The sequence below is a fragment of the Hoplias malabaricus genome, chromosome X2 (genome assembly GCF_029633855.1).
Source record: "Hoplias malabaricus isolate fHopMal1 chromosome X2, fHopMal1.hap1, whole genome shotgun sequence".
NCBI classification, from domain to species: domain Eukaryota; kingdom Metazoa; phylum Chordata; class Actinopteri; order Characiformes; family Erythrinidae; genus Hoplias; species Hoplias malabaricus.
Genome location: NC_089819.1, coordinates 47,976,006 through 48,048,094, shown reverse-complemented (window position 1 = coordinate 48,048,094; position 72,089 = coordinate 47,976,006). Strand labels below are relative to the sequence as shown.

At 39.7% G+C, this 72,089-nt stretch overlaps 2 protein-coding genes across 4 annotated transcripts in view; one reads left to right on the top strand and one right to left on the bottom strand.

The window, feature by feature from the left end:
* The window catches only part of LOC136677504 (D-glucuronyl C5-epimerase B), a 51,240-nt gene extending 13,272 nt beyond the window's left edge, over positions 1-37,968 (bottom strand). Inside the window, exons 1-3 of the mRNA XM_066655066.1 lie at positions 37,821-37,968; positions 11,588-11,698; positions 3,922-4,427 (exon numbers count right to left, since the gene is read on the bottom strand). Of these exons, the coding sequence (XP_066511163.1) occupies positions 3,922-4,414 (493 nt within the window). The 5' untranslated portion in view covers positions 4,415-4,427; positions 11,588-11,698; positions 37,821-37,968. The remainder of the gene's footprint in view (positions 1-3,921; positions 4,428-11,587; positions 11,699-37,820) is intronic.
* A 25,406-nt stretch (positions 37,969-63,374) lies between these two features.
* On the top strand, positions 63,375-71,616 carry LOC136676278 (acidic leucine-rich nuclear phosphoprotein 32 family member A). Of its 3 annotated transcripts, none has more exons than XM_066653148.1 (8): positions 63,375-63,757; positions 65,488-65,573; positions 68,600-68,749; positions 68,836-68,958; positions 69,596-69,794; positions 69,930-70,045; positions 70,194-70,248; positions 70,483-71,544. In XM_066653148.1, the coding sequence occupies exons 2-8, from the start codon at positions 65,520-65,522 to the stop codon at positions 70,548-70,550; spliced, it is 765 nt and encodes a 254-aa protein (XP_066509245.1). In that variant the 5' UTR covers positions 63,375-63,757; positions 65,488-65,519; the 3' UTR covers positions 70,551-71,544. The 3 variants fall into 3 exon arrangements, with proteins under 3 accessions (XP_066509245.1, XP_066509244.1, XP_066509246.1); XM_066653147.1 differs by having other exon boundaries at positions 63,375-63,761; XM_066653149.1 differs by lacking the exon at positions 63,375-63,757 and having other exon boundaries at positions 65,244-65,573; positions 70,486-71,616.
* Positions 71,617-72,089: the final 473 nt, after the last annotated feature.

The window sequence follows — 72,089 nt, the reverse complement described above, 5'->3', positions numbered from 1 at the left end:
ACCATAATCAACTCCTGTAATCTAGCTGAATCAATCCCAGTTTCATTTGCTTAATGCAAGTCCATTGATGGTCCATTACTCATGAAAGGCTAGAGGTGGATTACTTAAGTTTAGCTTCCAGGAAAACTCTTACTGTGCTATGGAGCTAAATGGCTATTAATGTACACAGCAGCCTCTGTCTATTTGCCTGTCTGTCTCTCTCTCTTCAAACGAGACACTACTGAACCTCATGAAGCAAGAGTCACAACATGTTTTTCTAACACAATGTAACGTTACTATAATTACAAATCAACATGGGGGTCCGTTACACAGGAGCACTGAGAGAGAACATGTCATCAGACATCGTTTTTGTGGTTGAAAGCTGGGTTTACACTACAGATGTGCTAGTATTCGAACACAGAAATCACTATTCAAGTATGAGTTGCCATCGAGTCTCGGCACGGAAAAGAGTGTGACCATGGTAGGGTGAGCAAGATTCAACACCAAACTTTCATCCTATGCAGTTCCCTGACCCAGCAAGAGGAGAAAGTAGGGCTAAGTAAATGTCAAAGCCAGTTTTCACTTCCAGACTATGAAAAAGTGAATCACTGCACAAAATAAAGCTGCTCATCTCACAGCATCCCCCTTCTCACCCTTAAACAAACTTAAAGAAATTGTTTAGAATGCATAACCCTAGGTTATTGATTGAGATTAGATTTTTTAGTAGTCTTGCAATGTAAACTGTTCATGGGTCGTAGCGTAAACTATTCTCGGGTATCGTCAACAACCAACGAAAACAGTAAACACTGGCAGTAGATACAGAAAACCAGCAATGCGTCTAAGGGTGCAGAGTGGGTGGCCTGAAATCAGCACTATCTTTTGTCTTTTAATATTACACAAAAACTCAACACTACGACATTACGATGTGATACACATGCTTCTAAACAACCAGTTTTATCTGTAACGGAAACAACACAGTGGGATAGATATGCCATTAAAGCCTTATTTGTTTAACTACATTATGAAATCCCCTATTGCTTAATGTCTGATACTTCTGAACCATTTAATGTGGAACATATTCTGCAGTATGTGCAATTCTACTTACCTCCATCTCCCTCTGTAGTTTATACAGGGACAGTGTTGACCACATTTTACCATCCATGACCTCATCCAAGAGCTGAGCTTTTTTCCCCCCTTTTAAATTCTGCACAAATAGCAGCGTAAACAGTATCAGCCGCAAGCTGCTGTACTTCTATGTTTGTATCGGTGTCTCCTAGGTAACGTGATATCTGTGTTTGGGGGCACATTTGGTTCATTTGAGCAGAAGGTTGGAGTCATATACTGTATGTTTCCCAGTCGTTTAGTATGTGACTGACATTTCTCCAGTCTCCATAAAAATCATCAAAACACAGTCGTGTAGAGTGAGAAAGTCTGTTTATAATCTGCTCCGAAGTTATAGGCCGAGTCATGTACTGTACCAAAGGCTTAAGTAGAGTTTCATTCTAGATCCTAGAATGCTGGCAAAATGTAGAAAGAAAAAGTTACAGTGACAAAGTTATAGTATTCATTTCTTTTTACTTGACTCTAAAAAGCTAACTTGGGGTTGGCGTATCATCCAATTATTTTACATCATTATTTCAACCAACTTCAGATTTTCTTCAATTTCGTTTTTTAAAACGATTATTAAAAATGTGGCAAATCAAGAAAAAAATATATCCAAGGATTATATATTTATTTTGCTATAAAAAGGTAAGAGGCATAAACATAAGTCACAAACATAAAAAGTACGCAATTATTTAAACAAGCTGGTGGATTGCTCTCAGGAGGGAAAACCTGTCAAAAGCGTCTAAGAGCTGCACATCAGCCAGAACTAGACATTAGGCATTTCAAAATATGAACATGTTAAAGGTAACCATGCTTAACATATGCTTCTGCATTTTCTGTATCCACTGGGGATATAACAACTTTCTTTTTTACCGCACCGATTCCCTGAGGGCAAATTTTAATCAAATTGCTCCCGTACTGACTGCCTGTCCATTACAAGATTTTAAGAGACTAGGCTTAATGGAGGAAACTGCTACTTTCACCCAGCAAATATCATTTAGGTCTGAAGGGTGCCACTTGACAAAGATTTTAGTAATGTGTAAGACATGGTTTCACACCCACCCACCAGTACACATTCATAATTTGATTTGAGACCGTAATCCTGCCTTTAGAGTGATCCATTTTGTTAAAATAAAGATAAATGCATGATTCGAGTGACTGCAGAAACATTCCGTTCACAAGAAAGTTCAGGGCTGGTCAGGGGCTTCTTTTATCATCTGAAATTTTACTTAAAATAGTTGAAAAATCTAGCTGTGATTATTAGAAATCACATTGGAACATACTTTAATAAAGTATATAACAATAACACTTGGAATTTGTAATCAATGGAGTAGGTGTGATTCAAAGCAAAACTTTTAAAATAATCATGTGCCTGGTATGTATCCATCATAGATGTAGCATTCATTACCTTCTGGTATTCTGACATATTCCTCTGAGAGAGCTTTAATTTCAGAAATATGAGGGATAGAGTATAAAAATACACACCAGTATTTAAGAACTTCACACTGATCATAAGGGATGTTGTGATACATTGATTAAGACTTCATCACAGACATTATTGGGAACTGAATCAGAAATTAGCCATTTTAAATTCAGCACATTGAACTTACAAATTAATATCACATTACATCATACACCAATCAGCCATAACATTATGACTACAGGAGATCCTCAGGTTACGTCAGTCCCGAGTTACGATATTTTGTGGTTACGACATCTCCCATTTACTGAATAAGGCCTTGTTTCGACTTAAGTGGTTTTGCGTCGTAAACATCGTAACGCAAACTTCTTGTTTGGTGTGCGTGGCAGAATAAACGGTTACGCGACTCGGGACCGAGGAGGACGGCGTCACCCCAGTCGCATTGTACACCATTTTAGCTTGCTGCTACGTCGTTCTCTCTCACGTGTGCTTACAATGTTATTTACGTACAGTATGTACGCATGTTCCGACTTACACTGAAAATCGGTTTACGATGCGAAGTAGGAACGCTAAACGTCGTAAGTCGAGGACCCCCTGTACGCCCAATGATTCCAGGTAGGCTCTGGACCCACCGCGACCCTACATTGGATAAGCGGTTACAGATAATGAATGAATGAATGAATGTTTGGTGTATATTACATATGAATTTATCCTGACCACAGAAAAAAATTGTCCTGATTTAGAAATAATTATTTGACCGTTTGCAGGATCCTGATGCAGTGCTACGCTGTGCTGTGTATGCGTCTTCTCTCTCTATCTGTTTCTGTCATTTTCTAGGTTCTGCTGTCTGTTCCAGTCCATGTATTTGTTCATCCATCCAGAGTTCGTTCCACATTTCAGTCCATGTGTTTGTTCAGCCGTCCAGAGTTTGTTCCACACTCCAGTCACAGTTTCCTGTACGTCACCTTGGCGGGATGTGTACGCTGCTAGCCAGCCGTGTTTGTGCTTTGTGATATCTGTGAGTTTGGTGTTTCTTGGTTTTGACTTTGTGCTCTTCCGACTTCGACTACAAATTTTGTTTTGTCCCTTTTTGGTTACTGACGCTAGATTTATTTTTGTAAATTTTTGTAACACTGCATATATATTTTTCACCAGAGTATAGACTTATTTTCTACTGTCCTTTCTTGCAATAAATAACAGACTTGATATTCTTTATTCTTACTATATTCATTGTTATGCTAGACTTTAAAAACACTGTTATACCTTTAAAATATTTGTACCGCTACAATACCCTTTTCCAATAATGTTAATGTTATCGTTTTAAATGTCATTAATCTGTACATGACTGGAATATTGAAAACAGCCTTAAAACTGTAGAATAAAGAACCAAATATTAAAGTAAAAATAGACCAACGCACCTTCCACTCCACTGATGCACTTTACTCTGTCACGCACTTCTACGTTGTATCCTTCGAAGGACATGAAAACTCCGCTGGGGTTGTAGGGCTCTCTCTGGGCATAAACTTTAGAGTAGCTGTGGGAGAACTCAAAGCGGTCGTAGCCATCATACTGCACCACCTTGCCATACACCTCAAAGTATTTCTCCATCCAGCTGAACGGCAGGTAAACCTCGCCACCCTCCCGCCGCCCTTTGATGGTGATGTCATCATTGATCAGGCAGTCGATTTCTTCGTATCGAACGCCTCCTACCACCGGTGGGGGCTCTGGGGGCTGAGGCTGCTGCTGAAGACCATCGCCTCTGGGGCTGGGTGGGGGCAGAGGGGCCCGGGGCAGGAATCGAAGTGCCTTCTCATTGGTGCACTTGTTCCAGAGCACCACAGTGACAAGCATGAGCAGAGCACAGATCACTATGAGGGTCTTATAGTGGACCCGGGCCGCCAGGCAACGCATCCTCACGGCTCACCTGTGGGGGGAGGCACACAAACACAAGCACTCATAAACCCTGTCCTTAGGTTCCGGTGGCATTTCATATTTTGCTGTTTACAGTCCATCAGTAATTCAGTTAGAGGAAATTTGATGCATATCTACATTATATTAAGCATAGTTTAAAAGGTCCAATCAATATCATTCCTCACCACATGAATACTCAATGAATGAGCCCAAGAGGGGAAAAAAAATAAATTCAATATCTGTCCAACGTCTTAGCATACAACTCCCAGAGATCACAGCAGCATACTGAGCAGCTTACCGTGACAGAGAGCAGCAGAACAGCCGCCAGCCTTAGTGAGTTATTATTCTACATGCTAAATTTGTCTTTGAGAGAGAGCAATCTGTTGCACTAAATGCAGACTACGCTGGTGTCTCAGGGAGAAGTCTTAAATAGTGCGGCATCATTTTTCACAAGCAACCGAATTATAGCAGCTTCTCTCACAGGGACCGGCTACACACTGGGCCAAAGTCACCCACCAGCCTCTTGCACCTCCAGCAGTTGTCATCAACAATTCACAGAATGACTGCTCTAACAATGTGAGAAAAATGGTGTGATAAAACAAATTTCCAGCTCCTCTAAATTCATCTCCTCACTGTAAAACAGCAACTCTCGGCAAACAATGCCAATCAGCAGGGGCGGCTTTCTCCCTCACATCATCTTTCCTGGCATTTCATCTGCCGGGACTGGAATAAAAATCAATAGGCTTGAACAGTGCTGCCTCCCACCACTGCTAATTACTGAGCCGACAGTGGCGGCACAGACACGCCAATGACAAAGGCACTGCCTGCAAAAAAAATAAATATATAAAAAAAATCATTATAGCTCAGCGGCACAGGCTAAGCTGAGCCTAAGGTCAGCAGCTGGAGAATGAGCATCAATTGCACAATGGACTTGATCCATCTAGACAAACAAGCAGCGCTGTACGCACTAAATTAAACTGATTGACCTGGGAGGCTTAGCGAAGGCCTGACTGAGGATTAACCAAGAATATAACAATCAGAGGCACAACAGGAATTTGTGATGTTTGACAATGCAGGGGCCTCATATTAACTAGCTGGGAATAGATCTAGCTTCACATGCTGCTGCATTTCACATCTAAAATGCTCTCTGAAGGAGTTTGCTTTTCCCTCTGCCAGAGCCCAAAGCCATAAAATATTGCCTCATAAAAAAGGATCACTCATATTTGGTGAAATGACATCGCATATAGGGAAGATGAAAGATCAGGGCAGACAGAGTGCTCTCTCTCTCTCTTCCTCTCTCACTCTCATTTCCAAACCTGCTCTCTCTTTCCTGACTTTATGCCTCTTGCTTATCTCTCACTCACCTCTGCTGAGGCTGCAGTGAGGCAGCATCCAGCGACTGACTGCACAGTGAAAGATAAGCAGCTCGTCTGCTTTCCGATGACTATAAATAATTTGATCTTTTTACAGCTTTCTCAGGAAAGGAGGCAGAGTTCAGACGGCACCACTTTCATGAGCGGAGGGGGGGGGGGAGAAAAACCGGCAAAAGCAAACCCTAGACCAACCCTAGAGTGCCAGGTCAATGTAGGGCTCCTGCCATACGGCCCACCAGACAACAGTTTAGTCCAGTGGCCCAGGCTGCAGGGCACATCTGCACCTGTGTTTGAGGATGGTTTGTATTCAGATCCACTAATATGCAGGAGGTATGCCTGAGCTCTGTGTAATCCTATGATCACACCCAACTACAATAGTGTCACGTGGCTGTAATCTCCCCCATTGAACAAACAGGCTGGTTCTTACCAGTTGCGAACGTGGAAGCAGATGGAGTTAACAGTGAGGCTGGTTCAGATTAGAATTAATGAGCTGCCCTTTAAATATTAGTAAACATTAACATATTGTAATCCCACATCCTAGTTTTTCCATTTGGTGTTTTGATTATGTGATATCATTTACATTGGCCAAGCTCACACATGCTGCAGCTAAATGCTTGTCATTTACATGCGCTAGGCCTACCAACCAGTCTGTGTTACATAATAATCATCAAGTAAAACTGCGTGAGCTTCAGATTGTCCTAGTTGCTTGCTGGGGGTGGGGTGGGGGTGTAATGACATTCATATTATTTAGCAAAAACTACTGTGCCATCATCCTAAAAAAGAATGATCACTAAACAAGTGCATCAATCAGCAAAAAGACCCACCCATAAACCTTATTATTCATTCTTCTAGGCAGTGCGTTGTCCAGGCAGCTGCCACGCCCCATCCGCATCCTCAAACTGATTCATGCCCTGTTCTCTCTTCTCCAGGTCCAGAAACTTACACAGCAGGCGATCAATTACCTTCTTTCTCAAAGCCTCCCTGTTATAAAAGGCTTTGGGGAAAATATCTAACTGCTATTTTGCTGGCCATTATTGTGCTCTCGATCAAAACTGTACATATTTTTCTTAAGATAAGCTCCAGGACTGTTGTTCTGGTCAAGAATTAATTGGTTAAAGACTTGACGAATTAACCTGCATTAGCTGGGTTTACGTGGTCTTGTTAGATTGCACTTGATTTGTCTAATTCACAGACAGATGTCTCAGAAGCTCTAGGTGATTAGGTTTAAAAAAAATTATATATATAAAACAAAAACAGCAGCTCTTTCATTCGACAGTTGTCTTGTTTCTAATTGCAATGTCAATATAAAACGATTAAGGTTTAGCCCTAACTGCTAGTTCAAGGACCAGGACTATGGTTCCCACAAACAGGTGAAAAACCACAAAGCTATCTCTTAGCACAACTCCATCACCCCAGGGCTGCTGTTCTTTGCTGGCACCCTGGGCTCTGGGAACAGTAGGTGTTATTGTAGGCTGGTAATGGCTGTCAGTTGGGGGGGAGCATGGAGCTGGCACAGGGGAACTGGGAGCAGTGAATGCTGAGCTTTCAAGCACGGATGGCACCACCAGTCCCACAGATTCACTCCAGAGAATCCATGCTTGTTCTTTCCACTCACACCGGCAGCATGTTCTCTATACACCCAGAAATAATGCAGAGAGGGCTAGAGGCTTCAGCTGTGAATGTGGGTTTATGAATGCAGAAGCTCATGTTGACAGCTGCATTGTTTCTGAGACCTTATCATGTAAAATGGGTGCGCTGCTGCAATCAAAATCAATTCTGCTCAGGGGAATAAAAGATGTAGACAAGGGCTCTCTAATTAAAGAACTTCATTATGACGTGCCAGCTCACCAGAGAGTACAGATTTTTTTCCAAGGCAGAAGTTTCTTCAAGAAAAATTAAAGGTGTTACACTGCTTGCCAAGGTGAAACTATACCCTGCTATTTTTATATCCCAAAATACCACTGTGTGAAACAAGTTCTAACAAATAAATAAATTCAGCACTTGTTTGCCACCTAAGGCAGTTTCGAGGTGGAGAGTGTTGTCTTGTGCTCATCAAAAAACACAACATGCTTCACCTCCCAAAAAAACAGTACCATACCTGAGACTTTCACATAAAAAAAAGAACATGGTATGGGCCCCAAGAGATAATGTGCCTGGTCTTGGAGTTGTAACTATTTAGAGCCTGTATGGAGGTCGCTCACTTCATCACAGAGACTGAGACTGCCGACACCCCTTTGCCAACAGAATATAGGCCTACACTAGCAGCTGCGGAGCATTGTTAGCAAGTCAGGGAGGGTTAAAGATAATAAGAGCTGTCAGAATTCAATGCCAACTCAGCCCAAGTTAATTTCTCATAACTGCCCCTAGAGTTGCTGCGTGTACCATGTATAACAGCCTGAGAATATGTGTTTTAACCAGAAGGTTGTTTTCATATTAAATAGATTTTAAAAACATAATAATATTATAGTCACTAGACAAGATTAAGAAGGAAAAAATAAATAAATACAAAAATAAAAAACCCAGAAGTACAAAATCCCTAGCTCAACACAAGAAAACAATATTAAAAAAAGGACAGCTGCTGCTGTTGTTTTACACCAAATTCTAGATAAATAAGATTTTTTTCTCTTTAAATACTACTAGGCTTCAACATTAAAGCACGTGAGACTAACATATAAAGCAAGGCCATATTAAAATAACTACTCAAACATCAATCTCACAGGAACACGTACATAACCAAGCCACATCACAGTGTGAGTGTAAGCCATTTCAGGCTAGATGTGATGCATGACTGGATTAAATATTTTTAGAATTATTCCTCTAAAATATGATCCAGCATTTACTGCAGATATTGATCAGATACAGATATGCATCAGTTACTGAAATGCTATCTTCAGTGGGTGCCGTAACAAACTATAAATGCAGCCCAAGTATTCAAGCGCTTTCATAAGATTACATGCACAACTTAAGACGGTCACTGTTACTGAACTGCATCCTAAACCGGCAATTAATTAAACAGAATTAAGATTTCAAACTTGTCCTAAGCGGTTCTCAATACGCTTGAGTAACTCTTTACTCGTGGAAATGTCACTGCATGGCACTATGGCCAAGAACAGGTCCTTGCAGGCTCCTCTCAGGTGTTATTTTGACTGCTCCACAGCGGCAAGAGCAGCCAAGTATGAAAGCACACTCTGGCAGTGCCGTGGTGCCCTCAGGGCAGACGGCAGTCGGGCTGTCGAAGCTCAGGTGTGTCAGCCCTAACTAAACTCCTGACATTTTCACTTCTCTGGCTCCGTTCAGGAGGGGGATGGAACAAAGAGAATCAGCATCTTCCACTGCGGCTTGGAGGCTTGTTATCACTCAAGCCAGTATTTGGTCGGAAGAGGCAACATTCATTGACCTAAACAAGCAAAACACCACTATTTTAAAAAGGTTATCACCAGGCTTGTTTATACATCCTGCAATCTACAATCTAGGAAATCACGTCCGCTTCCTGTTTGTTGGTAATCTAAACAACATCACTAGTCTCATTTAGCGAGACAAATTTAATACTAGCAGTACTGCGCAAACAAGCAGCTATTACTGCTTTCCCTTTGTGGCACAAAGCAGACAGCAATACCCACAGAGGACGCACTGATAATGCTCTTTTGAGTGTCTGTGTGTCATTTAGACTAATATTCATTAGAAAGGCAGTTCAGATGAGCTCCCTTATCAACATACCCATTTAAATTAACAGATGCCACACACACACACAAACTTGGAAAAGATAACAGCAATGTAGCAGATAAACTATTCATTATGTTTTAAGAAGGGAATGCTTTATGAGGGTTACACTTGGCCTGTTTCCTATGTTTCATATAAATGATGTTGCATTGTAAACCTGCAAATGTGCTGAGCATGGTTTTGAAATGAATGAATTGGACTAAGACACTAACTCAAGATGATTTATATATTTCTTTACAAACTGAATAATCATTTCTTTTTAATTCATAGTTCCTTCATATAATGTGACCTTCATATCATATCACACCTTTGATGCTTTCCCAGATGAAAAAACAAAAACTATCTTTCTTCCATCTGTCATTTTCGATTTGGTTTTGGGGGCTTCAGTCTCTTCTTCAGTAAATGTTCTGAGTTGAGTATTTTCAGTTCAGGTCAATAACTTCACCAATCAGGAGTACCCCACTTCGTGGACCAAAAGAACCATTTATACTGTCATGCAGAAGTTTGCTTTCCAATTCGGACTATAACCTGGTTATTGTCCTGTTTTGCATCTTCCTCTAAATCCTGAATTCCTACTTATAGGTTCTGGCAGGGTTACACTTTGCATGGTGTTTTTAAAACTACAACATCCTCTGGTTTACTTCATGAAGCTTTAATGTAAAAACTTTGTTTGTAAACTAGAACAAATGTATACAACAGCTAATTTTGCCATGCCATGTTTGAGATTCCAAAACAAATGATCTCCTCCAGCTTTAAATATTTAAATCAATTTAAAAAAAGTCTAAAATCAGTCAATTAGGTAATAATTGTGAAAGGCCTAATATAAAGCCTTAGCCTCAATACCCAGGGGATACAAGAACACTGGGATTAATAATTAATAAAACTATCACTTTTCAGGTTTTCTGGAAAGATGGGACGTTCTTAGTCCAGCAGATCTACAGATCTCACACAGAATCAAGAATCAAAGAAACTGGCAAGGATCCAGGCAGGATTTTATGAATGTGTGCTAAGAAAATTTCGTGATAACTAAACAAGACGTTGCAGTGCATTCATTAAATAAATTAATTAAAAAAATAAAAATCTAAACTTTGGGAAAATGGCATTAAAGCTGAAGACTACCTTCAGAGTACCTAAAGAAGACTACCCAAGTCAAGAGGCAATGTTCCTATATTACTTTTCTGAAATTATGAAGAGACTATGTGGTGTCCTGCAACTATACAAAGAAGTTTGTGCCTTACAGAGTGTGTGGTTATCTTTTAATTAGCACACCACTGTCAAATAAATAAAACCTCTAAGTACAACATTCACAATTTTTACAGGCCAAACAAAAAAGTCAATTTAAATTAGAAAAGCACAATGAAATAGTTTTTAATATCTCCTCAAGCAGGGGGTGGACAGAGAAAATTGCTTTGAAGCTAATGCCCCTCATCCAATTCATCAGTAGTCGGGGGATTAGAGCTGTTATTACCAAAAAGCTTACAATATTACGGCCTGGGAGGGATTAAACACATTTCTCATCAACTGAAGACGAGAGAGAAACAAGCTGTCCAGTGGAACCATTACTGAGCAAGCGCCCCGTTTAAAAACAGTTTGAGCAAAACCCAAGAGTTTACTTCTGCCTATATTAAGACATGAGAGATATCGAGCTTCTGTTAAGCTTAGCTTTGGAGAAGGTTCCAGTGTCTGACCGTTTACTTAGCCATACGACATGCACAAGCCTTGAGGAGAAAGCTCCAGTGGGGAGAGGCGATTCATAATAGTTTCCTGAGGATGACATGTTGAACCGGCAGGGAGTCTGAGGATTATACTTTAATCAGATGGGGCTAGACCATCCAACAGCCACCATGATTTTTCACAGAAAACCCTAACAAAGCACCAATCTGAACTAATAAACAGAGGATTGCTCTCCTTCCTTTCTTCTCCATCTTTTTAGACTTTAGGTAATCTACCACAAGCTATAAAGATTAAGACATTCTGGGGCTAGGCTTAAGGCTGTTTGTACAAACTATTTTTCTTTGCAGATTAGGTAACTACAGCATGGGGAGCCCATAGCCCACTGTGTATGTTTTATGAGGCTTACCCTTCTCCATTCACAAGAGAATGTGTGTATGAGCCCTCATCTCCTCTGCTGTTGGTTTAGACTTCTATGCTACTCCATCTGAACACGTGCTCCAAGGAGTCTCCTCCCAACCTGCAATAAAGGAAATGGCAGTTATTATACACTGAAGAAATTAAGCCTGTAGTGCTAGAGGAGTGATAAACGTGGATAAAGGTGTGCACAGAGGTGGGAACCATGAGTGTTCTAAACAATATGCTTAAAAACATAACAGATACCATCAACACTGTACAAATAAAACAATGCAATTAGTCCTGTTTGGCTTCCTTTAGTGCCACAGTGTGTTCAACTATAACAAGCTATTCATACGGAACACTTCGTAAACAGAAATCAAATGAAATTCAGTGTTTATTTCAGTGCAAGGAAAAGCAGAACATAACTAATAGCAAGTCTCAAAAAGAGCTTTACTTTTGGTTAAAGTAAGTTTTTCGACACTCTGAGGCTGTAAATAATCCACAACAAACATCTGTAGAGATATGAATATATATTACGTCTATAATGAATTTATGGGCTTTCCAACAGCCAGGTCATTAATATGCTGACAATCAGTTGCTATATCCCCAGGTCTGTCTGAGCTCTTCACCCCATAATTAAACTCCACCATATAACCTTCCCCCAGCACATTAGGAGAGGTTTTCTTTTTCTTTTTTTATTTGTTTGTTTTTTAGGTACTAAATCATTTCACAAAGAGCATATTGATTTAAAAAAAATTATTATATACTATGGAAAAATGTGATGTGGCTTAACACTAACAATGCCATTAGGTTATAATGACTGTCTAACAAGCAACAGCACTAGAGTGACCAGCATCATATTTATCTGAATTTGTCTAAAAGGTAGTGTCTCCTCATAACCTTTCCTAAACATACAGTTCACTCGTTATTACCCTAAATAATCTAGACCACCAATAAAAACTGAGCCAGACTTTTTTTTCAGGCTGCACTTAGCTAAGCTGTAGAGCTCCGTTTGGGACGGAGGAGACGGGGGGCAGCACACTCAAGAAGCATGACATTAAACAGGCTTTTCAATCGGCCCAGCTGTCTTCAGAAGATCACACAGGCTTTAGCAAAGCTCATTTCAACAACGCAGAGAAACGGCACGAGTCCCCTGGCTACGGCAGCAAGACTGAACCCTTAACACACACAAGATGAAGCTGAGCCACCGCTCAGAAGTGTGTAAGAGGTGTGTAACGTGCTGTATTACAAGGAAGAAGCAGCTTGTGGTAGCTCAGCAATAAAGGTGCAAGAATAAGACTTGGCGTGGGTGGGGTCAGATAAACAAATTTTAAAAGCTAATACAAGAAGCATGTATTAGAAACTCTCATCATATTGGTCTAGGGTGTCTGTGATCACATTCAAAGTGAGTGATTCTTCAAAAACTGACCTCAAGCCAATGCTGCACAAACTCCAAAAGAGCAGCTTTTAATTTCTTCAGTGTTGATCTACTGTCAATATTCCCTCCATGCTCTTTATAAAACTCTTTATAAAATAATAATGATAAAATATCATCATACTTCCTACCTCTAAATACAGACAGTTCAACTGTGTGGAAGACCAAGACCACCTTAACATGAGAGAGAGAGAGAGAGAGAGAGAGAGAGAGAGAGAGAGAGAGAGAGAGAGAGAGAGAGAGAGAGAGAGAGAGAGAGAGAGAGAGAGAGAGAGAGAGAGAGAGAGAGAGAGAGAGAAAGAAAGAAATAGAGAGTGTGCTCTGCATGCTAACGTGGCAGTTCCCTGAGGATAACTAGCTCTCCCTCTGGTATGTGCATCTGGACAGTCATAGGGAGCTTAAAGCCTGCTGTAACAGAGCTCCCGCATGTGGCCACACTAACAGGGTCTTACATGCTGCAGTAATCAGGCCCAGAGAAAGAGTGCTGGGGGACCACTAACAAGCTCTGTGGCCATTTACAGAGGGTTTTAAAAAAATAAATAAATAAAAATAAAAACAATAAATAAATATCAGCTCACATTGTCAGTAAAGTGTTTAATTTTTTTTTTAATTACAAAAAATATACAATTTTAAAACCTCACCCACCTTAAACAGTAACTTTTCAGAGAGTGGAAAAATATGTAAAATGTAATTTATCACGAAATAATACTGGTGATCTATTCAAACAATTACTTCCACAATTTTCTTGCATGTATTTTTGTAAATAGGATTTTGAAGTCTATTTATTCATTCATTCATCTGTAACCGCTTATCCAGTTCAGGGTCGCAGTGGGTCCAGAGCCTACCTGAAATCATTGGGCACAAGGTGGGAATACACCCTGGAGGGGGCACCAGTCCTTCACAGGCCAATGCAGACACACACACACACACACACACACACACACACTCACACACACACACACACACACACACATGGACACGGACACGGACACTACTGAGTCGCCGATCCACCTACCAACGTATGTTGGGAGGAAACGGGGGCACCCGGAGCAAACCCACGCAGACACAGGGAGAACACACCAACTCCTCACAGACAGTCACCCGGAGCAGGAATCGAACACACAACCTCCAGGCCCCTGGAGCTGTGTGACCTGCCTACCTGCTGCACCACTGTGCCGCCGGAGTCTATTTAACATTAGTCAAATATTAAGCTCATAACTTCATACACATAAAACCAGCCATTTTAACTTAGGCTAAGATTACGAGGTCCCACAGTAAACACTTAACTACACTGTCAGAAAAATTGTCACTGTGGTGGTACCTTTTGCTGTCACTGAGGTATAACCCTCAAGGGTACATTCATGTACCTTCAGTTAGGGAACATTATTGTACTAATTGTACAATTGTAAATTGCAGATTTTAAAAGTTGTGTTGATTTCATACGCCCCATTTCACCTCCAGGGCGTATATTATGTTATTTTATACCGTTCTAGAATAAAAGTTCACAAATATTCCCCTTTCCTCCTGGAAAAGAAAATTTAACGTACCTTTAGGGAACACAGCTGGATTTAAAACCGCTGTTGTAACTCTACCATACCTTTTATGCTAAGAGTGTATGGTTTTTATAAAACAACAAGAAAATACAATATAATGTAATTGTGTGTGCTCGAAAAACTTGCTTAAAATCTTTTTTTGAAATTCTGGACCTGTCAACAAGCGCTATATTTTGAAGAGTGGATGGTGCAACACCTGGTGCAGTCAAATAAAAGACGTAGAAAGACAAAGAAACAGTTCTAAGTTTTCTCTCTACAAAACACAGCAGTGCCAACGGAGCTGTTCTGACCAGGGAGTTCCTGACTGCAGAAGAACATCTCACTAAAGCTCCCTGCTGGGCCATCTGGACTGTCTCCAAAACATACTTCTACATAATCACGCTCCATCCATATGCTCTCACACTTCTACCACGCTTGGATACAAATGAAGTGGGAGAGTGAGAATAACCAATCTGGACATATCTCCCCACACACACACACACACGCCCTAGCAGATAACCCACATGACGATAACTAAATACAAAGATTATTAAGAGACAAGTATACTTGGATTCCATCCTTCAGAGTTAAGTATCATCAGTGTTTCAGCTGTGATTTTTTGAGGATATGAATACATTCACATCAAATCACCTCACACTCCATCTTTCCATTTCGGTATTCAGGAGGACATGGGCATTAAACATTCATGGAGGAGTTTCGATTACTGCCTAGACAACGATACCCAGAACTGTTTCCGCAGAGAGAGAGAGAGAGAGAGAGAGAGAGAGAGAGAGAGAGAGATCCATCATTTTTCTGTAAAGAGGAAGAGAGAGGACACTTGACAAAGTAAGTTACTGATGGAATAAAATTAAACAATAACGTAACTAGGGCTGCAACAATGATATTATAGAAATGATTAATGTGATCATTGGAGACACTTTTTGATCCATTTTATGAATCATTTATATAACTTTATTATAATAATAAAACAATAATATAATAATAACATACAATTCGGCTGGAAAGAGACCTATTCTGGAGATGAATCTTGCATCCTGAAAACAATACTGTCTTTCAAGAATCAACAATGCAAGAGAAAACACAATCAAACAAATTTAAGAGAAAAGAGCAAAAAGTTTGGTCTTGTGCCGTCGTCCGAGGACGAGAAGCACATGCACCGTCTCAATTTGGCAACATATAAAGTCAAGAGAAGAAGTGTCTCTTTCCCAGCTAATTTCCACTCTGCATTAAATATGGCTACTTTAATAATAGATGTGCACTTGAAAGGGAAATGGAATCTGTCTCATCCTTGATTTATAGCAGTCTGCCAGATATGGTGCCTGTAAGTATGGTCCAGCAAAAGAAAATTTTAATGCAGAGAGCATTTGAGCCCATCTCACCATATGGAAGAGTCTGAAAGGTCTATGTAAGAGCAGAATAGGGAATGGAACGCTCCTGGACTGCATGATGTGGTAGTTGAGGGCAACTATTACTTAAAGTTTCAATTTCTTCATCATTTCACCAAAAAGGAACCGTCAGAATTGCTGAGGGAAGAGCATGGAGACATTGCTAAAGAAGAAGCCGGAGAAAGACTTCTTTGTGTGATCCTGTATGGATGTCGCTTGGCCCCCTGAACACTTAATGGTCCTAAAAGTGGCCTCCATGATGCGCCTGCCCCTCCCCTGCTCGGCCCCTCTGACCCTGGAAAAACGGCCTGCCCCGTCACACTGGATTACTGGAACAAAAAGGGGCTAAAAGGCTGAAGTGTTGCGGTCGGGGAGATGCGGCAGGCTTGTCACCGGCTCTCATGGATATAGGGCTTGGCTGGAAAATTCCTATGCTTCTCCGAGAGGCTTTGCATATATTTGGGAGACACTCTCTCTCTCTTTCCTCACTCCCTCTCTCTTCTCGTCTCTTCCTCCAACCATCCCTTGCTACCCCCCTCTCTCTCCCCGAGTCTACTTCAAGATAAGCCTCGAGTGTCCACTGTGGATTTAGGGCTGCTGACTGCAGCAGCTCTTTCACTGTTGACTATTTCTTATGCTCATGACTACTCAATACCTCTCAGTACCTTTTCAGTCTCGGTCTCTCGCCTCAGAGATGAGATGGATGACATCGCTACATCTCCATTTGTTTTCTTTTTTTGGGCATTTTGAACATTAATGAATGCAGCTGCAAATGTGTCACATCAGACCCACGCCAAACAGGGAATCGAGGCGTTCTGTTAAAAAGCAAAAGTCAAATCTTCCATTCTTTTTCTCCCCACTGTATTATTTGCATTTTGGAAAGTTACAAATCAATTGAAAGAAAGCACAGCTCATAGAAATCTAAAAATGAGACCTTTTTCAAAGAGAAGCTATGACTTCAAACCCATAGAGTACTAATGAATGCTCATGCGGTGCAGTGAAGTCAATGCAAATGAAGTCTTTTAAAAAGATTTCTTATCTAGGCTACCTCAGAAAGGCCTCTTTAGCAAACCTCAGGACAGACTCTGGCTCTAGGGAAGCTCAGGGAGGTTTCAGCGAGAGCGCCGCCATGTCAGAGGCGTTCCAGCTGGGTTTGAAACCGGCACGCAGGCCCTAGAGCTCAGAGACTTGAAAAGGGAAGAGAGTTGAAAGCCTAGGTCGGACTCGCTGCTGCATCTCCTGATGCATAAATAGCCTGAATCCCTGACACATAAAACGGGGCGAGGAAAGGTTGAGATTTCAAAGCTCTCTGGCTGAAGAGGACAAGGCAGCCTGCCTCAACTCAAGAAACCAAACAAGCCGACGCTCAAACGGCTGCCAGGCCAAAAGCTGGCTCCTGGCTGTGGGGTGTGTGTGATTATTCATTTATGATGAGCGCATGGTTCACATAGGCTAATGCTTCAGTGACGCTAGTGAACAGACCCACGCCGCATGAGAGATTCTAGGGAGTGTGTTACTCACACCAAACCACCCAGTGTGAAAGCAGAGATACAGCAATACACCATTACTCTCTCTCACTTGCACATACATACGCACTCACACTACAGCTTTAATGAAGCCTGAATGATAGCCAAATACTAATACAATATTCTGCCCTCGAAGATGCCATGGACGAACAGAGGCTAAATCAAACTCACATTTCTAATCACAGCCTATTAAAACTGAGCTGAACAATATGGGAAAGACTTTTATGATTTTTCTAATTATATTGTGACTGAAAAAAAATTGTGTTCATTTCCACTTTTTCAGCATTGAATTAACTGTGAAACACCCATGCATGGAAGCACACACTATATTATACAGTACTAATTTATCTAATGCCCTGTGAAGGACTGGCGCCCTCTTCAGGGTGTATTCCCGTCTTGCGCCCAATGATTCCAGGTGGGCTCTGGACCTACAGATAATGAATGAATGAATGAATGAAGTTACCTAATGAGGGTGTCACATAATCAGATCATTCCATCCCAAACATTTTGATTCTGGATAATGTTCAAGTGACATAACCTGTCAATTCACCTCCTCACCCATTTCACTAGAACAAAATATATATACGAAATTACGAATTACGAGAAACCCAAAATAACTACTATCCATCCATTATCTGTAACCGCTTATCATCTAATTCAGGGTCACGGTGGGTCCAAAGCCTACCACCGTGTGTTTTTGGACAGTGGGAGGAAACCTGAGCACCCGGAGGAAACCCACGCAGACACGGGGAGAACACGCCAACTCCTCACAGACAGTCACCCGGAGCGGGAATCAAACCCACAACCTAAAGGTCCCTGGAGCTGTGTGACTGCGACACTACCTGCTGTGCCACCGTGCCGCCCAAAATAACTACTAACTACTTTCAATTTGAACTCAACTGAACCTGATGAAAATAGTCAGGTCCGATCAGTATATAAATAAATAATTATTTCGCTCTCTCTCTCTCTCGCACACACACAGAAAAGAAGGTTGTTTTACAATGCCATCTTGGCTCCCCTGTTGGGGTCTCAAAGTGAGAGGACCTCAGCGAGCTGTGTGAAAATCAAAAGGCCAGGCCCGCATCTTCAGCACCTTGTTGGTTTCTAAAAAGATTGCTAACTAGTCTGGAATATTAAACAGCCAATGTGTGAAATCAAATGCCTTTCAATGAAGAGTGCTTCAAAAGCCTCAGTGCGATATCGGCATGGAGCAGCTGATAAGACACAGTTGGGGAAAAGAAGAGGAGGATGAGGAAGGGCTTCCAAGGAGGAGAGCAGAGGAGGAGAAGGAGAGGGGGAGGATTATTCACCCATATCTGAACTGCGCATATGCGCAAAATATTATTCACTAATCAAAGGCTTCCCTTTCATATCAGGATTTATGATTCATGCTTCAACAGAAAAAAAAAACCTGCCAGCACAAAGAGAGAGAGAGAGATGGATGCATGGAAGCAGAGAAAGACATAGGCAGAAAGATGAGAGCATAAATGAGAAAGAGCAGGAGAGAGAGAGAGAGAGAGAGAGCGCAAAAGAAAGAATGAATAATTGGGACAAGAGAGGCTGTTTCAGGACATCCATCACTCCTCTTGCACATCTGAAACACTGGCTGACAATGATCTGCAGCAGGCAGCCGGAACCAAGCCTTCCCATCAATCTCTTCTGCAATCTTCCCCAAGCTAACATGCTGCAAATGCATGTTAGCAGACTTGGAGCTGACACATTGTAAATCAGCTGCTCATTGCATGTTAGAAAAGAGCAAACAAAAACAATCCTCAGAAACACTAACTGAAGCCTACCTGCACAGAGCCGTATGCAACTGAATAACACATTGCAGTACTTGAGTATTCACGAACAGCTGGTACCAGGCTACACCACGGCAAAAAGATCAGGAACTCGTACGCAATAAAGTTTATATAAAGGAAAACTGTTCTGGTGTGAGCCAGTTCATTAGACAATGTGTTCAAACCTCGATTAAATTCTTTACGATGGTTAAAAAAAGCATCCCTTGTTGGGCTGTCGCAGTAACTGCAATATTGTTATACAGTGAAACTGACTGCCCAAAGACAGGGAACGGCAATCAACATCACATCTATACTTTGCTTTTGTTTTCCATTGTTTGGTTTTACACTAATGTGTGTAATGAATGTTAAAAAAAATGCAAAATCTGATCTTATCTAGCAACCTATCATCCAACTATCGAAGCCCACCTGCGAAACAGCTCAGGATGATTCCAGCTGACAGTTAGGAGTACAGCAGTAGAATCAGGACAAATTAAGTCATTTGTGGAGGTACTATCGCATATAACAGTGTTGAGCCCCATTTAATCACAGCTCAGGAGATTCTTTCACAATGACAGCTCTAGGTCCTTGTTTTAACCCTGTAAGTTAGCATTTGTAAGTAGCCCTAATGTAAGTTGGCTAAAGAGCCCAAAACAACATTAATACATGCCTCTGGTGATGGCCTAATTTACCTCAGCAGTTCTTGAAAGCTGACACCATTCATCACATCCTCTGTACTTTTGCACATCCATGTGCAATTTCCTCACCACACTGAGCATCACGCCATCTCAGAGAATAGGGATGAATAGTTGTCAGTCATACCACTTACAGACATTTGCTTTCGATGTTACCCTGTCATAGTTCTGCTATCGTCTTCTCAAAACTGGTCCCCAATGTGAATATTTTTTAGAAGTGTGCTTCATTTTTCAGTAGATTTACCAACAAGACCAGCTGCTCCCATGCATGAATATTAAATGTATTCCTCAACTGAATGGTGAGTATGTCTACTAGAAACAAATTGTGAAAGGAAATACATTTAAATTTGAATGAAAAAGCTTCTTGGTTAGTTATTGGATAATAATTTACCTCGCTTATCAAATTCATTTACTTCATAAAGCACCTTACATGCTCTGGTTATACTGATACAACTCTCACTAAACTACATTCAATATATGTTATTCAATTCTAATGCATGCGTTGTGAAGTCCCTTATAGGCAGCCTTCAAATAAAATGTTACCATACCCTCTAAAGGCAGTGTTAAATACAGTTATTTCCAAGGCCACTGGGGCTGACGACAGTTATTTCTAAAATCAATTATTTCTAAAAGCAATTAGTGACAGGATCTCTACCTCAGTGACATGTACATCATATACAGCTTTATATTAGCATGCTTCGTAAAAAAACTGATTTTTAGCTCATGATGTTATAGCTCCCTCACACCATGAGGTCAGATAAAGACCAGAATAAAAAGTACTGCATTATTTAGGAAATCATTTAAGATTAAATAAGAAGAAAAGAAATGGAGAAAGGCAAAAGGACTCTGGGCTATTCACTTTAACTTATCACTGGATATAAAAGTCATTAAACTTGAGGCATTGCTTCAATCTACACGTTCACTGGCAAAATAATGTGGTACTTGAGTGTCAGCCTTGATGCAGTCTACTTAAATAACAAGCTCAATGATGTTTCATGCCAATCTGTCCTCAAGGCTAAGGAAGGGGAGGGAAAAACGTACCAAACGAGACGACAAGAGAACAACGTGTGTCACACAGGTGATTTGGAAAGCTCCATTAAACGAAAACCCCACTGTTTGAAAAATGACGAAACCAACAGGAACACGAACTATCCGACAACATCTCTAATATATCTAATCAGACAACAAATGCAGAGGAATGACAGCAGTGATTTATCTTTGTGTCAAACGGATGCAGAAGCTGGGATGTATTCACAGCTAGAAGTTCAGAATAAAGCTTCAGCGGTTTGATTACAACAGCTGAACGCACAGTGACAAAGAGCAAAAGATGCCTTAATTTTCTAAATACATTTATTGAGGCTGAATAGAAAGAAAAAGAGAGGCAACATCCCACTTATAATGGGGGAACGGCAACAATATTTAACTGCAGTAACAACACAGCTGTGACAGCGGCATCCTGCTGATGACTTGTTTTTTTTCCCTGAAAGTCAGTTCTTGCTTCTGTGCATAATAGCATCCTATAAAGATTGCACAGTGATTTGCCTAATAGTCCCATGCTCAGACATGACATTTGCAGTCCTGTATAATTCCTCAATAGAGTATTCAAAAATGTCTAGCATGAACACTAATAAATAAAACCCAAATGAGATTGTGTAGCTTATTTGGGGAATTTCACAAATAAACAGACATAAAGACATAAATCAAATATAAAAATCATAAAACAAATGTCCTACCAAAGGAGGAGGGAAAAAAAAAACCTTACACAAATGGAAAGTCACTGCATCCCTACAAGCCGCTGGTATGCTGTTAGATTTCAGCATATGGCAAGTTCACACAGGCCAAATTTGAGTGGCAGCAACAGCACGAATTCGACTGGCAGCAATGCAAATACTAACAGTATAATGCAGGCCAAATCAGTGGTGTGTGTTCAGCTTCTACACAGCCCCGCTTCCAAATCCCTGATAAACTCCCACCATACGCTTTCACTGCTCCAGATTACACCTAATTAATAATGAGAGATGCCCTAAAAAACACTGCTCTCATGAATATTCATTTGAAATATGAAAAAAAAATCAAAAAGGAGAAAGCGAGACTAAATAATAATGGCCCCACAAGCTCATTTCCTAGCTGGTCTTCAGAGCAACGCTGAGCTGCCTGCAAAGAAGGCTTCTCTGAACCTTTCCAGCGCTCTGCTCTTGCAAAGCTGCTCTTTTAAATGCTCACCCAGCTCTGACCTCTCTACCTGGCACCGCTGTCGTCAGGGAGAAAATCCTCTTAAGGGGCTCGTGAATAACTCCATGCCACTGTCAGAGAGCACTGCGCTGCGCTTACAGTACCACAATGTTGCATCAAATGCTGGAATATTCCACAGGGGAACTAGAAATCTGCTGGGAGAAAGTTAACCCGACCAGACAGATCTCTCTCAGTCTGGTGTGAGCATGTGAAGCAACCTCATGGTGATCAATCCGGGCATTTTCACACTTGCCCTGAACATTTGAGACCCCACTGAGGAGTGATTCTCTTCTGGTTTGGACAAGATGCTTATTACTGAGGAGGAAAAAGAAAAGTTTTTCCTTTCATACAAAAGAAATTCTTCCAAGCTGTGGGTCAATTTCTGAGTTTCATATTTCATCTTTGATCATGTGGTTTGGTAGATAGTGCCAAAAGGTCACTATCTACCAATCGGTTCATCCGTTTTTTAGCAATAAAGAGAATTCAACAAACAATTAGCTTATATCGCTATTATTATTAGTATTAGTATTATTCTTTTATTCGTGGTCTTTAACTACGTATCCAACTCAGGGTAGGAGTGGGTCAGAAGTCTACCCGAATTCACAGGGCGCAAAGTGGGAACACACCCATGATGGGTGCCAGTCCACATATAAGGAAACATTTGAATATCCAATCCACCTGCCATATGTTTTTAGACAATTGTAAGAAACTGAAGCACACAGAGGAAACCCACACAGACACAGGGAGCACACACCAAACTCCTCACCGACAGTCGCTTGGAGCAGGGCTCGAACCCACAGCCCCATGTCCCTGAAGCTGTGCTATAATAAAAAAACATAATAAATAAAATTGTAGTTATTATTAATCATTATTATTTATTGGTAGTTTTTCCAATCCCAAACACTAAGAGCAGTTGCCATTGCAGCTCAACACAGAGGCCTTAAATAAACAAAGTAAACAACCAGCTACAAACATATCGTCCTTATTCTATGGAGACCTGTGTTCAAAGACCTTTCTGAATACTCTTTGATGTGAACTGCTTTAATTGAAAGAAAATCTAGCCAGCGCTCCGGTGTAAAAACCCCACACACTTCAATTTGAAGGTTTTCAGAGCAGGCTCCAAATTAGCAGATAGCTAAGGTGTTGCTCTTCTTCAAAGGGGAGGGAGGTGTGGAAGGAGGAGCTGTGTAGGCATTTTTGGCTTGTGTTGATGCTATATGAGAACAAACCCCAGATTGGGAACTGACAGAAGAGCAGAGGAGTGATAATGCGCACTTGTTTGTTGTGCCATGCATGTACTGGCATATGTGTGTGTGGGCAAGCATGTGTATTTATGTGGGTGTGCACTGGTACATGTTCTGTGGGTAAACCTGGCATTAGTCTCGAAATCCCAGACGATCTAATACTGTCACGATTCGCAGAAGCACCACAGTAGAATCCCTCTATTCTTGAAGAACATGAACCGCTTTTATCTCTAGTGAATCAGAGCCACATGGGAATGACCCAAAAAAAATGGTTTGGGTTTGTGGCTTTTCTGATTCATTGGTGATAAAATAAGTAACTAAAACATGGGCCAAAGCTAAAAGGAAAAATGCATTAGTTTCTAAACACAAACAAGGTCCAATTTGTAAATCAACAACTATTTATAAGAATGTGCCTGCCACAGTAACAGGGGAGTTGTAACAGAGGAGCAGCACAGTTGTTCTCTGGATGTTGGTGAAGCAAAATAGAAACTGCACTGCTCAGGAAAATGGTCACCTTCCATTCATGGGAAGTTTAGTATCAAGTTGAATTTTTAGCATGTAACAAGTAATGGAAAGAGAGTCAGGAACGCTTGTACATGCTTTTTATTGCATGCCTCACAAGCTATAAACTGTAGCATTGCACCTCAATATGTTTAAATGTCAACATGTAGATGAAAATCCAGTTCAATAATTCTGGAACACTCTAATCTTCACCTGCGGCAAGATAAGGATATCGTCCCTTTATGGCATCACCACAAAAAGTAATAACAAAGAGAAAATTGGAACAGCATCAAACAATTTAACTGACACTCAAAGCATTACACACAGCTGGATTGTCATCAAATTTGAGTCACTGGATCAGACAGGGTACAGCTATTCAGTTCCACAGTAATAAATATGTAGACTAAATAAAAAAAAAGCCTTGCACAACCCAGAGTCTGGTATCAAGATGAATTTATGTGTGTGTGTGTGTGTGTGTGTGGGTCCAAAACAAGCAACAAAAGAAATCCACTGAAGATCAACTCACAACAGGGAACGAGAATCACTTCTCCTGGCAGATCTGTTTCAAAGCTGTCAGCAAAAGACTTCCTTAAATCAGGTTCCCTCGAGAACTCAAGGAAGAAAAAAAACAAAAAAAAAAACAAAGGAACTAGGGACCATATCCCAGCTAAGTAAAATCACTATATCTACAGTTACATTATGAATCAATACATTTTACTCCCAGTGCAAAAGCATTTATCACATATAATACAATTTTAAAAATAAATAAATATTTACCAAATTACCAAACCATAGCCTGTCCACAACCTCTTCTTGAGGCATCAAATGTAACACAGAAAGCAATATCATAGACCAATCCATAAATACGTCATGTGTGTGAAGGCTTGTGTAGGCCTCTGACAGTGTGTGTCTTTCTCAAAATAATCCACCTCGTATTTGACACTGCATGTACCCAAATGTAACTGCAACACATGCCTTCATAACAGCACAGCTGCTTATAAAATAAATAAATCGTACACTAGTATAAATGTTGCGTGTTGCATTTAGCCAGTCCTAAGAGAGCAGACCACTACAACTTGTCTGATTTTGGTTAAATCATAAAACACCATCAAAACGCAGGGGGAGGTGACCACCATCCTCATTCACAACACGACTGAACAAACTAAATCAGTCAGGATGCACACTACTAAACAACAGCAACAAATTTCTCTCACTCTCACACACTGCTCTGTAGCCAGACTGAAAACAATGGAGTATTGATGTGTCGGTTAATTAGAATTATTATGTGTGGATATACCCATATTTATGACAACACTACTGTGCATACTTGTACTTAGCGAAAAAATTTCACACAAAAGAAGACTTTAGAAAGACTACACCCCAAAGAAAACTGGACAGCAGTAAGGAGCTAGCCGGGAATTATTTGAGTTTTTCTGTGTGGAAGTAGTGATAAATGATGGACCTATTGACCTCAAAGTGCTTCATCAATCTGAAGAGCTGGAGAAGCACAAAGGCTGCTGGGAAGTGGGCCACTGTGCGGCTGGAGGGACAGGGAAGTGAGCACAGATGATTGAACAGCTCCCTGGGAGGACACTCTTCAGTCTGCTCCTGAACAGCACTCAGAAATCCACCTCACAATTTCACTGTTCAGAGGACAAAACTATTCAGCCTATGTTTATTCTTCTAGTGGAGAAAAAGGGAGGATAAATTCCACACAATAAGGTCCCTTTACCTCTCATGAATACAAAGCCTAAATGTGTGAAATGTAAAATGTCGAGGACTGGGAGACAGGTCCAGCTTTCTCCGTAAGAATTCTGCACTAGTAAAATAATTAATTCAACTGAGTAAACGATCTACAAAGTGAAAACCTGATTAAACAGCCAGGATTTACAATTCATGAACATACATTTATAATAATGAGAAAAAGTTTAACCCTGCCTGTCAAGCAGTCATTTAAGTATTGCAAAACACTACTGTTAAATTCTGCTTCAGCCCAATACGTTTCCTTTGATATGACCACCCTGGGTGCCCAGCTCGCTTACAACTTCGTCACCAGGTGCTAAAATACCTGGATCGAGCAATGGTGCTGACCTTGTTTCTTCAAAGGGAGAAGACTGTTTTGAGTGTAAGGGTATTCAGCTGCCTCCAAAGAGAAAGCTTATTTAGCTGCCTTGTATCTGCACAAATATTTCATCTCTTCTGTGGCCAGGATCCACACTGCCAAGCAAAAAGTTCTCTCTTGGTGGGTGATGAATGTGGATGCTAAGCAAGGAAAATACAAGTTGCCTTTGCCAGTGTGATCCTGCTGCAAGGAGGTGGAGGGGGAGAGAAAAAAAAAGAGAAGAAAGAAAGCCTTGGGGCATAGAATACCCCACCCACCAGGTGTGCCGTGTGCCTATAGTTGCAACATGCCCAGGCAGCATAAGCCTCATGGGGTTCATTCTCAAGCGTTCATTGCATGCTGGGAATCACACTAGGCCCATCAACAAAGTTAGTTCAGGCAACTTGCTTATCAATCCTGATCCATCAGTACATTCAGTGATAGCATCATGGCCCTGCAATACATTGTCCTAAGAACAAATGAGTTACAGAGACGTTTGCCTGCAGGAGTCAAGTTTTATTGGAGGTGACAGTTAGGAGTGTATCACATGTCGCACAAATACAGCCTCCAGGATTTAACAGTGCCATCTGAAGCATATGTGCAAAATGCACCACAGTGCTCTCTCCAAGATTATCCAAAACAGGCTGGGGTTAGGGTTCTCAACGTTGAATACGGATAAGGATGGAGCCTTCTCTCTGAACTCTGCATTCATTTTGTATGTAATCTGCAAGTTTTCTGAAAGCTTACAGATGTGGACAGGATGGAGCAATACCACTGGAGACAATGGGTCAGTATAAGATGCGAGGGGTGATGCTAATCGCTCTGCCTCACTCACACTATGCGAGTTCTGGTGCCTTAAGTGTGGTGCTACCCAGCAAAGCAAGTTATCAAATGCCTTTGGCGGACATCCAAAAATATTGGAAATGATGTTCGACGTTCGATGTTAAAACAAGTGAATTAAATTCTCCGCCCCAATTATCGCACAGTATTTGATGGCCTCACAGACCACCATCGTTTTTGAATTATATAAAAAAACTACAAGTTCCTGTGCCAATCACCATGTTTCATATTTACTCCGAACTGCCCTCTACTGGATGTGTTGCTCAACAACCATGTCAACGGAGCTGACACAAGGAAGTATGTGGGCAGTGATGTTGATATTGCGTGAAGCTCACGCATACATTTCCATACAATAAGCACATACTCATCTATTCTGCACAGTACCAAATCGACAAGACATAACAATTGCAACAAATCCTGCTAGTGGATGCAACTCTTCAAAGGCAATCAAGAAGCGAGATAACACCTGCAGACCTTTCTGGAATTCAGAGGCTACTGTGAACATTATGACAGCATGCAAGGGGAAAACTATGTTTTTCAAGTCCTTTCAAGTCTGCTGGTAAGCCGGACCCTTACATATTCTCTCTGCAAAAAAGGCAAATGTTCATGTGTATTGTCAGAATGGTTACTGAAAAAGACAAGAAATGTGTTTAGATTCTGTTTTGTCGCTTTTTTTTTTAAAAAACAGTTTCCAGCCCAAAGTGATGCATCAACTGTTTGTTGTGTCAGCTCTTAAATCCCCACATGAAACAATTCCTACTTTCAGAAAGCAAGCAATATTTTTAACACATACCATAGAGCAGAATGTACCACACAGAGTCACAATTGACAACCACAGCCATAGCTTCCTTCATTGTCGAAATTCTTGATTAAAAATGGGTAGCCCTTATAAATGTGTAGTAAATGCATAATGAAAATGGTATTATAGTAAGCCCAGGACAATAATTCAATATCAATATATATCGCAATGACACGTTTCAATATCAACTACATGATTTTAGACATGTTTTCAATATGTCAATATATTTATTAAATCATTTGTCACTGATTAAGGTTCATTACAGGCTGCTGCTGCCATCAGTTCAATATTTTTTTAAGCTAAATTAACTTTAAAATTAATATTGACCAAGCCAAGAGGTTTATATTTGACAGTGATTTCATGTTCCTTGATTTTTTCTTGGCAGTTTTTCTGTGGCTTTTATATTGCTCACATCGACATCAGAATTGTATCATATCAACTGAAAATAAGAAACAGTGTCATAAATAAATATGTAATTATAATTATGCATGTAATTCCTGTAGAAATTGGTTGTATAGCAGGTAAACTGTGTGAAAGGTTAGAGGTCAAATCCTCTTACACTCTTTGTTAAATTAAAGCCCATATCTGCTAATGTCTTATTGTTGCTCTAAAATGCTAATAATTTATCCAGAACTTTCATATATTCAGCCTTGCCCTGGGTGACTGAAGAGTTGCGATTTCTCCATGCCTGCAAAGGTTTCCTGCGGGTGCTCCATTTTCCTCTCACAATCCAAAAACAGGTTGAGTGTCAGTGGGTGAGTGTCAGTGTCCCTGCAATGGACTGGCACTCAGTCAACTGTGTTTTATTGCCTTCGATCCAATGGTTCTAGACAGGCTCTGGACTCACCACGACTCTGAATATGACGAAACAGTTGGTGAAAATGAATAATTGTGTAACAGACAAGAAAGTCTCCTGATATAGCTGCTGTTTGAGTAAGACGTGCTGAAAGAATTATTTCATAAGGTTTCTATTTTATTAAATATTTCTGTGTGTTTGGACATGTCTCCTCCATTGACAAAGTAGTAAGTAATGCTAAACTGAAAGGTTGGGACTGATCCAGAACCTTGCAGACCTGAACTCAGCTGGACACAAGGAGAGAGCAGGTGGGGTGAGACACGTCCAACAGTCATGTCAAACGTCTGGCAGCTTATTGGACAGCAGGGAGCACAGCAGGCTCATGAAAAAAAGTCCACCTCTCCCTGAGAACCAAGTCTGTAAAGTCTGATCACCAACTCCCTGGCCGCTTCACAAAGCTGGCATACACCAAAAAGTCTGGCCACTCACTGGACTGCCAAATAATAACAGCAAAGTTGTGTGGGGGGTGTCATTGTCTTTGTTCATTCAGTAGATAATGGACTACTGGGGGTAATATAACAATCACCATCAAATGTGCTTGTCTCATTCCCTGAGCTGAGGGCTATGGCTGGGGGCTTTGCGCTTTAGGGCTTGGATTAGGACAGGCACCGCTGTTGACACGGTTGAATGTGCTGAATGTTTGTGTGAGAGAGAACTGGGCCATAGCTGGAGGTGCCCTTGGGGTGACACAGAGAGGAATTCAACTACCAGGACAAACAATCCCAGACAGCCTGAACACTGAAGACCACCACAGGCCTCATAACACTGTGTAAGCAGACCATGACACTGATTCACCCACAAGGGAACAAAAGAGTGCACTGTGAATGAACTAATAAAACGTGCCCTAAATGTAGTAGCTGGACTGAATAAGCTAACTAGTGTTCCTTACAGAAACTTAAACAATCACTGTCTTTTAATAAGAAGGGTCATCAGTTTCTTTGTACCTTTTATCATGAAATGAATCAAACTGAGATATTCACAATTCAATTCAATGAAGCATCACAACATATTCAATTATTACAATCAAACGCAAGAGCAATTAAGGAATTTCACAATTTTTTCCCCCCCATCTCTTCAAAATCTCTTCATAATCAAACTGTTTACTTTTCAGCGATGTGCTTGGAAATGAGAAATTGGTGTTAACAAATTCCTCACAAGGGCTGTGATAATAACTAGAACCAGCCTGACACATTGCGCTAAAACAGTTTAGAAATGTTATAAATCCATTCAGCAAAAATTTACTATTAACAGTGTCGCACTATTAACACCTACTGCCTCTATGGGCAATTTAGACAATTAGCATTGTTGACATCACAATCCTGTGAAGTTTGAGAAAACCAGTGAAAATGATGTTTAAATTTCAACCAGTGAAAACATTCTCTCTGTAAAAAGAACATTTGCAGATACAGATTTTTCCTGACAACTACAGGTATATAAAAAAACCTAAATCAATTTTGCAAGGCAGACCTTTAAAGAAAATCTAAATTTTAATCAAATTATTTACACATTTTTAAAACAATGGCCAACAAAACTGGAACTTGGAAACAAACAGAGCAGAGTATCTCAGTCAAGAAAAACCCCACTATTTATCAAGTAACTAGGAGATTCCAGTAGCTGTTGCTGGCAAGGCACAGTAGCTTTCAAAATGTGGTGCTACTGGGTAAAGAGGTGGCCCCAAAGCCAAGGCACTCAACAAAAAGTGCTTTGTACAAAGAAGAGCTCAGATCAAGAGCCACCAATAGAAGCTTGAAAAAGGGACATTAAAGTGATACGAGTGAAGGATTGACCACAGTATATAAAAGTCTAGACACATACTTACTCTATAGCAATTTAAAAGTGTCAATTAAAATGGACTCCAGAACAATACAGGACTAACAAATCCCCACTTTCTATTTTTACATCCATACTGCAGCAAGCAGGATTGGAAAATAGACTGCTAAACTACAGACTTTCAGCTTTAGTTTAATAGCATTTTTACAAACCATTCTGAACACATTTAGCAAATGTCCTACACAGATTTAGGAAATGAAACGCAGATTTGCATTTGGATTCTGTTTCTGTACCCTAATAAGCTGACCACAGAAATTATAATGCTGGCAAATCAAGATGATAAAATGGTCATATCCAGATTTACAAAATTAGCCACGACTCTATTGAGAGACAAAGAGCAAAAGAAAACTCAGTTCATCAATAAATGTTTTTATATTTGTTGTCCAAACAACCCTTTAAGCTAAAAAGAACAAAGAACTAGAGTGAACTCTCCCCAGAGCGCAACTACAACTGAGTCACAAGTAATTTCAGGGTATATACGACAACTGGCGAGTTATTTATTTATAAGTTGTGCACATACAAAACAATTTGACGAATAATAAAACAAACACTGAAGGGGAAAAAAGTGTGCAGCATAATTTCTAAATCAGATCGTTGGTCAAGTTGTTAACGGCCAGACAACGGAAACTAGATCTGGTTTAAGTTGTTATCTTTCATCACAAATAAATGTCATTCAAACAGACATCAACACTTCTAACACTTGACCATGCAGTAAAATCTTTTGCCATGAACTCTAAACTGAATAAAAATCCTTTTCAAGTGATATGCAAGAAAACCTGAACATTGATTTGAAGCTTTTAAACTAGCTCTGAACTTAGGCACTGTCATTTGGAATGCAAAAAGCCTGGAGGAAAAAGACAAAAAGAATTTTAAAAAGGAGGACACACAATGTCACAGACACATAGCTCCACAGTTACCTGCAACCCCTGACGCTTTGACAGTGTTTATCTCCACATTCAGAGCACCATGTGGTGAGGGGCTGAGATAAGCAACTGTAATGTTTTGGTGTGTGTGGAAACCCTCAAACTAATTAGCCAAGATAGTTACTAGTAGAATAAGATGTGTATTACCTGAGAATTTTGGTATAGCTACAAATCTGAACTTGTATGTAGCCATGCCCTACCCAAATACCTGTGTGTGTTTCTCATCATAACAGAGACATAACAGTGGGAGAGGTTCTAGGAGGTGCCACCTGGAACACGTTTTAGATCATCAGTAACTTTCTAAACACAGCTACTTTGTGCAAAAACCTATAATATTATAAAAAGAAACAAACATTTATTTTCCAGTCAGGTATTCAGATTTAAAACACGGGTGGAAAGTAGCTGTGTCTGGTTGGAGAGCAATGCACATCTTTCATTTAAAGTTTAGTGCACAAACAAGTTTATAAAAGCGCATGTTACTGCCCAAACATTCCTGGAGTTCGCTGTGAACCACCAGTTTAATATGCCATCGACTTGTGAACTACATTGCTATTAACTTGAGGAAGTGAAGCAAAATGAGGTCACATTTTCTGATAAAGTGTGGTCACAAACAACATGATAAAAAATCTGTTATGGAACATTAATTGTGTTTAATAGAAAAACAAATCAGTCTGGAAGAGGAAAGTACATTCTTCTCTTTCCCCTAAAATCATCAGTTATCTGTTTGAAGAAGGGGGGAGAGAAAAAAAAAAAAAAAAAAAAAGCAACACTGTTGGCATATTGATTACAAGGACGCCATAAACCTTTGCTGTCTCCAGGTTTTATTGATCTCGGATGCCCGAAATCCATTAGCGCCCTTTACATTCATAGTGCTTTGTGTCCCCGCTAGGATACAGCAAGTTCTCTCTCGTGTTTCCTTTAAACACAACTGTGTAGAGTCGAAAGAGCAGCAGCAGTGGATTAGCAGTGCTGGCTAAGGGCCTGCCAGCGTTGCTCCTTGGCTGGCTCTTCAGTCATCGAGGGCATCCAAGTGATCCAAATTACCAGAGTGGCTTCTGTGTCCAAGGGCTCCAGGAAGTGTCCAGCTAAGGGCCAGGCGAGACTGACTTCCTGCATTTGACTATTATTAGTCCCCTCAGGAGGCCTTGGCTCTGTGCAATGGTGCCAGCTCTGCACACAAAACCTGTTACATTGAGTTCACTCAAGCCCCTCAAGAAGTAGAACAGAAGAATAGAACAACAGCAGAGAGCGCACAACACACTTCCATTTAAATACTCACAGCTAGACAAACGTGACTTCATAAAGTCTGGAGAAAAAAGCTTCCACATTTATCCCCTATCACAAATATCCTTATTAAGTCCAGATCACAGAAAACCAAATAGTTTTATAGTAACTTCTGGAGTGTATAAAATGTATACAACTCACTCACTCTTCATCCTACACTGTGTAAATATGGCATGTTATTTTTAATTATCATGTGAATCCCAAAACCTAAAAAGAGACACCTATTTTAATCAGATGGAACCAGGTTATTCCATCCATTCACTGCAACGTTTTAAAGATGTGTCTCAATCCGGACTACTTATTAACTAATGCATAATACAGGACAGAGGTCATTTGTGCACGAGTCTTAAAAGGGACACATACCCACCTTTTCACCGCTTGTGCACATACATAAATAGGTATCTGCAATGTATATCAAGCCAGAAACTGAAACAGAACGACTTAGTCAGTTTTTTGCGGGCTCCCAAAGTCAGAAAACATGGCATAAACCAGCTGTTCAGATTCAGCTTATAATATGTCAAGAGCAGACTCATTAGTATTATACTGCCACTTCCCCATCTGAACATCTCCAATCACATCGCCAAACACACTCGTGAGCAAAGGCAGAGTACAACTGGCTACAACAGACATGACCAGAACAAAGAAATAAAGAGAAATACTAAAATATTTGTGCAAAAATAAGAGAGAAATGAAAGAACAATGCAGAATGAGAGAATGTGTGTGGGGAGGAAGAAGAGAACTGAGCTAAAATGAAAAAAAAAAAAAAAGTTAAAAATGTGTATGCCCCACTTCTCACAACTTCATATTATAAGGTGTAACTGGTGCTGGTATCTTTGTGGTATTTTAACCAAAGCATATTCCTAACACTACTTTTATATTACACAAACTATTTAAAAAAATTATTTGTATCCCACATTTAATGATATTACAATAGACTGCAAATGAACATTTCTTAAATACGAGTATGAAGACAACAGTAACGTTGTTAGATCTTTAGGCACTCACTCATCTGCATCCACATCCCCTTTCCACACCCACAGTAGAAGCTCATTACAGCCACGCTCTCAAAGTCCTGTTAAAACCCAGGCTTCATCACAAGCTGGCACAAGGACGAATTTAGTCTCTTTCTCCAACAGCCTTCTCACTTCTTCTCCACAGACAAAATCATAATCAGAAATTTCCCAAGCACCTCTCCTCACAATTAGTACTGCACGATATTATGTCCCTTTTAATAAAACTACTCAATTGCTAATCTAATCCCTAAAGCAGAAGTTCAATATAAGAGGGAGGTTGAGAGTGTATGCATGACACATCAAAAATACCAGACAGCGCAATGATATGATATAGGCAAAGGATTTAAACTTAAATGATTAAAAAAACTGATTCTGAAAAAACTCAGAGACTATTTAGTTATTAGTCATACTAAGAGTTCACTAATTTTCCCAGATTTTCTTTCCTCTCCAAGAGACAAACATTACAAGAACATTTAATTCTCAGGCTAAAGTTCATAAGCCAAAAACATCAGCTTACACACAAATGCCCACTGAACAATTACGAAACATCACTGCTGGCACATACTGCACACTGCAGTTTGTTCTGAAACATTTAGGACTAATTAACCCTTGGGCACCACCATGGAGACTTTGAAAAGAAGCAAAGAGGATTTCCTGTTATCTGCGGCTGAAGAGGAGCAGCCTGAACTGACCATCTGTTTCTCTCTGCAGACAGGAGAGTTGGCACAGCAGTAAATAGGAAATAAGGCGTGATAACTGTTTATTAAAACTGAACAAGCATTTAGAAGACTTCACAGGCACAAGGCCCAGCCGTTTCAAAACATTGAAGCTACCGCAAGCAAGAACAGATACCATCAAGTGGAATTTTCCCTGGGAAAATCAACATAAAGAACAGACATGTGCCTGAACCTACAAAATTTGTCTGCATTTCTTCAGTCTCACATCAATAGAATTAGCATAAAGACAGCTTTCTATAAGTGTGTTTTATTTAGTTCAATCCATAGACCTCTTAAACATCTGGGCTTTCAAGGGACCATGTGCATATATGAATAAATAAATACATAAAGGCAACTCATGGTAGTCTACCAAATGCCTAAGGGATGCAATTTTCACAGCAATTAGGCCAAATAACCATAGGGTGCTACTGCTTTACAGTCAAGAACCCAGTCTGGACTCTCAAAAGCTTAAAAGCAGATTACAGGAACCATGGAGCAACACGGCATGAAATCACAAATACACTCTGTCAATCAATGATCAGACATAACTGAAAGTGTAAGGCAATTCTGTGTCCGAGTCTATTTTTAAGTGGCATCCTTGTGTTCCATATGCTCACATGCTACACTAAAACGTGACATACGCCTTGTGCAGCCCTGCAAGTTACTAATCATCTTTTAAAACATAAAGATACTGGCAAAGTTTTCATCTTTTTCTAAGAAAATAGAGGCTAATGACTGCTGTTTCCCAGGATCACGGTGATAATTTAATGTCAGCATCAGCACTATGAATGCAAAAGTTGGCTTCATCTGTTTAATTGTTTTAAACCACAGGCCTTACAGTATTGAGCCCTGAGGTCTATTATCGAGAACACAAAACCAACAATGTGCTGACGGTGCAATGGCACTGAAAGTAAACTGAGCGCTGTTGCAGTAACATTGAACTACCTGGTATTTCAGCCTCTCAGAAGATTATAAGGTTCTATCAGCTGAGCACTCTGTGGAGGGCTATTTTCCTTGCTGCGCAAAGATGATGAATCAACTGCCTCTTGAAAACACCTGATCTCTGCAACTGCACTAAACCAATGTATTTTAGATGTCCCTTAGTTTAGTAGCAAATTTACACTGACTGGATTTTAATGCCAACACAAAACTATTTCCCCCTGCTTGTCTCCCTATAAACCACTCTGACTCTCATTCAGGACAATTCAAAGACTGTGATGTACATAGAATGTTGATCTAACAAGTATAATATAACTGCTGGAACATGTCATCATTAAAAATGATAAATATAAACACAACTATGACAGAGAGCAATAAGCCACAGACGTTTAGGACTAGAGGACTGTTTAAAGGTTTTGTTCATCTAAAAATAATAATAATAATTAATTAATAACTAAGGACTTTCAGTTGTATTCCTTTAGTCTAAATTTAGTAAAATATCCAAGCCATGCATCAGTAGATTTAAATAAAGTAAATTTAAATTTTTCACTACAGGTATAAGGTAATGGAACACATACAATCAGTGTCAGAATTATATTACATTAAGAACTATTGTTTAAACATGAACTTGGTCAGTGGTCCTCAAAATATTTAAACCAAGTACCACCCATTACCATTATCTGGCTCTGAAGCCACTTTGTTACAGGTCTTGGTTGTGTCATCCCTGTGGCAAGGGGTTAAAAATAATATTCTTTGCCAATTTTGTTAATGCTTTTGGAATTCAAAAATAAATAATTGTCATATGTTTCTTGGGGTTTGGGGTGGTAATATTCTTTATTGTACATGTGTACTGTTGCAGATCATAAGCTGATATATCCCCATGTTATTGTATTCATGCAAAACACAAAGTAATATTTTTTAAAGAAAATTAGGAAAAGTCTGAAGCCAACTGTGTAATTAAAATTAAAATTTACTCACGTAAATTAGTAAATTTTCAGATCTGGCTTTTCACAACAAGATGATTTGGGTAGCACCAGTAGCACACAGACCACAATCTGGGAACCACTGAACGAGGCTATTTCTTTAAAGGGCTCATATTATGGGGGAAAAAATATTTTTTTTTCTTCATTTTTACACATTTAAAATGTTTCTCCAGTTCTTAGGACATACTTTGTGGAAACTATAAAATTAGATTGTTCTGAATTACTTGATATTGTGATGTCACAAAAGCCAGAACACTATATATTTGCATATCCAGTCTACAGCGATTTAACCCCAGCTTGTTATGCTGAAGTTACAAGTTGTGTTTCTGCCCCGAACTTTGACTTTGTCTTCTGAATGAGGCATAATATAAGAACTGCTCAGGAGAACAGAGATCATTTACATGTATCAGTCTTAAAGACTCCCTCCAGGAAAAATCTCATTTTTAACCATACCAATATCTGTGTGATGTTTATTCTACAAGAAATATGTGTGAAATATGTAATCAATGCCATTTCCACTTTTAAACTGCAGAATTAAAAAAAAAAGCCAGTCTTGAATGGGCAAATTCAGTCTGGCAATATTTCTTATGTCATAAACCTAAGAAACCAATCTGGCTAAATTGCAGGGTGGGGCTCTCAAGCACCAGGCGACTGTTGGAGAGTTAGGTGGAGAGACTGGGACTAATTACATATTCACAAATCCACAAGTACTGAAGGAAAACTAAGGGGTAAGGTTAAATCTAAGCAGCTAAGCGCTTAATCAATGATCAGAGGAAGACTGGAATACGTAAAATTAAAGAGAGATGGGAGAAAGGTCAGCTTACTTTATTTATTGTGGAACATAATGGTCACACAAACGTTAAGTGGACCCCAGGGAAAAAGAAAAACAACCAAAAAAAAACTTATGTGCGCTTTAACCCAGAAAAGATAATGGTAGAATTATTATGAATGATCAGCAAACCTGCGCCTTCTCCAAATGCATTGGAAAAGCCTGGATTTTTCACCAGTATTCTGGACAAACAGAAGTTTGTCTGATGTTAGAAGAAACAGTGGAGACAAGTGTATTTCCACAGAGTGATTGAGTACCTGTTAAGGGGCACTGACCTAAGTGCTTTAGTTAAATGTTTGTTATTCGTCTGGAATGTATAATGCTGCGTTTTGAAAGTGTATGTTAAATTGTATACTACACAGAGCAACGGTATGCTACCAAGTCAAATCTCAGTCTAACAAAAGGGCAGCTTCTTCACAGATGACAACACACCCATAGTCTTCCCACTGGCGTTTAGATTTATGGAGTCTAACTCCATATGTTACAAACCTGGTAATAGGTGTAACTTAGAAGTTAGTGGAACAGCTGTAGGACAAAACCGAATACGCAAAGGCAGTATTCAGTGCTGACATGTTCCTACACAGAGTATAAACAAACAAGCTCACAAAAATATCCCCAGCTGAAGTTGGCTTCTTTTTCTCCAACGTCTTGTTCCAAATTCCCCTTCCACCTTAAATGGGGCAATAACTGCTGCACAATTTAAGGTGGAAGGGGAAATTCCAATAAGAAGCTGACGAAAAATAGCCAACTTCAGCGCCGTCTCCCTACTTTATTTACTCACCTCTGCAGCTGTTTTTTAAGAAGCCTCAACGACGAGAAAGCAACGGGGAAAGGCGCAAAACAGAAGATTACACTTCGCTTCAGAGAGAAAAACGACGCCCCTTCTGCCTCAGCCAACAACGCCGGAATGAACACACACTCACCACGGTCCAGTGTGGCACTCAGACTCCCGACACCGCGAGATACAGCGAGAACTAATAGCAGCACAGCGTCCAATCCCCAGCCACGATGCTCAGCCAATGAAATTAGGGGCGGGAATTCTTTCCGTGTTCTGATTGGAGATTGTACTCTAATTGACATCACAGAGAGCCAAACAAAACTCCTGTGATTTTTTTTTTCAGAAGTTATTTTTGAGGTCTTGAGATGCTCAGTCTGTCTTTTTCTTAACCGAAATTTGGGGATGTGTTACAAACATAATTTATCAGCTTAGTCACATAACGTAAACCTAAATCAAGCCGTTCAGTAGAAAAACGTGTTGAGAGACACTGATAAGTCCTTACATTTAGACTTAAGTTGTATTGTTAAACGAGAAAACAATCTTTCTGAAATACCTCTCTGTACAGCATTTTATGGCTAACTATGTCTTAACAAAGAGGTAAAAAATGCTGCAGTTTTTAGAGTCTCACCTAATCAGTGGAAAAGAAAGCTTTTCTTTATAAAAGATTTGTTTGTTGTGGCATGCATTTTCTTTGTTTGTTTTTTTTTTTTTTTTTTACAAATTCCTAATTCAAATTTCATCACTGTCCAAAGAAAAACATGTATGTCAAAATAGTAATTTTGCAGCAGGGCGGCACGGTGGTGCAGCAGGTAGTGTCGCAGTCACACAGCTCCAGGAACCTGGAGGTTGTGGGTTTGATTCCCGCTCCTGGTGACTGTCTGTGAGAAGTTGGTGTGTTGTCCCCGTGGGTTTCCTCCAGGTGCTCCGGTTTCCTCCCACAGTCCAAAAAACACACGTTGGTAGGTGGATTGGCCATTGTCTGTAGGTGTGAGTGAGTATGAGTGTGTGTGTTGCCCTGTGAAGGACTGGCGCCCCCTCCAGGGTGTATTCCTGCCTTGTGCCCAATGATTCAAGGTAGGCTATGGACCCACCGTGACCCTGAATTGGATAAGCGCTTACAGAGAATGAATGAATAACTTTGCAGCATTTCTATTGATCCATTCATTATAACATTTTCACACAATGTGAAGTACAGCTGCTGTGTTAAAATGATGTAGTGTACTAAATGTTTGTAAATTATATATATATATATATATATATATATATACACAGAGAGATACATGTTTTTCGTTGGACAATGATGATAACAATTTAGTCGCTGTGATGTAAGTCACAGAGCGGTTGGATGTGACATTGTGTATGGTACAGAAATATTTGCTTCACTGGTGCTTCATTGGTGAAAGGCAGCATACAGGGTTTTCAGCTGTATTTAGCTGGCCTTTTTATTTAGTGTCCAATACAACCATCTTAATGTTTTTAATCTTTCTAAAACTGAAGCAAGTGCATTAGAGCAGGAGAAGATTTCACTTGGGAAATGTAAGTGTAAGAAAATAATAATGTACTGACATCAGTAATGTGCATTTAACATTACACTGTAAAATGGATTTGGCTTGCATTTCCTTCTTGAGCTAGGAGCCAAGCATTTATGTTCCAGTCTGGAGTAGCCACAAGGCTACTGGGATCAAACTTCAACTAAAACCTCTTTGTGCCTTTTGTTATTAATGAGTGTGCACTAAGTATGCATTAAGTGAGAAAAAGCAAGCGAGCAAACTCACTCATTTTCTGTAACTTAGACTTAGAAGTGAATATAATGTCTTCAGAGAGGTAGCCTGAGGACTACAGCTTGTTAGTATCTGTGGTTGGCAGCCATGTAGCCGGGCTTATTGCTGGCTCAATAGCTTCCCAATAATGATGTCAGTACAGAATGTCTAGCACCATCTAGCATTACCATGCTTGGTAAATAGAGCTGTCCTCAGCCCCTGTAGTGAAATAATATTTCATTTGTTTTAAAATGTCAAACTGTTCGCACAATGCCAGGAGGTCTTTCTAGGGCCTTATTTGCCAGAGGCAAATGAACGGTGAGCCCAGTGAAATCTTCTAGTTGATTAAGTTTGATAGTCATAGACTGGGTGCACTGAACTCTCAGCTTGTCTTTACATAAACATCCTAAGAAACATCAGACAACACAGCATGCAGCGATGTGATTACACTTTTCTAATGAGACACAATCGATAATTAGCTAATGCATTCCACTTAGGCTATTAATGTAGCCTACGTTATTTCCAAGTTTGGGTTTGAGGATCTCTGTGTGTATGTGTGTATTTGTGTGTGTTTATGCTGAGTGCTGAAAAGAAGCTACAGGCACTAATTAAGCTGATGAAACTAAGGCTCCATCAAAGCATAGGCAAAACCAACTCTCTTCTGGCCATGTTTGTTTCCTATGTCTGGTCAAGGTGTATAAAAATAACTAACCAGCTCATCTTTATTCACCAAGACTTACTTCAGTAATTAGTATGCACAGTCATATCCACCTAAAGATTTATTTTGTGCTTGGGTGAATCACATAACAGCAGATAGTTATGGAAATTTGATGTATATTCCTCATCACTTTAGCTGACTGGGAAAAATCAGTTTTCTGAGGTAAAGAATTCGACAACAGCAATGTCCAGAATACCAATGCACTGCCTCATTATCTCATGTCTCTATAATAGAGATAACAATGACCCACCCAACGACCCTCATCAGCTTCACAGCAAAATCATGTCAGCCTGCTCTAACTGTTACAAAATGGCTGTTATTATATGCCCACACATTTTTTCCTCTCTCTCTCTCTCTCTCTCTCTCTCTCTCTCTCTCTCTCTCTCTCTCTCTTTCTCTCTCTCTCTCTCTCTCTCTCTCTCTCTCTCTCTCTTAAATGATCAGGCTCATTTGAAGAGGGGTATTTAACAAGAAAAAAAGCGACAGGGAAAAATACAGTACAAACAGATTAAGAGTCAAACCACTAGTCTTGGCAATCCTCTCCTCACACTCCTCTTTCCAGAGACATAGCTAGAAAACACTGTGTCCTCATTAAGAAAAGGAGGAGTCTTTTTTATCACTGTCCAGTTTTTATCACCGATCGTCTGACAACGCACTTCATCTCAAACACTGTGGATACATCCCATGTGGCGTCACGGCTAAAAATACACCTACACCATCCAGAAGTAGAGAAGTATTCAGTCCTTTTCTTTCCCTGAGCTTTAGGGTCACAGTAATTCCAGAGCCTACCCAGAATCACAGGGCTCGGAGCACACCCTGGACAGTGTGCCAGTATGTCATTGGTCATCACACACTCATGCATTCAATAACTCACAACTAACTCACTAATCCACTCACAACTGTGGACGTTTTCACAAGTCTGATCCACATACCAGCATGTGTGTTTTGACTATTGAAGGAGATCACAGCAAACTCGCAGACAGTCACGCAAAACCACGAACCCAAGACCCTGCAGCTGTGTGGCAATGAAACTACCCCTACCATCGTGCCTCTCTGCCTCTTATTTGTTTGGTTATTTAGCAAGCTTGCTGAGTAATAAACAATTTAATTTAAGCTAGGTCATCAGATCAGTAGATAGTCAGCATTAGGTGAGGATCATAGGCATTTCAAAAGATTATGAGATGCATGTTGTGTGAGAAAAGTGATGGGGAAAAAAAGAAAATTAGATATATTTTTAAATATAATCGTATCTGTCAAAATATGGCTGAACTTTGGAATGCTGAAGGGAGTGAAAATGACCAAATTCCATTGTGAGTCGACAGGAATAATCTGCTGCAGGCTGATAGGCAGAAAATTGTTAGATTAGTCTCCATTTATATGGACCTTTAGCTAAATGCTAAATGCTGCTATTTGTAGTCTTTCATTTGACCTTTTAATTTACAATTTATAGCTGCAATGTCCCTTTAAAATTCAAAGGCCTCTTTGAACAAGTTTGTTAAATGTGTTTTGCCAATTTTAGTTATGATTCTGACAAAGCAACATGATCAAAATCTACTGTCCAATGATGTTTTCAGAAAACTGCAATGCGTTTTAAATGGTTTAAGCTGAGCCACACACTAGGCCATGCTGACAAGTGTGTAAGTGCTTCACTGTGGAATGCATTGCTAAAAAAGGTGGCTGAATATGGAAAAGTGACTTTTCAGTCCACGAGTCTTTGCTGAGAGAGTAATCCCTGGAGATGGCTCCCACTGCAGCCCTCTTCCTCAGCCTTCCACTGCAGCAGAATTACAATAGAGAAGTAAAAATGTTTGGAAATCATTGTGAGATGGCTGATGCTATCTCTCTAAATTTGTGTGTTTGTGTGTGTGTGAGTGTGTGTGTGAGGCTGAACCACCAAGAGAGGAAAACAAGAACCATCTTCTCGGGGTCTTTGTAGTTTGACTGATTTGACAGAGACTGGCTGGGAGAGATAACACGCTCAAGAAGAAGTCCATTTCTTCCTGCCTATTTGTATGCTGCTGCACTTCCTCAATTTCTCTCGGAGATAGAGCGGACGCCTCTTTAATGCACTGCTGTCCATATCTGATTTCCAACTCAGCGAAGACAACAAAATGTGACTGTGCAGAGAAAGAGTGATGGTCTGACTCTGGATAGAGATGTTAGTGAGACAACTTTTGTGCAACCTGAGGAAAACACCCCCCTCTTTCTTAATTTCAGCAGTTTATGGGATATTTGCAAAATGCTTTCGTTTGCGTTTCCAAAAGAAATATATATATAGCACTTAACTTTTTTCAAAAGTTCCTAAGACCTTCAAAATCCATCATCAGTGAGGGTTGTTTTAGTCTTTAAGCAGGAACATCTTATTCTATTTATTTATTTATTGGCTAAAGTGATGGTTTAAGAGCTAGAAACTCCCTCGGAAGAACGCTCAGTAGATTCAAAAGATACTAAATTTGGTCTGAGACGATTTAGTGGGAGGAAACCTTTTAGAATTGCACTGAGAGCCACCTTTTGCACTTAAAGTCAAACACACAGTGACAAATGACAAATAAATAGTGCATTAGATGAATAACGTCATATTATTTATGCTGCACAGATACATCATAAACTTTTCAATAGTAATCTGATGACACTGCTGTGTACCCCTTGTCTGCAGGAGATGTTCAAACCCAATACAGAGTCTGTGCTTCTATTTTCTGTGTCTGCAAGTATAGCCTTCAATAGCACAGCAGAATCCAGGGCTCAAGCCACAGAATCAATGCCATTGATCTGGCCCCTCTTGGGCCAACAAGGCCTCGTATACTTTTCTCCTGTATCCCTTTTTATTACATTACATATTTTGCCAAATATTGTCCAGCTTGTGTTTCAGAAATGTACAACAATGTAAGCAAAATGTCTTTGATGAGTGGCTGACAATGTGGTTGTTATGCACTAATCACAGCAAAGTGTTTACAGGTGATAGATACTGAAGGGTTGATTAGGGAGATCCAAAATCCAGTCACATCCATTCTGCCCACAAATACTTTATTTCCTAGTTATAGTTGCTACACTATATTGCCAAAAGTAATCATTAAGATGTTTAATTGGGTTGAGGTCAGGACTTTGTGCAGGCCAGTCAAGTTCTTCTACACCAAACTCACTCATCCATGTCTTTATGGACCTTGCTTTGTGCACTGAGGCGCAGTAATGTTGGAACAGGAAGGGTCCACCCCCAAACTGTTCCCACAAAGTTGGGATCATGAAACTGTTCAAAATCTCTTGGTATACTGAAGCATTTAAAGTTTCTTTTACTGGACCTATGGGGCCAGACCCAACTCTTGAAAAAACAACCTCATGCCACAACCCTCCACCAAACTTTACGCTTGGCACAATTTAGTAAGACAAGTAATGTTCTCCTGGCAACTGCCAAATCCAGACTCATCAGGCAAATGGCCAGATGGAGAATCGTTAGTCATCATTCCAGAGAAAATGTCTCTACTGCTCTAGAGTCCAGTGGTAGAGTGCTGTACACCACTGCATTCGATGCTTGGCATTGGTGATGTGCCGCATGATTCTGAAGGCCACATAAATAACAAAATAGTTATTAATCATTAAATTTACATTTAAATTAAATTTGAGAAGGTTTTTTAATTTTAGATGAGAAATGGTTGGGTTCCTGTCTTTAGTTTAATTGCAGATAAACATTAGAGCAAACATGGGCACAGTGTAATACTTTATCTAGATTTTAAAACTCCACCACAGTCACTTCAGTGAGCATCAAAAGTCTCAATGTCACAAATGTCTTTCCATCTCATCTTTTTGTTGTCATTGAGAAACTATGGAGATATTAATGAGATCTCTTTTATTGATATTGTTATTATGATGATTAAATTATCAGGCACTAAAGAAATCACTGTGGGACTGATCTGGACACTGACACCCAGTAGTGTCCCTAAAATGCTAAAATGTGTCCTATGCCCTTGAATAGCCAAACTGTAGATCCCAATTTAATTTGGAAACCAAAATGGCTCCTATATGCAGGACTGACTGTAAGGACTGAAAAATCTACAGGTCCTGCACTATAGGACTGCAGAAAGCTCAGGAGCAGGCTGACAGCTGATTGATTTTAGAGCTCCAGTGTTTGTGTGTGGTTATAAATGTGTGTGTGTGTGTATGCCTGTGTGTGTTTGCTGCAACCTTTTGTTGTCTTTCATTCTCTCCAGCCTCCTGGCTTATAAAAGATTCATGTGGACTGCTTACAGTGTTTGTTAATGTACCTTAAGCGTGGCCTTACCCAGCCAGAGAGCACCAGCATTGGCTTTATAAATATTTACTAGCCCTCGTTCTCCACCTTGTCTTTTTCCCCTCTCGCTGTCTCTCCTCCTCTTGCTCTCTCACTCATTCAGCGGGATGAGTGTAATAAGGAGTGACACATGAGGACAACGCGCGATGACAGGACATGGCAGAGAGGATGCAATTAATGTGGGAAAGTTTATAGAGACAGGCATAACAACAAAGACGTATGCAGATTCCTCTCACTCACCAGCACACAACAAGGTTCTGTTCTAAATAGCTCCATAAAAAAAGTTCTGCTGAGATCTCTATTGGCACATATCATTGCAGTTTTTAACAGCAGACATCTACAACATCTACAAACAGGCCAGAATGAAATAGTGAAACACCCACTAAAGTTTACAGCTCTTTTTATAGCTGCTTTGAGGGTGTAAATGTATGCATGTGTGTGCAGGCATGAGTGTGTATGCATTTATAGCTGAAGGTGAGAGGATGTTTCTTCTGCATGTTAAACAGGTCTCAGTCCTCCATTAGCTCCTGACCAACAGGAAGATGGGGCGAGAAAGAGAGAGAGAGAGAGAGAGAGAGAGAGAGGCTGAAGAAAATATGGAACAGATAGAGAGCTAGAGATAGAGAGATAAATGGGGACAAAAACAGAGACAGAGAAAAATAAGACAGAAAAAGATACAGAAGAAGTGAGAATGAGAGAGAGAGAGAGAAAGAGAGAGAAAGGGGGGGGGGTGGAGATATTCTCTCTCTCTGAGGACTCTCATCTCCTTTGCTCTGCATGTAGTGTAGTAAGGAGCGCTGAGGGGTAAGCACGCCCTCCTCATCTAAAGCATGCAAATTTAGTGCTTTGTTTTCTCTCCGAGATGTGGAGGTGGGAGGTAGAAGGTGTGTCACCCAGGATCCTGACTGAGAGCTACAAACATTCTCATGTCTGCAAGGTCAGGAAAAATCAGCTTGTTATTCTCCTCTGGGTACATCAGCTTTGCCTGCCTTAAGAATGCTCCATTTCAAATTCCCTGTTCTGGTTACAATGTGTGTAAATCATGTTTGCAGAAAGAATAAGATTAAATAACACCTGAAACACGACCGCAATTGGTATCCTCTGTGCCAAAACATATTTCAAGTGTTGTGAAAAGGAATCGCAACATTACAATATAGTAAATGCATTAATGTATTTATTTATTTATTTATCTATTTATTTGCCCTAAATGCAGGACTGGATGTATATTCAAGATATCTGGGGATGTATGTGAAATGTATTGGGTTCACAGAATCTGTTCATACTGAAATAAAAATAAAAAAATGGAAGAGACATTTTTTTCCCATACTATCTCAGCTTTTACTGATTGGGTGTTGTATTATTGAGCAGTTCACTCAGCTCCGAGACCCTGTCAGATCAGGTTTCACTTAGTATGAAGTCAGAATGTGGAAGAAAATGTGTGATTTGTGATTCATCTGAATTTCTTGAATTTCTTGCACAAAGAAAAGCAGTCCTTTTATAAACCTTGTGTATCTAATTATCAGTTCAATATCTGTATAAAAATTGTGCATATCCCAAGGCTTATCTGAGAACTTTTCCAGCGCCTTGCCTTTTTTAAGGTTTGTGGTGCTTTCAGCAGGGGAATAAAGACATAACACACAGTGAACTGTGCCTGAGAATAATAAAACATTCATTCATTCATTCATTCATTCATTATCTGTAACCACTTATCCAGTTCAGGGTCACGATGGAACCAGAGCCTACCTGGAATCATTGGGCGCAAGGCAGGAATACACCCTGGAGGGGGCACAGACACTTTTGAGTCGCCAATCCACCTACCAACGTGTGTTTTTGGACTGTGGGAGGAAACCGGAGCACACGGAGGAAACCCACGCCGACACAGGGAGAACACACAAACACCTCACAGACAGTCACCCGGAGCGGGAACCGAACCCACAACCTCCAGCTCCCTGGAGCTGTTTGACTGCGACACTCCCTGCTGCGCCACCGTGCCACCCGAATAACAAAACAATGCAATGTCAATAAAAATCAACCTTTTTCCTGTAAACAGCTAAATCAAGCTGGCCAAAAAAGCTTGAGAGACATCTTTGCATATACCATCTATTTATGGTTCCTTCCCTGGATCAAGCCAGTGACGTTTATACCTGGAATAATAATATTATCCTCCATTTTAGAAGACTACATCAACTGGCACTTAAAAGAATGTATTAGGCTGGTTATGAATCAGGCTGCTTGTAAAAGGGAATCACGCCATCATGATAGGGCTGCGTAGTAAAGCTGGGAGAGACTGGACCCAGGCCAGACCGGGCAGTAAAGCTGCAAGAGAAAGCACACAAATGCTCCATGAGTCATCACTGGGGGAGTGCACCGATTTATTGCCCTGTGGAGTAGTTTGTAGTCTCGGCAGAAGCAAGAAGTCCCCATGATGAAATCATCTTCTTCTCTTTTTATCCCCCAATAGCATAAGTGCGATCCCTCCTATATTACCCCTTCAACAAGGGTTGGTCTGTATTTCCAGTGTGGATTGCAAGTCTAAAAAAGTGCCCATTCAGTAAATCAGTGCTTCCATACTGAGGCCCTAGAGTTCCCTCCGCTCTGTTCTATAGTGTTTTCCTGCTCTAGTTCATTAGCAGCAATTCATGAATTCATTGCTAAGGTAGTCATGTAATCAAGTGTGGCTAGATCTAAATACACCCATAATTACTTTTACTTCATGTCATTTGCTTCAAAAGAATGATTCAGATGGAATGGAATCTAATTTTCCACTTATTCAGATGGAGCTGATAAGCCAAATTCAGATTTTGCTTCTTTAATTTAGCATTGGCTAACCCTAGCAATGTGGCTAATAATCAACAAACAAGTAGAAGTCGGTAAAAAAAAAACATATTTTCCAAAATACATCCTCGGAACATTTCTTCCCTCCCAATGGACTTCCAGGTCTTTACTATTCTCTGCTATTCTGGAAATGCTTAGTTTAGAAGGCTGAGATTAGAAGGTGGAAAATCTCTATGAGGATGTTATAGCATTGATCCACAAGAGCTTTAGCAAGGTCAGATACTGGTGATGAATTAGCCTTTGAATCACCTTAACTCATCTCAGTGATACTGGCTGGAGCCCCATCACTCAACACACTTCCACTGCTCCACAGCTCAGGGATGATTGGGTGTGTGTGGGGTTTTTCAACCCCAATAGCCAACACATGGCACTGGGCATGGTGATCTTTTAAGCCACTCGGAATGTCTCTGTTGGGGATGCTACAAGATACGTGTACAAGTTAACGTAGTCAAATTAACTAATTGGAAGTGGTGTCTACAGACATTTGGACATACAGTATATGCTTCCCAGGGGTTCTCCAGAACCAGGACTGTGACCCCCTGCAGTAACCAAGCCTCAATTTATCAATGTAGCTTCCACCGAGGAGGGCAATTGCTTGTAAATACAATGAAAATGGCCACAAATTGTCTGTCTCACTGGCGTATTTCCATGCAGACTGAGACCCCCTCATTACAGTGAGTCTGGTCTGTTTCCCACTGGCACCAGCATGGTGCATCACACAGCAAATATGTAATTATGAATCCTCTGCTGTGTAGCAATGCGATTAGCTGCAGGCTGAGAGAGCAAGAGCACAGAGAGCACCAGGGTGGCAAGCACTCCTTTCCGAACGTTATCAAACACACGAAGCGACCATGGTGGGATTAATCCCCTGATTTTCTGGCTCCATCACTAAGCAATTCCATTTTTTATCTGTGATTGTTGACAAAGCTGGACCAGGGTTGAGCACTCGCGATGATCAAGGCTAGAAATAGCCCATCTTTGTTGGTACTGAATGATCTTTGTTCAGTTTCAGTGAAAGGTGGAGTGGCATAAGCTGCACATCATTGTTTCTGAAATCATAACCTGCAGGGTGAGTTCATTGTTGAGGACACAGCATATGAGGCAGGGAGGTGTATCTGGGCTTTTACAGAGTAAATTACGTTCTGTGCAACTATGTTATGAATATACACCTAAATTCACGTACATGTGTAAAGCACATACACACACTGGATATATATTCAAATTTTAAGAATGATGTAAGGTATATACAATGATAAGGTAAATGCCTTAACATATATTACCCATGAATTTATTTGTATATTTGTCATTTAAAATGGATTATTCCACAGAGATTGTAGTATACTCTCAGATCCAGACATATATCCAGACAGACAGACAGGACTGAGCTTTGAAAGTGTTGTCCTCTCTCCTGCAGGATGAACGACTGAATGCTTTGGTATTGATCAGTGATGTGCCAAGGTTGTGTGCTGGGTCAAGTGACTGTGAGGACCACTGCTGGAGGTAATCCAGGTTAATGGACAGAGTCCTCAACAGAGGACAACAGAATGACAATGCACTTTTCTGTACCGTGCCACAGCATACAAATCGGGATCACATACAGACATCGTGTGCACAGTCAGAGGTGAATGTCATTGGAAAATGCTGTGGTCCAGTACAAATGGTCCGAAATTAGTTTATAATAATATCTCATTACATTAAAGAGCCCGTATTATCATTTTATTATTTTATCTTGTCCTTGAAATCCTCTCGTGTCATTTGTGTTGGTTTATGCACCCATAGAGCTATAGTTCATCTTCACATAACCATTTTACAGATTCTCTTTATCCCAGGCTGTAATTGACAATTCTGGAGAACTACGGTATTCACAGCAAAACAAACTCCCCATAACTTTTGTGTTCATTCAGAAGCGTCACATCTTTTAACCAGGAACAATTTCTTTGAGTAAGAGGCCAACCGTAGCTTGTATGTTGCTGAAGTTTAACAATTCTGTAAGTTTGATTTCTCACAGAATCTTGATCTGTAGCTTGACCCGTTTAGTTTTGTAGCACTTTGTGTACATTCATGCAGTTAGTGGTCTTCTAAATTTTCATTCAGTTCCACCTTTAATAATGTACATTGCTGCATCTTTTAAGAAGGAACCATATGTTTGATCAAGAAATTGGCTATAGCTTGTTTTCTGTTTAAAGTTTAACTTCAAACTGTAAGTTTTTATTTACTGTTTGAATTACCACAGTAACTCATTAGAATCAGTGATGGTTTAGGTTGCCATATCATGGCATTCCCTTGGCCCAGTACTTGTGCTAGATGGGCGCATCACTGCCAAGGACTACAGAACCATTCTGCATTCTAGAGGACCATGTGCATCCAATGGTTCAAACATTGTGTCCTGAAGGTGGTGACGTGTATCAGGATGAAAATGCACCAATACACACAGCAAGATTGGTGAAAGATTGGTTTGATGAACATGAAAGTGAAGTTGAACATCTCCCATGGCCTGCACAGTCACCAGATCTAAATATTATTGATCCACTTTGGGGTGTTTTGGAGGAGTGAGTCAGGAAACGTTTTTCTCCACCAGCATCACGTAGTGACCTGGCCACTATCCTGCAAGAAGAATGGCTTCAAATCCCTCTGACCACTGTGCAGGACTTGTATATGTCATTCCCAAGACGAACTGATGCTGTATTGGCCACAAAAGGTGGCCCTATACCATTCTAATAAATTATTGTGGTCTAAAACCAGGTGTTTCAGTTTCATTGACCAACCCCTGTATATATATATATGTGTGTGTGTGTGTGTGTGTGTGTGTGTGTGTATGTGTTCACTTTCATGCCGTTAGCAGTGTCCTTTGAAGTCATGTTGTAGTAACAGCACATATAAGTGAATATTACCCACCTATGAAGCAGAACTCATTTCATGCTTTTCAACATTCTGGTGTCTCTCCACTCACTAAATGCCTCCAGATGCCATATCTCAATCATGACTTAGAGAAAGAGAACGCCTGGGCTCTCTTAGGCTGAAACATTTAGTTTGTTTCACCATTTACTGAGCCAGGTCTTCATATAAACAAAAGACATTTTTCCAGCATGCAAAAGGAGTTGAGAGCTAGTAAACGGTAAAAAAAACTTTCTCTGTAGATAGTCTGGCAATGTGAGACTAGTTTGGCTGTAACTCTACACCTTCACCTTCATCCACTCCTGTGGATTAATGAATATGCGATCAGTCTCCATCTCTGTCTCCACCCACCCTTCTGCCGCTCGCCTGCAGCTCAAAAGCCTTGCCCTGCAAGTTGATGGGATTGGCTCCTTACCTTTATGACATAATGAACACTGCGGTTTTAAACTGAAAATGCTCTCTTCTGATTGGCTGCCCTGTAGCATGCCTTGCTCCAAAAACTATCCAGGCTCAAACTACTGTAGCCTGACTAGGTGAATATATCTAAACCAATCAGATATGACATGACCTCCTTTTTTCTACACTGTATATTTTTTCAGTTCCATTGACCAAATAGGTGCACTTTGTAAACCTATACTTAAAGACCACAGTCCATATGTTGATCTGCATCATTTGTAAGCCCACATTCATCCTGTTCTTAGTGGTTAGGACCCTACAGAGCCGGTACTTTTTGGGGTTTGTGGTTTCTTCTCACTATGTTGTGTGTGTTGCTCTGGTACAAGTGGATCATCAGTGCTGCTGTAAGTTTCAAAACTTTACTCACTCTATTACAGTTCACTCTATTAGACCTTGTCAGAGACAATCTGTTGCTGAACAGACATCCATGTTTATTTTGGACAGCAGTGAGAGATAAAGTGTGGAATTATTATTAAAATAAAATCCATATTATGGTCTATAATGTGTGTAAGAACAGATTTTTTTTGGCAGTCTCCATTTCAGAGATGTAATGTTTTCTTACAACAGCAAGAGTTTGACAAACACACACACACACACACACACACACACACACACACTAAAGGCAGATACAGAAAGAGAAACAGAGATGTCTGTGATACATGTCAGCCAGTGAATAGAACGTCTTGGGAGAAAGACGGAGAGTGCGAGCAATAGACAGAGAAAGCGCACTTGATGACGTATGGATGCTGACAGACAGACAGACAGACAGGCTGAGTGTTCATCAATGTTTGATTACAGATGGTGGAGCTGAGTGCTGCTGTTAGTCATATAGAACATGACCTTGCAGCTCCCCTCTCCATCCCCCCTCCTCTCTTTCTCTCCTCTCCCTCATTCCTATCTTTCTCTGTCTGTTTATTTTCTCCTCTCATGAGTCCCTTTTAGCCATCTGCCTCCACACCATGTGGCTCTGTAAAGGATGAGGCTGAAGATCAGCCTCCTGGTTCCATAAAAAACACTGCAGGAGCATGGAGTAATTGGCAGAACAGGACTAGCATCCATTTATATGCTCTGTCCCTCATTACTAGTCTTTACTACTGTTCTGAACTGAGAATAAAATCCCCCAAAATACATAATACATCTGCTGTAAAATACATGAAAAGATCAGTTTATGGCAAATTTATAGAAATGTGGCTATTGCCCTTTCTCTTTATCTACTCTCTGTCTATCTACCTATGTATATATTTATTTATAGTACAAAATGTCCAAAAATGATTTATAAAGCTCTTTATAAAAAGAGCTTATTTGCTCTTACTGAAAAAAAAAAAAACCTAACATTAGAATAAACTGGATTTTGAAAGGATTAACCCTTTCAAAAACTCTGCTCATGGCAGTCCACTATTATCTGAGGCTATCATTCAACACCTAGTCGTACCGGTTAATAAATACTTCATTATGTTAAATCAAGTGTGCTGCTGATTAAACAAATACATCAAGGAGAATATCTGGAAAACAGCATTGTTGCCAACTTTGATAAGCCACACACGTGTCATAGATATGCATTTGTTTTGAAGGAATTATACATTTAAATCTCTTAAGCAGTGTTGGAGTACAGCTTTACAGTGAGATTTCTGCTGACACTGATATGTTATGAGTAAATACAGAGAGCAATATGAGGCAGAGCAAATATTTTCTCTATGCAAAACAACTGATGCATGTTTCTGAATCACAGATGAATCAGAAATGAAAATATCCACAATCTGGACATGGCTGTGTGACGGTGAGTGTGTGTGTGTGTGATATTGGTGGACGCAGGGGTGCAAAATTTATGTTGAATACAACAAGTATTCTATTAAAAAAGTAAAACATACAGTGGTTACAGCATGGTTCTGTGCAGTATTTTTTAATAAGTCTAAAGAAAACTGCCTCCTTGAAAGCAGCCCAAGCTTCCGTGCTCTCCGGATAGCTCATTTTCAGGTTGATTCTTATTCCTTATTCTCCAGATGGCTATCAAATTACATTCTCCTGCCCTGAGCACTGACTGTCTCAATCAACATTAATAATTAATGCATCAGTTCATTTCTCTGTCTGACAATCAAACCTCCCACCCCAAAACTCTCTCTCTCTTTCTCTCAATCTGTGTGTGTGTGTGTGTGTGTGTATGTGTGTGTGTGTTACAGCATGGTATTACACCAGAAGTCATTCAGATATGGTGGGATTTGAGGAACTGGATTAGTGCTGCTGGTGTTTGTATATCTGTGTAGCTCCTCATTTCCACCGGATTATCCCAGTCCATTCCCTATTGTCTCTCTCTCTCTCTCTCTCTCTCTCTCTCTCTCTCTCTCTCTCTCTCTCACACACACACACACACACACACAAAGACACACACACACACACACACACACTCTCATTCAGACCCTAGCTCTGGAAAAATACATCCCATCAACAGCCTGAGGAAGAGTTTGAGTCAGTATGAGTGTGTGTGTGTGTATGAGAGAGAGAGAGAGAGAGAGAGAGAGAGAGAGAGAGAGAGAGAAATTTATTTTATTTTCATACCTGATGCTCCATGCAATTGACATTATGTCCTTTTGTCAGCCCTGTTCTAGTCCAGAAATCATCATTCATATATTTATTTTTAATTAATAATAATCATTTAAAAGTAGTATTAAATAAAATATAATATTTATAGTTATAGATTTTTGCCTCTCCATTTTTCTTTCAAAAATTTAGAGGAAATAAAAGCAGTTCAACAGATGGTTAAATTATAGTTAATTTTTGTGATTGAAGTATTTCCTGTAGTAATCAGATAAAATATGATCAACATCAAGCATCAATATTGACACTGAGATATAATTCACAACGAAACCTAAATCATCTGTAGGACAACGACTGAACCGTCGTGTTCTTTCAGACAACGCTCTACAACGAAATTCTTAAATTACAGTTCCCTCTAGTGGCAAGAGTATATTCCTACTGCGTATATTATATGTTTCCTGTTTGAACTACAAATTATTGTCATTATTGTGTTATATAATATTATATATAACCCCAATCACATCTGCCAATAATAATTTAATAATTTAGCCTCGTTTATATTTACAAGCAGTGTCAGGGGACCTCTCAGATGCTGTCATACTTTTGCTATTTTCAGTCAGTTTCCCTAGTTAGTAACTTAACGTTGTGTAACATGAGAGAAGAATGATTTCTTATAAATGTTTATGTGTAAAGATGAATGTTATGAGGTTGTAAACAAAGCTAATCTGAAGGTACTTAAAGGAATTTAGAGATACACTGCTAAAAAAATCAAGCAGGTCAAGAACATACACTGAAGGTATTCTGATTCATTTTACATTAGTCTACAAATAAACACACCATTTCTGGTAATAAGTGCTGGTAATAAGTGCTTTTCTGTTGGTTGCTGTGCAACTAAATTGGCTAGTGCAGCCTTTCTCAACCAGAGTGTTGTCAAAATATTCTGATATTTAAAAATCTAAACGATAGGGTACACGTTTGACTATAACAAGTGTACAACAGGAGGCAAAAATGGTCAGTTCTTACCTAGTGTTCCTTTAATCTTTAGTCTTAAAAAACAGCTCTAAACTAGTGATCTCAGGTTTGTGAACAAACTGCACCGGCTCTTTTAAATAGTTTGGAAAACCAAAAAGAAGTGCATTTACTTGTTTCATATTATTCAGAGCAAAAACAGCTGTAAGCTACAATGCCATGAGACGTTTTTGAGCTGTGTACGTTGATATGTTGACTGACCGATGAGTGAATATTTTAGAAATGAAATGTAATCCCGAAAGCAGAGTGAGTAAATAAAAATGTAACATTTGAATATTGTGAACTTTTCACTGGAGTACAGATTGAAATTAAAATGCATTGTGATTGACTGCTAATAAATGTAACGTTATGTACATTTTGTTTCACATTATTGTATGTGATGTAAGCCTGCCTATCTCCAAAACAGTTTTAAAAAATAGACACCTAATCATTTAAAATCTGGGGAAAAATTTGAAATGCGTACCAATTACAGTAGAAAACATCAGCATGTAGCTCTGCAAATCCCTATATGTCTTTTATGGCAAAGCAGCCCATGTTCACTCTTATGTTTCTCCTCTAAAACTTCTTTTCATTTACAGCTTGTAAAACCAAACATTCTTTTTCCCTGTGCTAATAGTGGCACATTTACATTTTCCACAGGAAATCATTGGTTAAAATAATAATAATAAAAATAAATAATCGGCTAAACATTAGAAGGTGTGGTTACACTTAGGAATGAAGTGATTGACAGCCTTGTCTGCAAGAACTGGACCTCTCTCACAGACCTGTTCATTATATGGAGAAACTTGTAGTGAAGCTGTTAGGTAACTGTCTAGTTAATAGAAATTCATTCATTCATTATCTGTAACACTTATCCAGTTCAGGGTCGCGGTGGGTCCAGAGCCTACCAGAGCCCCTGGAGGGGGCGCCAGTCCTTCACAGGGCAATACACACACATTCACTCACACCTACGGACACTTTGGGAGGAAACCGGAGCACCCGGAGGAAACCCACGCGGACACAGGGAGAACACACGAACTCCTCACAGACAATCACCCGGAGCGGGAATCGAACCCACAACCTCCAGGTCCCTGGAGCTGTGTGACTGCGACGCTAACTGAGGAGCCACCGTGCCGTCCCTAGTTAATAGAAATATAATTTATATATTTTTAATATGTTCAGTTGAAATGTTTGACAGTCAAATTGGTTGCACTAACAAAAAACCTGTAACACGCTCATGCACATATTGGCTTCAAACACTGTGAGTGAACTTTTTCTGTACTCCCCACTTTTAAAGGTATCACAGTTACACCTTAAATGTCACAAAGTTTTCTGTGGCCTGCAGAACTTTTTAATTCCACCTTAAATGTGCATATATCATATGTCCACAGAAGAATCATCCATTCCACCTTAAATGGAGCCAAGATTACTATGTGGCCCTGGTAGAATGATCCATATTATTTTGAAAGTTGCAATGTTTAAGGTGGAATTTTAAATTCTTACACATGGAGCGAATGTGTTTTGAGAAAAGGAAAATTATGAGAAAATTAAATTTCTTTGCAGCCTGTAAGAATCTGCTCTGTTCCTGCCAACACAGCGGCCTGAGCCTATATGACCTTTGTGAAAATGGGGTGAGTCAACCAAATGTAGGAGCAGTGTCTGTCTGGTCTCTTCTTTGCAGACTCTAGTATAAAACTTTAAAACATGGCGGACAATATTGGCTTTTCTATAGAAGCGAAGGAATGGTGTCACACTGTTAATGTTTCTACTGTAAATGACCAGGGACCATGTTCTATAAGGGTGGCCTATTCTTCTTGCACTCTTACAGCAGACAAATGAATCAGTCGATTGTTAGCTGAGAACAAGGGGAAGATGAAATTCATGTGACATCTTTGGGGGGGAAATTATCATTGAGCAAGAACTAGCTAAGAACTATATATATTCAGGTAAATAATTGAAATGGCCATAGAGACATGTCTGTACTTGATACTGATGATAGATTTATAATTTAGACTACCTGTGTTCACTGTTAGCCTAACAAAATTCCCATTAATTCCTGTCTAAGAAGCGGTTTGACTTAAAGTTTAAAGGGAACAGGGATTCAGTCTAGTGCGGGAATCTTTTTAGCTGGAGAACTGTAAGGCCTCAGAATTAACAGAAAGATGCTAAGTTGGGGAGAAATTTAGGGCAACTGTTTAATCATCAAGAATATGAAGTTAAAGTCAGTTTTGTTTCTTGCTGTAATGTCATTTTGTGTGTGTGGGTGTGTGTATCTGTGTGTGACTTTGTATGTATGTGTGGGCATGTTTCTGTGTCTCTGTGTATGATGGTCAAACTGACCCGAAGACCATATGACAGATCTAAATGTGTATGGTATAGTAGCATGTTTGTTTAATTATTATTTTTTGTTTGCAAAAGCTTATCACAGAAAATGAGCTAACGCAATTGAGATTCAGGTAGAAATAAAAATGACTTGTATCACTTTTCATCTTGTAAAATTAGAAATGGGACAATTTGACCCAAATACCATATAAGGGTTAAGAAAATTCTACTATGATAGAAAAAACTAAGTACAGCAGAGAACGTAGACTGTTGTTGGGTGGGAAGAGACATGTGAAGACTTTTGTTGGGTGTGAAGAGACACGTGTAGGCTGTTGGTGGGTGGGAAGAGACGTGTGTTGACTGTCAATTGGTGGAAGGATATGTGCATAGACTGTCGTTTGGTGGGAAGAAACACATGTAGACTGACGTTCGGTGGAAGGAGAGGCATGTAGACTGTCATTTGGTCAAAGAAAAGACGTGTAGACTGTTGTTCGGTTGGATGAGCCAGGTGGTTTTTCATCAATTGATGTGTCTATTGTTATCAATTCAATTTTACATGTATCACAATCGGTATATTTAATCAATTAGATATACGTTATTTAAACTGTTGTTCAATGGTAAGAATGCTTTGTTTTTACTTAGAATTACTTATGAATTCAGATCCTTCCTAGGCTTGGCTTTGATGAGGTTTTAAAGAACTAGATGTAGACTGTTGTTCGGTGTGAAGAGACACCTGTAGACTTTCAATGGGTGGGAAGAGATGCATGTAGACTGTCGTTTGGTGGAAGGAGACACATATAGACACGTTCCATGAAAGGAGATGCGTGTAGACTGTGGTTTGGTGGGAAGAGATGGACATAGACCGTTGTTCGGTGGAAGGAGACATGTGTAGACTGTCATTTGATAGGAAGAGATGCGTGTGGACTCTCATTCAGTGGGAAGAGATTCATGAAGACCGTCGTTCGGTTGGAAGGAGACGCATATAGACCATCGTTTGGTGGAAGGAGACACATGTAGACTGTCATTCGGTGGGAAGAGATGTTTGTAGACCGTTGTTCGGTTGGAAAGAGACACATGTAGACCGTAGCTCAGTGGAAGGAGACACGTGTAGACTGTTGTTTGGTGGAAGGAGACGTGTGTAGACTGTTGTTTGGTTGGATGAGCCAGGTGTTTTTTCATTGTTACTAGTGTTATCAATTCAATTTTACATGTATCACAATAGGTACACTTAATCAATTAGATATACCTTATTTAGTCTGTTGTTCAGTGGTAAGAATACTTTGTTTTTACTTAATATATGGTCTGTAAATGTAACATGAAATAGTTTTGAGCAATTTCGGAATAAACAATTTCTCTGATACTTGGCATTCTCTTTTGTTCTTTTGTTGCTTTTGCATTGTTTTGGAATTTTACTTCACATTTACTGGCAAAAATGTCTTTGGCTTTAATACATTTAATACATTTTGCTTGTAAATATATGAAAGGCACACAGCTCCAGGGGCCTGGAGGTTGTGGGTTCGATTCCCGCTCCGGGTGACTGTCTGTGAGGAGTTGGTGTGTTCTCCCCGTGTCCGCGTGGGTTTCCTCCGGGTGCTCCGGTTTCCTCCCACAGTCCAAAAACACACGTTGCAGGTGGATTGGCGACTCGAAAGTGTCCGTAGGTGTGAGTGTGTGAGTGAATGTGTGTGTGTGTCTGTGTTGCCCTGTGAAGGACTGGCGCCCCCTCCAGGGTGTATTCCTGCCTTGCGCCCAATGATTCCAGGTAGGCTCTGGACCCCCCGCGACCCTAAATTGGATAAGCGGTTACAGATAATGGATGGATGGATATATGAAAGGTTGTTTTTTTTTTTTTATCTTAATCCTACAACAGTTTTATTCTATTATTTAGTCTAATGGGGACTGTTCCCAATTCACTAAAATGGAGCAAACATGCTAAAACCTTGAGATCACTTGCTTTTAAAGTGGGACATAAAAAAGTTAAAGGAAATTTTCATCAGAAAAAAAAATCTTTTTTGTATGATTGTAACCACAGTTGGTATTAATGTTTTACATTTGTGTCTTGGCAGGAATTTTTTTAAGTACACATTGTTTTGTTTAAATCAAGTTTAAATTGGTGTGTACTTCTGTAAATATTAATGATTAATTATTTAATTTAAAGTTACGGGTTTTGCTCTGCTTCTTGAGCGCATGTGCATTATGCTTTCATGGTGTGAACGTGTTGACTTGTTATTTTAAATATTATTTATTGTCAAACGGTTAGCTGATGATTATTATGCAATATATTTCTTGCAGCTCAACATATTTCAGACAAAATATATTCTCGACTATGACTGCAGTTTTAAAGTTACTATAAATAGTATACACCAATATCCATACTTACAATTTACATAAAAATGAAAGCTAAGGTAATGCTGTCAGACTGATAAAAGTCAACTGTCAGTGTTTCATTCACATTAGTAAATTAGAGACATTGCATGCGTCTCACAAAATAGTACTTTTGTATGTCATGTGTTGTAGCTATGGTGTACATGTGAGTAGTTATTTAAAGACAGATTGGCTGTTATAATTGACAGGCAAATTATATCTCCTTCTACGCCTGGATTGTCATCTTAAGACCGTATCTGTTCATGTTTGTGTGTTGTGTATGGGGTCTGTGCTTATAAACCATCTATGTCCTTATTAACACTACTCAGGTCATGTTCCAATAAGGTTGTAAAATTTCAGATATGTGGTTTTCCAAAAAGGAAGGTTTAAAAAGTGTTTTTGTAGTTACTTGCACATTCCTAGTATAAGTGGAATATGGGGTCCCTATAATGCAGGTATTAAATCAGGTGTCCCCATACACCATAGTTACCAGTAGGTGTGTGTGTGTGTGTGTGTGTGTGTGTGTGTGTGTGCATCTGATCCATCCATACAGAGAAAACCCTTATTTCACACTGCACATAAAACCTGACATCATTGTTAACCCAAAATATCTCACTACATATATGACAACAGGAAAATGTTAATTTAGATTTCCTTTTAAATAATGATACTCAAAAATGCATGAATTTTTCTGGACTGCAAGAACAAATGAATTTATTGAACATTAATATTTTCATTCTAAAGCCAAAAATCCACAAAAATGTATTTTCAATTCAATTTTACAAATATTTGCTCTACATGAGGTGGCTAAATTACACTTATATAAAACATAAGGCTTCTCCTTTTTGACATTTTATTAAGGTTTAACATTCATGTTAAGCATTCATCTTTTAGCACTTCTTTTGCTGTTGAGAAATCACATGTTTTTTACACAAACTTTCAAAGACCAGCAAATCTGATTTTACTACTACTACTACTTTTGGTAAATTCAAAAGTCTTCTGAACAATTATAATGGACACAAACACAGTCACCTGTAACGTTATTAATAATAATGCATTCCCTTTATTATGTTTTTGGCATAGATATGTTCAATAATCAAGAGAGTTTTGAATGAACAGACATTTATACTTATTAAAATCTCAGAATTTGAAATCTCACTTTTCTCTGTGTAGTGTTGATTTTGATGTATTTATTTATTTATTTTTGGGAGAATATATGAACATGAGCATACTTACATACTACTCCATCATAAATAAATGAACAATCAAATATGTGCATTAACAGCAGTTCTGTTGCTAGAACAGTTTCATTGCCCTATGGCAATTGGGATGGTATAGGTTTTTATCAATCAAGGACATTCCTCGCTAACCTCCTAAAAGTACAATGAACAGTTCTGAGATGAACCACCAGCCGTAACAGATGTGATGACTGATTTAATGTGTCAGAAATTGTATTATGTTCATCTTTCAGTTGCAGTTTCTTTTCTTTTTTTTACTGCTGGAATGTACCCTTTAACCACAAGCAAGTTTTACTGTACACCAACAAAAATTCCTCTTCAGTGTGGCAGATCTAAACATAGCATTTACTTGTGAACTCACTCAGCAGACACCACTGAGTTTATTATATGTAGTGGAGTTAATTTTATGACAGATTTTTACTCATCTTTAAGTTCAGCACCTTCCAAAATTAGAAATATGTAATGGTCTATAAAGGTGCAGTTCACGATTGTAATCACTTTTTATAAAATTCAGAAGATGTTTCCTCACCAATCGCTGCTCTGCAGTCTGTTTGCATGCTGGAAACCGGTCCAATGGGTTTATGAAACCCCAGTTTCTGTAAAATGAGTAAAAAATAAACATTCTCAGTTCTGTATGCTAAGCTTTCTCTCTCTCTCTCTCTCTCTCTCTCTCTCTCTCTCTCAGCACATGGCAGAGGTATCTGGAGTTTTTTAGACCATGGAGAGAGCTCCAAATGTTGAAAATCACAAACTGAAATGAGGATTGCTCAATTCCTGCTCCATAGGTGTGTAATATTGACATATTTTTCCTGTTTTTGATCACTTAAGATGGAAAAATCTCCAAACTCAGGAGATGGCTAACAGCATTACCAAAAGTGCTACAAAACAAAACTTTAGCCAAATACAAACAACAGTTGTGACTTTCCCTCAATTATACTGTTCCACCTTAAAATACACAGCGCTTAGAACTGCATTTCCCCACAACTGTAGTAATTTATAAGTAATTTATTTAACTGTTTTTTTTTACACTGCGAATCTTCATCTCAGTTACATTTTAGTGTCCTGATAGGTGTTACACTTTCTTTTTTCCTTATCTCCTTACTAAGAAAAAGCTTAGTCAGTTAACTTCTGGGACACATGGCAGTGGGAGTGGTTAGGTCTGATATTAACTTTAGCTGCCTTCAGCAACTGAAAATCTTGTCAACAACAAAACACTGTGCCTGCTACTAACCAACAGAAGGCCCTACACCCTATGATATGGCACCATTTACCTTTCCGTCTTCCAGTAACTACTATACATTTCTTGAGGTTTCTGGACACCTCTTTGTAGAGCATTAATGTTTATTTTAAAAGTACACAGTCAAATCCTAACAATTAACCTGATTTCCAATCCTGGCCCTTGAGCTCTAACAGCCTATAGACTTTCTATAGGCCTTCAGGTGCATCTGAATATTAATATTTAACACTCAACAACTGAGCTGGATCTGAACTCTCGGGATAGCATGATTGGTCACCTCTATTATTGTCTTATGACACCTTTTTTCTCCCAATACATACTTAGGCGAGTTTGTTAAAAGCAATTTTCTCACTATAATAGAAAGCAATATATGTGCTTTTGTTTCCCTTATGCATTGTCTTCATATTGGTGTCAAACACTGCTCTTTTGAATGGTTCAGCATCTAGACTTCTGTTTATACTTTCACCTCTCACTTTAGGGCTTGAGCATTTTATTTTAGACAAAATGACGATAAAAAGAGAACTGTGACTAAGAAACAAGTTTTTAAACTGACAGATTTGCAGTTTCTTTGTTGTCTTTTTTAAAAAAAAATGATGTTACAAATGTATATTTCTTCTCAAGTTGTTTTTACACATTATTGGCTAAATAAAATCAAATCATCATAGCAATGTTCCAGGCTGTTTCAACTGAACACCAGAACATTCAAACCCACTGAAGCTGAGCATGTTTGGACCAGGTCGATACTTGGGATGTGACACCTCCAAGGAAATCTTGGGTGGCTGCTGGAAGTGGTGTTGTTGGATCAACAGGGGGCGCTATCCCCAACAATGTACTTTCTAACCAGTGGTGACAACATCTTGGCAAGCCATGGTGACTCTTTATCGTTCTCGTTCTGCCGGGGGGTGGCAAGGGCTTCCCAGCCTTTATTTATTTATTTATTTATTTAAATCTTATCCCTTCTTCAGGAGGTCCTCCACAGCTGAATGTGATTTTTCGTGACTCTCTTTAACTGACTCTCAGTGAGAAGAAGGGGTTGAGGAAAATCCCATCTTAATTCCAAGATGTTCGTTTTTATAAACGGCGCCATCTAGTGACGATGCTGTGTAATGCACTACCGGAAGTGTTATATAACCACAACACACGAATCATCCGCGTAAACTCCCCTTTCACTGCAAATAATCTTCATATGTTCAGGACTATTTTATGTGGGTATTCAAGGAAAGAATATCACGTATATAATACCGGTGTTCCCAAATGCATTATTCCATGAGAACTAACAAACGCATTATAAATTTGGAGTCTCTTGAATCCCCTGTAAGCAGTAGTTTGTTTGTAATGAAGACATCTGCATTTCATATTTTCATACTGACATTTCACTGTAATGGGGTTCACAAATGTCCACGGCACAGATTCTTTGCATTACCAGTACCAGCATATGGTACAGGCCATAAGACTGCACTGGCTGAATCACTGTCATGGTTTTAGGGGGGGGACACGTCATTATGTTATGCTTCGCATCATTTTCTACGCGTTTGCACATACAGATGTTGCGTAGGTGCTCTCTGAGCATAGCTGCTAGTGGTGGGCTGGGCAGTCAGACGTGTTTTATGTGTGACAAACGACGTTTGTCATTATCAAAATGGTCCCGTTTCCGTGGCCAAAAGGGGGTGGGGTGGGGTGGGGTGGGGTGTGGGGGTGGCATTCCTTTATTTCGAATTAAACATTCACACATACACACTCATTCTATATCCACATTATTCTCGATGACGTTAAGTGTCCTGTTCGAAAAGAGAGTTTTTCGCGTTGCGTAGCCCCTTTGCGCATAGCGCGCACGCAGATTGCAAAGCCCACAGCCGCAGCACCGCTGCAAGCAAAGGGCGCTCACACAAGGCGTGAGACACACACACAAGCGCGCGCACGCACACACACACACACACCCAGAGGACAAATGGTCTCCACTAATGCGCCAAGTGCGCACCAAAGAGCTCGGGCTTGAGCCTGCTTGCGCGGGTTGGAACGAATAGCCACGTCGAGAGAAGACGACGTCTGTATTTTTTTTTCTGCTTTGCTTTCACGGGCAAAGAAAGAAACCCAAAATGGGGCTGGTATGAACTGAGCTCGAGCAACATGCCAAACAACAACAAAAACATGATAAAAACGGCACGAGTCGCCAGTGAAATGCGCTCTCTCAGTCGCTGCGCTTGTGAAAGCGAGCATGCGCCACGCATTCGCTCTACCGTGCTTTCTTTCTTTCTAACGGGTAGAGGAGCGACACACAGAAATCACCACAAGTGTAGGTAAAGTCTGCTACTTTTTGCTCCTTTTAAGCATCAATAAATGCTATTATGGTTGTTTCAATGCGTTGTGGTTTGTGGACAAGATGGCGCCGAGCAGTCAGGTGACCTTGTGTGAGTGTGTTGTTTGGGTGTGTGTGTGTTTGTCCTTGTCTTGCTAGCGTTGTGAGGACCAAACGTCCTCACAATCATAAGACATGGGGTCGTCTTCGTTTGACGATGTGGTATTTTTAGCACACGTTCATCGGTTTTTGAAAATCTTTTTTTAAACAAACAAATGTCTTTTGGTTGCTGAGATTAAGATCGGACTTGTGTATAGATGTAGGTTAGAGGCCATATTCCTATACAGACGCCCGGAGGTCCTCTGAAGTATAGTGAAACAAGATTTTGTGTGTGTGCGTGTACGTTTTCCCCCTCCTTGCGGAAGTGAAGGGCTCCCAAATGAAAGCCCATTGGCTGGTTTGAACTGTGTACTGCGCGACGTCGGCTCTTGGTTGGAGCGCGCGATGTGGCAGTCAAGCGCATGTGACAAACTTGTTTTTTAAGACGACGAAGTGAGGGACTGAAGTCTCGCCAAGTGCCGTAGTGCCACCGAGAGCTCATAAACACCAATAATCTTAATAAGCAGACATATTTAATAGTGAAACACTATGTAATTAACATTTTGTTTTTTATTTAACAGCTCTTTTTTTTAATCAATGCAACTCAGATCTACAAAATGCGATTCTTTATTAAAAGCGACTCTAAAAAAAACACTTTAATTATTAGATGGTTCTTATCTACATCAAGCTCCTTGTTTATAACTTTTTCAAGAAACAAACGTGGTACAATTAAGTGATTAAAACTACATTTGCCACAAGAAAGACGACCCTTTTTGTCATGCATGCTGGCTTGGAATTATTTCTGGTTGTGTTGACACAGTGGCGGTTAACGCCACGAGGATTTTATCATTTCGGGAATGTTAGACTACTTTCACATAGGTAAAAGCACCGTCCTGTTGCCAGTTTTGGTTTTATAGCACTTTACACAGCACGTAGCTCCGAAGAGCTCAGAAATGAGATCTGACATACATTAGTTTAATAAAACAGGCAGATTACAATGTTGCAGATCGTGTGCATGTATGTTTTCCCGGTGGAAGGGTTGATTTAGTCCATTTAATTATTACAATGGACCAAATAATCCATGTAGTTGGCCTGTAGACTAACACTTCTTTTTCCTTGCGTGAAATACACTTAGGGTAAGTTGTTTTGAATCAGTTAACCCGGTTTGGTAAATGTCTGTATGCTCACATGACGCTGCATTTATCTATTGTTTGCAAATTGATATTTGGGTCTCACTGCTGGTGGTGTTTACCCTCACAGCGGCTGTGTTGCATACGGCTTCGGTCAGTTTTTAGTCTCTGGCGCCTTCCACACTTTGGGTGATTTTATCGCATAGATGTCACCCTAAAACAGCCTTAAAGAATCAGCCAAACTCTCCTTGTAACCCCACCCAATATCAAGTCTCCCGTTCATTGGTGGAGCAGCTTGTTCTAGGCACGTTCATATCTTATTGAGCGTCTTTCATTGGTCGGTGGTGACGACAATCCCACACCCAACTCCCACCTCCTGAGGCATCAAGTTTGGGAGACCAGGGCAGCTCTAGTTTGTAAAAGGGGCTATAGCTCAATGTGCAGCAGAGACTCCTAAGTCTAAGTGTGTTCTCTTTTTTATTTTAAAACAAATTACAGAAAAATTTAACCATTCACAATCCACACGCAAGATGGATATGAAGAAAAGAATTCATCTGGAGTTGCGAAACAGGACGCCGTCAGACGTAAGCACCTCTTTTTGCGTCTCTATGAGAAGCTGGAGGGTTTTAAGTGTATAACGTTGTTGAATGTGCATGCGACAAGTTTTGATGCCTTTAATCAAAAGTTTGACGGTGACGAGGGGCTTCGGATGATTAACGTGCAGCCCGTTGTGTTTACATGCGGAGTTTCGCGGTTTCGTCGCTCAACTTTTTTTCCGATAGGGTTTGATTAATCGATGCCCTGCTAACTGTAACAGTACTAACACGCGTTATGCAGCTCGAGTATAAACAAGGAAAGAGGGAGCGCGAAAGAAAGCGCATGAGAAGCCATATTTGTAACTTTGTAGTCCTGAACGCGCCCTTTTTCCTTTGCATCTCTTCGGCGATATACACAACACAATGCCGCTTCAAATCAAGCCTGAGGTTTATTCCTGTCTAAATTTAACGTTACAGCAAGGCTTAGGGTAAGGGCCTAACCTTCACTTGTGGGGCGAATTTGAATCTCTTGTACAGACATTTGAGTGACCGTTTTAACTAACAAGTTTGTTCATTCTTTTAATATTTTCAGTGCTGACGAGTATTACAATTAAAACGAATCCGAACGGTCGTGTCTAACAGGGCTCAACACCCATACATATTTTTTTCGACTATAGTGATGTGTAGGGTACGACCACGCTTTTCTGTTTCCAGTGCCGTTGACTATCCAGTTGCGTAAAAGGCGCCCAAACGCAATTAAAACTGCATTATGTCGACGACACGCGTAAAGCACACAAAACAAGGGAAGAGCAACACTCGAATCACATTTAAATGGTCGACTTTTTCGGTGACTCCTAAGCCAACTCCATTTCGAGATATGTTCTCAGATTAGTCCGATAACACTCGCCAAAGTCCCTGACATTGCCTTCCTACGTTTCCAAAAACAGCGCGTCCGCGCAGTAATGTAGCTAGATAAACTGTAAGGGTCGGCATTTCACTGCATTTTCCCCAAGCACACCGGGTCTGAGGCTGAAACCAATAAGGAATAAGCCGTGTCTGTGTTTGAGACGCGTGGCTGGTTTTATTTACTCGGTGTTTTATACGGAACGCTCACTCGCTCTACCACTCGAAGCAGAGCTGTTCTACTTCACATATCTAGGACAAGCCGCCATTTTAACCAGCAACAAAGGCGCACGACATTTAACCGAGGCGTTTACCCGTGACTGCGTACGAGCCGAATCGTTTAAGCCACTGTGGACCTGGGGAAAAAAAAACAAAGCAGTTTGTTTTCCGAAGTCCGCTAAACTGGGTGCTGGTAAACCCCGCGATCCCGGTTTGATAACATTAGCACCGATGATACCTGCCCCTCCTACTCCACTCTCCGTGCACCCAGCACAATGTAATGCAATACAGCTCGACCAACTCGTAACCTGGCCCATGTTTACGAACCCCTCTTTTTTTCTACTCGCGTTCCTCCTTTCGTTGTTGATTTTAAAACAGTCCGCAGCTTGAAGCGAAGCCGCGCCGCTTGTTGCGGAGTCAGCCATTTTGTTTCTGTTGTTGGGGGTGAAAGCAGCGGGAGTCGTCGAAGTGTGGATCTCGGTTTAACGCTCACTGGTCGTTTAAACGTGGAATGTGGAAGTCCGCTCTCGCCAGTAAAATAAGCAAATGAATAGATAGGTCTACGTCTTCTTTACAAAAGTACGCCAAACTTTAACTCAACAGGCCTGCCTCCAAGTAACTTTCGTGACTTTCTGTAAAACAAAATCGTCTCGGATGACATGGTGTCCCAGAATAATGACAAATGTATTGAAAATCTTGACGTAATATCTAAATAACGACGAATGTATCGCTAGTAGTTATTTTGACCTGGGAGTTCAGGACAGTTACAGGTTGTGAGATGCTCTTCTGAAATAATTATTTAAATTTAAGAAAGCATGTAGCCTATTTTCAGAAAAGTCATTATTTCACTGCCATACGTCAGTTTTTTTGGGTCATCGTTATTTTTAAAGGAATATATTGCATAAATGGGTAACTTTGTTGCAAACGGTGCAGATGTTAGTGGTGGCTTCCCCAACATAACCACACTGAGAAAGTCTTTTGTTGTGTTTGTTTTGGCTACAAGTTAAAGCTGTCAAATACTATTAAGAAGAAAGAAATATATTTAAAATCTTATTTGCATTTTAATTTCCACCCATAAATCATCAGCAAATGGCTTCAGTTACAAAATAAAGGTAACAAGTTTTGTAATATAGGGGTCATTTTTTGGTTCTTTAAAGTGTCACTTTGAACTTTGGTCTCGTAGAGGTGTAACAACACAGTGGAACAATTTGACACGTAAAGAGCTGTTTCAGCATTTAAAGAGTTCTTTGAAATAGCTGTATTTTATATAAACATGCTACTTCAATAAAGGAACCATACATATATAAATAATTTGTGTGTGTGTTCTGTTTTGAATCCCTGTTTTGCACCCAGTAATTCAGGGTAGGCTCCGGACCCACCGCGACCCTGAACTTCATAAGCGGTTGCAGATGATGAATGGATGAATGAATGTTCTGTTTTAAGACTTAAGCAGTGCTATCCTGTTAATGGAATTTGGCTCATAAGCACAAACTCATGGCTTTTTCTCATTAAATGCCCTCAAAAGATGACTTGAGTTAACTTTACAACTTTTAAAATTCTTATGGTAATAACCAATTCTCTGTGAAGGTGGCTTTATAAGAAAGAATGAAAAAATTGTGATCCATTCTTAATGAAATATTGAGAAGAAACGGCTGTAAAGGTGCCCCCTCTTGGTGTGACTTATGATATGCAGATACAGCACTTGCTGCCATTCAAGCAAGCTACACTCTGAGTCAAAAGCTGGTAACAGCAGTGATGTGGCTCAATTTAAGCTTGCAATATGAACCCAGTGATAGTCCATGCAAAGCACCTCCTGCCTTATAGGGAGCTGCAGTGATGGAAACTGGTACAAATGCTAAGAAGCAGAGCTCAATTTCAAACAATCACATGATTTAATTTAATTTATTTCATATTTCACTTATTTCCCATGTGTTTGTTTTATTTTTTCCTAGGTGAAAGAGCTTGTGCTTGACAACTGTCGGTCAAATGAAGGCAAAATTGAAGGCCTTACAGATGAGTTTGAGGAACTGGAATTTTTAAGCACAATCAATGTAGGCTTAACATCAGTTGCCAACTTACCGAAGCTCAACAAACTTAAAAAGGTAAGAATATTGTTTTCTCAGAGTTCATAACCTCGTGTTATAGTTAAAACGTTTTCAAATAAATAAACATATCTTATATGCTATAGCTGGAGCTCAGTGATAACAGAATCTCAGGAGGTTTGGAGGTCCTGGCAGAGAAATGTCCCAACCTTACCCATCTGAACCTCAGTGGCAACAAAATCAAAGACCTCAGCACGATTGAACCCCTGGTGAGTATTAAGGGTATGAAGGTGATGTGCTGTTATGGAAACCAAAAATAATAGGCACTGGAATGGGGATTCATAGCTACCATCTGACGCTACAGGTCACTTCACAAGCTATGCCAAAAAAACAAAGATTAGCTGTAGAAGTCGACAGTACCTGCTTTCTTCTTGTACCTCCCCATTGAATGTGGTCGTTAGACCCATGTCCTTGGTAGCTTTCTTTCTAGGGTATGCTGAGAGAACCTGTTTGAGAATCTTTAACATAGAGTTGAGATAGAATGTGTAGCACAAGTTTTTAAGTATTGAAATGTGAAAAATTAGTAATGTACATAGAGCAATAGATCATAAGTGAAACTTTGGTGACTTGGATAATCCAGAGCAAAAATTTTGTGCAGTTAAATCATTTTTCATCGTTCATTTGGTAACAATTTAATCTTTCACCACTACATAGCTGTGAATGAATTTATAAAACTAATATTCACAATTCACTTAAAGTGGGGATCAAATTATTAAATTCAATTGAACAAAAATAGATACAGAACATTAAGATGTTTGTTTTTGAATTTTGAAAATATTGAATGAAATATGTAAGAATACCCTTCATTTAATAGTTACTAATGCTTTTTTTTTTTTTTTTTAACAGAAAAAATTGGAAAGCCTCAAAAGTTTAGACTTATTCAACTGTGAGGTGACAAACCTGAATGACTACAGAGAAAATGTCTTTAAGCTGCTGCCTCAGTTGACATACCTTGACGGCTATGACAAAGAGGATAAAGAGGCACCTGACTCTGATACAGAGGCCTATGTTGAGGGACTGGATGATGAAGATGATGACGACGATGGTATTGTTTTTACTCAATATTAAACATTTAAGTCTAATATGCATGTTTATGTTGTCCAGAGATTTATGCCAAATTAATTTTTGAATAATTGAATGAATATGAATTCCCGAACCTGGTTCATATTTGTGCCTGTAGAAGTAGAAGAGGAAGAATATGATGAAGATGCTGCCCCTGGAGATGAAGATGAAGAAGGTGAAGATGAGGATGAGGAGGAAGGAGAAGAGGAAGAGGAAGATGATGTCAGTGGAGAGGTGATTTTGAATATTCATCCAGCTTGCAAGAAATCCGGAAATGGCGTCTATGAAGTCATAGTGTTTCAAAAGAACGAGGGAGCTGTGAAGTTGCTAATTGGAACTTAATCTAATGTATTTTATCTCACTAAAATTTCTCATGCTTTAGGAAGAGGAGGAGGAAGATGTAAATGACGGAGAAGTTGATGATGAGGACGATTATGGTAAGTGAATGGGCAATTTATTATATATATATATATATATATATATATATATATATATATATATATATATATAATTTGTTTTTATTATTATTTTTTTTTTGTTTCAAATATTATTTTTCACATTGGAAAACAACTTGAAATGTGATATCTTGAATGTTTTAAAATATAATTGGATGTGTAAATGGATAGAAAATTTGCATATTTACTTTTTGGATTTATTTATTTTCCCTCCAGAAGAAGAGAGGGGTCAGAAGAGGAAAAGGGAGTTGGACGAAGAAGGAGAGGATGAGGATGATGACTGAACATGCACTCTTGGGTCCCCCTTTTGTGATCTGACTGTTTTAACCCTCTATTTCTATGTCCTAATGTTGTTTTGCGGTGGTATAGGGAAGTATGCAAATGGTAGGGGTGGGTTAGTAAACGGACAAGGACAGTTTATTTTTTTTTTATTATTATTTTTTTTTTTAACTTTACGTTTGATCCCCTTCATTTTCTCAAACCTCTACAGATGGCTGGCAACACAGTAGTGGAAAAATTTCCTATTGTCAGAAATACCATGAGTTTGCTCTTTGTAATTTTTATTTTCTCTTTACTGGTGATGCCTAAATGCTTATACAGTTTGCTGGGTATGACGTATGTATTTAAAAGACAAAAAATACCAAAAACCTTTTAAAACAGCATGTCTGGCTCTATTTTAAAAGTTGACTACTGGATTTCAAGAGCGAACATTTTCTTACCCACTTTTTTATCACATCTTTTTATTTGTGTACATTCATTGCGTCTCTTTAATATCGTTGTCATCATGTGGCGTGATGTTCAGGCTTGGAGGAGATAGTGTAGAATCCACTTGAACATGCACAGTACAACCTCTAAATGTGATTTATATTTTTATTTTATTTTTGTTTCAATGTTTAGAGCTGAATGTCTGCCCTTGTCAAATGACTCCTAAACCCTTTCTCCTCCTTGCGTGGGTAGTTCAGAGGTTTTCGTGTTCTTTGTAAATAATGACCAAATATATTTTTTTCTATTTCCCTTTGATAATGGCAGACATTTTCACAAATAATCTCAGTTGTAACCATTAACTGTAATAAAATGAATGAAAACACATGCAGCTGTAACGTAATTTTGGGAATCAGTTATCAGAGAAATATATACTGATTTCATGTTCACAGTGGAACACCTGAGCATGTGACTTATCTTCTTAGGTCATTGGTTGGCAAGTTATTGGGTGTATGGTCTCATCACTGAAATTCTAGATGTCCATCACATTTACTTATTGAAATTGTAATTGTAAGCTCAGGGAAAGGAAAAAAAAATAGCTTGTATTTTTTATTTATTATTATTATAATTTTTTTTGATGCCCTTTTTTGTGTCTGAATATTTTTGTAAATATTCAGAAATCTTATTGAAATAATTATTTAAGCGCAAGACATTCTGAGCTGTATTTGGTGGTTCTAAATTCTTTTTATTTCTTGTTTTTAAATTATTAAAATCAGAGACATTTAGATGTGACTGAGAAAAAAATCAGCATTTTTGTTGGAAGTGAACTTTTTCAAGGTGCCCTTCAGAAAGTGTTCCTGAATACTTCACAAGCAGTGGGTCACCAGGAGTGTTGCATGCTATTATTATTATTATTTTCAGAATTAGAATTATTTCAGGACTCTCCTCCTGTCTGCCATCCAAGTCCAGTGCTTCAAACAGTTTGCATTTTACACTCATATTCCACACTGTTCTTTCTGCTATTAAATCATGTCAAATGTGTGGCTAGTATATGGCATTCAGTTGAGAAGGATAATGACCCAAAGGGCTCTGTATAAATCAGGAATCATTCTGCTGTACAG

Coding starts and splice junctions, on each gene's coding strand:
- LOC136676278 (XM_066653148.1), top strand. CDS start 65,520: ATGGATATGAAGAAAAGAATTCATCTGGAGTTGCGAAACAGGACGCCG. Junction 69,795..69,929: donor TGAAGATGATGACGACGATG/GTATTGTTTTTA, acceptor TTGTGCCTGTAG/AAGTAGAAGAGGAAGAATAT. Junction 70,046..70,193: donor AAGATGATGTCAGTGGAGAG/GTGATTTTGAAT, acceptor CTCATGCTTTAG/GAAGAGGAGGAGGAAGATGT.